Raw genomic sequence first — 68,609 nt, 5'->3', positions numbered from 1 at the left:
TCAGGGCTCGAACCACCCAGTTTATAATGTACTATACACAACCACAGTCATTGGCTGTCACTCTTTTACTATTCCAACAGTTAAAGCAATAATCTGCGGTAGCTGCAAAAATAAATACACAAAAATATACTGAGAATCACAAACACAGCATAAATAACTTTTCCACATTGTAAACACAGCACTTTGATCTGTATTCATACACAGCGCACACCAACATCACCTGATGGATCATTTAAGGTTACATGCTTCAAGGGAATATGCAGTTTCGTTACCAATTAGCCTTGCAACAGCTTGAAACTCTTCCAACTTCATTTCTGTTACTTTCTCAGTGTCATATCTGCTATGCATAATACCATCTGGAATAGGCTCATATTTGGTTCACAAGTTCATACAGAAACAGGAAACTCTGTTAAGAAAAATGTTATAGTTTAAATTCCAAACACGTTGCTCTCATGCAATATCATTCCTTGACCAGTAGAAATCGAAAAACGTGCTATTTACAGGTGAAAATTTAATGGGAGGAATTTTCTGCATTGTCTTTTTTTTTACCAACTCTTTCTGGGCTCTCAGGGTGATTTTATTGGCTAATTAATGTCAGTGATACCCAGTTAGTAGTAAAATATGAATGTCCTCCTGCATAACCTAAAGATTTCCCTAATCATTGTAAACCAATATTTGATCTTTAGTTAAGCAACCTGTAACAAATAATTCTGTAGCTGGGGGACAGAAATGCAGGTGGTTCACTTCATTCTTCCCTCACGTGTATGCTATAATTGGGTCTCTGTAGTTGAATTGAGGGTGCCTATATGGGACACTAAGAGCACTGAATGAAATGTTTGTGGCGTATATGTACTGCACATCTGGTAGCTACAGTCAGGTGTAAAAAGATCTTTCACAGTCAAATGTCATGTCAGTGCCTTTGAGTGATTAGTGCTTTTTGAGGTCGGTTCAGTTTCTGTTTGTTATGAAAAAATAGTCACGGTTTTCGATTTCATTTTTTGGGGGACTTTAAATGCACCATGCATTGTGTTGGTTGAATGCTGTAACACAGAATAAAACAATTAATACAGTCCCATGATGGTAGTGACTGTTCATTACTGCTTATCACTTATTAACCATCATTTATTCACATTACTTCACTTTAATGAAATATTTCAGTTGTTGTGTATATTACATCTCATCTCTAATAAGCTGCTGCTTATGCTGTCTGAGAAAATCACTATTTTAGTAGTTCTTCAAAGTAAATAAGACATACTTTTATGACTGCTGAATGACAACTATCAATCACTTAGATCGTGTATTTTCCGATGGAGATTCCTCGCAGAGCAACTGCTTTTTATTCCTCTATCCCTCTCCATCACGCGTTCTCTCTTCTCTCCGTCTCGTGTCTGCTCCACACAGACTGGACAAGTAGGCGGGCGCGCAATGGGTTGTGATCATTGTAGTTAATTATTATGTTTTCTGTGCTAAACTATGTAGAATAATGGCCTGTTGGAAACTACAACTCCCTACTACATAGCACAATTCGGTAGGGCTCCAGGCATAAGCGACTCCAGGCATAAGCGACATTAGCAATCGCTTTGGCCCCCAACCACTAGGGGGCCCCCCAACCCAAAATTATTTTTTATTTTTTTATGAACTTAGTCGGGGTCTCAACTTACTGTTGCGAATTAGAATAGTAGAATACACAGAGTGCAAGTTAGAAATTGTGTTGTGTACCAGCAGTTTTTCTCTTGTTTGGTCAGTCACTGACAGTCACTCATTTAGTAATGTCAGCTAAGAATTTTTAGATTGATAAATTAGTCTAGCCAGTTATCTAAACTGATCTCCGGGGCCCCCATTGATTTTGTTAGTCACTCTCACTCAGATATCATTATGATGGCATACTGAAAGTCATGGCAAAGTGTGTAGAATCGCATGACATTTGTTAGATATATTTTTGTTGTTGTAATGACTCTGCCCCATGCCCCAAAAATGTTTATTGCAGGAAATGTGCTTTTAAGGGCAACTCCACCACTTTTCAACCTTATTTGCATTATCTCCAGCACGAATACCAGTGTCAACATATGTGAAAACAGCTCATTTCTTAGTTTTGTAGAAATACAGTGCCTTCAGAATGTATTCATACCACTTGACTTATTCCACCTTTTGTTGTGTTACAGCCTGAATTCAAAATTGATTAAATATGTTTTTTCTCACCCATCTACACACAATACGCCATAATGACAAAGTGAGAACATATTTTCAAAAAACGTAGTAAATGAATTGAAAATGAAATACAGAAATATCTAATTTACATAAGTATTCACAACCCTGAGTCAATACATGTTAGAATCATCTTTGACAGGGATTACAGCTGGGAGTCTTTATGGGTGTCTTTAAAAAGAGTTTTGCACACCTTTTTACATTCTTCAAGCTCTGTCAAGTTTGTTGTTGATCATTGCTAGACAGTCATTTTCAAGTCTTGCAAATTCAAGTTGAAACTGTAACTAGGTCACTCAGAACATTCAATCTCATCTTGGTAAGCAACTCCAGTGTATATTTGGCCTCGTGTTTTAGGTTATTGTCCTGCTGAAAGGTGAATTTGTCTCTTTGTGTCTGTTGGAAAGCAGACTGAACCAGGTTTTCCTCTAGGATTGTACCTGTGCTTAGCTCTATTCCATTTATTTTTATCTAAAGAACTCCTTTGTCCTTGACAATGACAAGCATACCCATACATGATGCAGCCACCACCATGCTTTAAAATATGAAGAGTGGTACTCAGTGATGTGTTGTGTTGGATTTGCCCCAAGCATAACGCTTTGTATACAGGACATAAAGGTCATTTCTATATATTTTTACCCATCTACCAATAGGTGCCCTTCTTTGCGAGGCACTGGAAAAAATCCCTGGTCTTTGTGGTTGAATCTGTGCTTGGAATTCACTGCTCAACTGAAGGACCTTACAGATAATTGTATGTCTGGGGTACAGAGATGAGGTAGTCATTCCAAAATTAGGTTAAACATGTGTCCATGCAACTTATTATGTGACTTGTAAAAAAAAAATTACTTTGGAAGTTATTTAGGCTTGCCATAGCAAAGAGCTTCACTACTTATTGACTCAAGACATTTCTGCTTTTCATTTTTAATTAATTTGTAAACATTTGTAAAAACATAATTCCACTTTGACATTATGGGGTATTGTGTGTAGGCCAGTGACAAAAAAATCTCAATTGAATCTATTTCAAATTCCGACTGTTACACAACAAAATGTGGAAAAAGTCTTGGGGTGTGAGTACTTTCTGAAGGCACTGTAAATAGAAAGTTAAAAAGTTCTACCCGATGACATCATCAAAAGATAAAACATTTTTAAAAACGTGATTTTCAAACAATATGAGATTCACAGTGACGTGGGGAGCAAAAAAATACCCTCCCTTAGGTTAGAAACTCGTTTTGACCATACCATGTGATGTCACAGAGAAGCATTTTTTTTGTACCTTATTTTTTTTTAACCACAGATCATAGAAAAGCGCTGTTTTAACATACACTTCATGACCAAAAGTATGTGGACACCTGCTCGTCGAACATCTCATTCCAAAATCATGGGGATTCATATGGAGTTGGTCCCCCTTTTGCTGCTATAACAGCCTCTACTCTGATGGGAAGGTTTTCCACTAGATGTTGGAACATTGCTGCAGGGACTTGCTTCCACTCAGCCACAAGAGCATTAGTGAGGTCGGGCACTGATGTTGGGGGATTAGGCCTGGCTCGCAGTCAGCGTTCCAATTCATCCCAAAGGTGTTCAATGGGGTTGAGGTCACGGCTCTGTGCAGGCCAGTCAAGTTCTTCCACACTCGACAAACCATTTCTGTACGGACCTTGCTTTGTGCACGGAGGTATTGTCATTTTGAAACAGGAAAGGGCCTTCCCCAAACTATTGCCACAAAGTTGGAAGCATAGAATCATCTAGAATGTCATTGTATGTTGTAGCATTAAGATTTCACTTCACTGGAATTAAGGGGCCTAGCCCAAACCATGAAAAACAGCCCCAGACCATTATTCCTCCTCCACCAAACTTTACAGTTGGCACTATGCATTCGGGTAGTTAGTGTTCTCTTGGCATCCGCCAAACCCGGATGGTAAAGCATCACTCCAGAGAATGCATTTCCACTGCTCCAGAATCCAATGGCAGCGAGCTTTACACCACACCAGCCGACACTTGGCATTGCACATGGTGATCTTAGGCTTGTGTGCGGCTGCTCGGCTATGGAAACACATTTCATGAAGCTCCCGACGAACAGTTCTTGAGCTGACGCTGCTTCCAGAGGCATTTTTTCTCCCCAATTTCAATCTTGTCTCATCCCTGCAACTCCCCAACGGGCTCAGGAGAGGCAAAGGTCTAGTCATGCGTCCTCTGAAACATGACCCGCCAAACCACACTTCTTAACACCCGCCCACTTAACCAGCTGCACCAATGTGTCAGATGAAACACTGTTCAACTGATGACCAAGTTCCCGACCCGCCACAAGGAGTCGCTCAAGCGCGATGAGCCAAGTAAAGCCCCCCCGGCCAAACCCTCCCCTGGGCCAATTGTGTGCCGCCCTATGGCACTCCTGGTCACGGCCGGTTGTGACACAGCCTGGGATCGAACCCAGGTCTGTAAAGACGCCTCAAGCACTGCGATGCAGTGAGCTTGTGTGGCCTACCACTTCGTGCCTGAGCCGTTGTTGCTCCTAGACATTTCCACATCACTATAACTAATTTGAAGGGTTTCCACATGTGTTTGTATATATAGTGTATGTAGACACTGGTTTGGTGCTGAAGATTATGAATATGAGGTTGAAAAGTGGCTTAATTGCCCTTTAAAATTGCAACCATTTCTCTCCATCCCATGACAAGAATTGCAGTAAATTATCTTTAAAACTGCAAAATTTCTCTCCGCCAACTTGCAAAATTAGTAGAATTGCATGAAATGTGTAAGAAAATTGCACAATTTTCTCTCCACTGCATGGCAAAATGTTTAGAACTGCAGAAAACTTGCTTTAAAACTGCAAAAGTTTCTCCCTGCCCCATGGCAAAATTTGTAGAATTGCATGAAATGTGTTATAAAATGGGGGGTTTTCTCTGCCCCATGGTACAATTAGTAGAATTGCATAACATTTGTTGTAAAATTGCCACATTTTCTCTCTACCACATGGCAAAATGTGTAAAATTGCAAATCTCCGATGTCTAGAGGACCACAACAACAACAAAAATCCTGCTTGGCGGCCGCTTGTTGGGGGGGGCCCACCAACCAAATCTCGTTTAGGGCCCCCAAAAGGCTACAGCCAGCCCTGCAGTTCTGGCCTGGTCTGATTTATCTCCAGAGAAACTGCAGATCGCGCTCACAGAAAGAAAACTAAAAATAACTTACATTTCGGTTCGCTCAGCACTATTGCGCTCTTATCGCCAACCTGTCCATTTTCCAACCTCACCATGCATACACACCCCACTGTTGTTGTCCACCCAACTGCCTTTCAAAGCTTCCACACCTGACACATAGTGACCCCCGTTGGAAAGAGTCTATCCACATCCTCTGCATGAACACCCCTTTTTATTGACACTCTACCGTTACTGTTACTTCCCTCTGCCCAGGAGCCTCTGCAGAGCCTTCCTCCTTCCTCTGCTCCATCTCCAGACACACGCAGCCCATCAGGTCGCTGTCGGTGTAGATGCGGTTCCTTACCCCCAGGGTGGTGAGAAGGTTGGCACTGAGGGCTGTGTTCCGGGGGGCTCTGGCATTGTGCCCCCGCTGAGCCTTGCTCACCACCTGCTCCTGGGGGACCACGCTGCAACATGATCTAGGGTGACAGGCAGCCTGGAAGCCCTTCTTAAAGTTCTCATTGAAGTAGCCATAGATGATGGGGTTGATGCTGGAGTTGGAGAAGGCCAGCCAGTGGGAGAAAGGGAAGATGTAACCTGTCAGAAGGTCCAGCTGGTCCCCTTCAGGTCTGGCGTAGTCTGTGAGGAGCATCAGGGTCCAGAGAGGCAGCCAGGACAGCATGAAAAGGAGGGCCACCACGATGAGCATCTTAACCACCTTGACTTTCCTCTGGGAGATAGGGGACTTGACGTCTGGGTGCCCCCTACTGGACAGAACAGCTGTAGAGTAGAGCTTGGCCCCAATGCAGCCATACATTATCATGATGAGAGCCAGGGGCATCAGGTAGATGTGTGTGAACAGGACCATGGTGTAAACCTTCCTCATCTCCGGGTCAGGCCAGGTCTCATAGCAGTAGTAGAGAGGGTAGGTCTGGTTGTCACTGGATACCATGAAGTGACCCTCCTCTTGCTCCACCATCAGCATCACAGCCGACGGAAGCATGATAACCAACGCAAGAGCCCATACCAGCCCTATAGTTGCCTTAGCAACAAGAAGGGTTAGCTTGGGCTTAAAGGGGTAAACAATACAGCGGAATCTAACAGGAGAGAGGAGAGATAGATGAGAAGTGATTAAGTGATTCATTTGAGCGATTTATCTGCCACATAGACTAAACTGTTTATTGTACAACATTAAGTATTTAACATGCATAGATGAGAGCCTCACTATCCCCTTCCAATTCCCATGTGTAGATACTATTTGGGGAGGGGACTTACCTGTCCACAGCGATGGCAACCAAGGTGAATACTGATGCACCCACTGATATCCCCTGTACCAGACCACTTAGCTTACACACTGCATTGCTAAAGGGCCAACCTGCAAAACATCAATATCAACAATAGTACTTTATCAGTGAGCTGCCAGACATATCAATAGCCACACTTTGAACAGGTGTTTTGACATGTTTGGTACATGTAGAGTTTGGTATACGGGATTTGGTCAGAATAATGAGTAGGATAACAACTTCAGGAGCATTATATTCATGCTTTTGTACTTTTCAAACCTGCATGAAAGGTACAGAAATAAACTGTTAGACAAGAGTGGGTAAAGTGGAGGAAGTCTTTGTACCTGCCCAGCGAAATAATTTAGCCTTGAAAAGGTCATTACTTTAAGTTAAGCCTTCCTGACTGAGGGATTTTGTGCCAATGCATGTTTCACACTTGTAAATGTGGCGTTTTCTAAAAGATCCTTTTCCTGCCAAGACTCAACTAATGTCTGTATTGATGTTGTAAAACATGAAGAGATCGTGAAGAACTGTCTAAAAATGTCAAAAAATTCATAAGGCTGTCAAATGAAAGACAGCTGTGATCATCATGTTCAGGCCCACTACTATTCTCTCAGTTCTGAGACTCCAGCAAATATCCAAACATTAATCAGCAATTTCCGCAAGTCCATGTGTAAACAGATAGCTATAAATAAAAGTTTTAAAAAAGCAAAAAATAACAGGATGGCCATCCAGCTCGTGGTTGGTGAGATGTGTGAAGATGCAGTACTGTGAGAATGAATTGAACTGATCTAAACCATTGCAAAGCTGGCTGGGCTGGTGTATGTGCAACCACATAGACACATAGACCCGTGCTGAAACTGAATCACACACTACCTGTGAACGAACACTAGCGATAGCTATAATTATGCTTCTTTCAAGGCACGAGTTGTTTTTCCTAATAATTGTCATTATCAATAGCTACAGGCAACTGGCCAATCTGTTATAAAAAAGAACTGTCTCTCGCTAAAAGTTGCATCATTATTTTCATCAAGGCCAACCGTAATCAATTCAAAGCATCATGTATTTATTAATTTATGGAATCATTATAGCAGTAGGGTAAAACTAACTCAGTGGCCTTGTGGTCAGAGTGTCCGCTCTGAGATTTGAAGGTGGGGGGGTTCGAACCCCAGTTGAGTCATACCAAAGACTCTAAAAATGGGAGGACCCAACGCCTCTCTGCTTTACACTCAGCATTAATGAGATGGATTACGGGTAAGGCCCCTGTGATAGACTAGCCTCCTGTCCAATAGGTGTACTTGTACATCAAGCTGCCACAATACTACAGAAACAGGAGATTGGCCATTCTTCTATAGCAGTAGGGTATTACCTGTGATGAGGTTGTCCACCAGCGTGGTGGGGATGCAGAAGATGCCCACCAGCAGGTCACTGATAGCCAGATTGAAGATGAAGAGGTTGGTGACCGTCCGCATGTGACGGTTCCTCACAACAATGAGGCACACCAGGCCATTACCCACCATGCACAGCAGGAAGATGAACAGGTAGGCCAGGGTGTAGCTGGCTGCTATTGCCAGGGAGTGTTGGTAGTAAGGCGAGAGCTTGACGCTAGAGACGGTGCAGCTGGAGTTGGTGTTGGTGCAGCTGGTGACGTTGGTGAGGTTTGTGGATAGTAAGAGGTCAGAGGTCATGGAAAGAGTAGTGGTCAGTTGAAGTTCCCATGTGTCCTCCATCTTGAACTTCTCTTCTTAGACCAGGAGGAAAGTATCAGGCATAGGCTAAAAAAAATATATATATACAGTATATATTTATCACATGGAAGTATTTGGTGTCTTGAAAAAAAGTGTAATCACATTATCAGTCTTTTGTCACTTTGGTAAATTCAATGAATTTATTGACTAGTAGATCGATATGGTTGTCCAGTTGATCCAGTGAGAATGCACTGCAGTGTATAGTTGTTTAGGACAATCCACTGTAGGACCTCAGGGTAATGTACAGTATACACCAGTGGAGGCTGCTGAGGGGAGGACGGCTCATAATAATGGCTAGAACTGAGCGAATGGAATGACGTCAAACACATGGAAACCATGGAAACCATGTGTTTAATACCGTTCTACTGAATCCTCTCCAGCCATTAACACATGCCTGTCCTCCCCAATTAAGGTACCACCAACCTCCTGTGGTGTACAGTATTGTAGCAAATACAGGGGGTAGCCCCGACCGGGACTCAAACCTCAGTCCAGTGACTGTCAAACCAACACCTTAACAGTTACGGCAAGAGGTCAAAACCTCTTTACGAGGACACTAGATGTTGGGTTAAGGTCGCTACATTACCTCCTTCCTTCAGGAGAGTGTGTCCCCACACTTTTCTATACCATGTCCCTCATGTGTACACTGTTCTCCGATGGTCTCACAGGTGCATTCCCACTTCTGACACCAATGTAGCCCCGACTGGGACTCAAACCCGGGTTATGCGACAGTCAAGCCAACACCTTAACTGTTATCCCAAGCGGGCCGGACCTCATGACAATGTCACAAGGTGTTGGGTTAAGGTCGTTACAGTATTTTTTTTAGTAATCGGTCACAAGTTGGTCTGTTTGTCAGCTGTCTCCATCAAGCGACAATGCCATGCATAACAAGCCTCAATTAATTATGCAATTAGGTGACAGCAATGTTGTTGTAATTATAGCGAGACGATGAATGTCGATTAAGGAATATGAGAACTTCTCTATGACAACCATTCATCTTGGATGGCACAACACCCATTCTACTTTGCTGAATGCATTCTGTTTTTTAAAGGGGATGAGAGATATGTTTGTGAAAGTCATTGGCATTATAATATGTCAACAAGGATGTTTTACATAATAATTCAACAAGTCAGTTAGCTCTGATATCTCTGATTGCATCGCATTCATTCATTACACTTTAACAATGGTCTATTTAAATATAATATTATGTTTATGATATGCTTATCAAGTGAATAAAACTGTATAAACATGCACAACCAACCATTAAATGGTTTTTAGATGTCAAAATTAAGCTATCATTCAAAACCAAAAGCATTTCATTAAAACAATAAACAATGAAAGAATGTATAAACAATAAAATAATGTAACTATTTCTCACATTTCAATAAAACATTTCAAATAAATAAAGTGATACAATAGCCTATACATATTTGGTGTTATTTCTCAACACATTAGTGAAGTGTTCACATAGATGTGCTGACATAGGAGTGAATCTCATTTTCACAACAGGTACATTTCAATGGATCCACATTTTTAACTGGAATGGGATTTGTTGGAGTTTTTTACGAGAATTTTACAGTTATCATACTTTTTATTATTTAATTCACCTTACATTTCCCGAAATAAAGTGAAAGCGCCTACCTTATCAAGATAATTCCGTTGACAAAGAAAGCCCTATACTAGACTTAAAATAGTAAGAAAAGCCGTTGATGATTATAGAATAAAGACCATATCTTAAGTACCTTTTCAAAGACCTCCACCCGTGCAGAAACAGAAGAAAAAATAACCAAACCGTAAATACTCTGCACACTAAATTAAGAACTAGATACAGAGAGAACGACTAAACTTTTCCCCACTAAAACACTTTCATATGCATTTTAAGCTCTTTTGCTTGTTTGTCTCATCCTCACAACGGTCTATGCGTCGGGCGAATGAGGAGGCGTACACCGTGCACGTGAACGGCTTTTATAGCTACAGCGCAGTCGTGCGTGCGCCACAGTTGGGGATGTTCTAGACACCTCAGGCTACTCATCACCAGTTTTCGCAGAAAAGCAATGATCTCGAGTATTCCTTTACTTGGCAATTCCAATAAATTCCAATAATGAAATCACCCTACCATGTCGGAATACTATATATTGGTCTGAAGTCAGCGAACGGAATTAATTGCGTTAGGCCTACGGGGTTACTCCATTGTCAGCGTCAAGTGTTGTCACAAGTCAACACTGACGTTTTAGCTTCACCATGACCCTAGTCATTACCCTGCTACTTGTGGTTGCACTTGTCATATCAGCTCATATCATGAGCTCACTGCCGATATCCATATATCTCCAACAAACATCTGCACTGCCGGCATCCTGCATAAAGGGACAGTACATCGTGTGAATGGTATAACTGCATGATGAAAGTTGTTCAGATACATATAGGCTTTAGTTTCAAAATGAGAGAAAAAGTTGACGAGCTGTGGTATACCATAATTACCAATCCCATCAGAAGTCAGTGAATGAGACATCATTTAGCTTGGAAAACACGTTACCAAATGTCCCCAGGGTACAAGCAGCGAGAGAGCAACATCAATTCGGTATCAAACAATCTGTGTCTATATCCTTACAAACCAATTGTGTTGAGCCCCAGTACTTTTCATCTGTGAGCCAATCATTTACAGGACCTGGGGAAACCATAAAAATACATAAACCGTATTTCAAAGCGTGCGCTAGCAGGGGTGCAAAGTGCTGTAGCTCAAATACAACATAATTATGCAAATAAGTGATGTGAAAGTACAAGTGCTACATTTCATGCTCCTAGGGGAGCATTTGACATTCCTCATTTATAGCCCAGTCTACTGCACATCTCAGCCATTCAGCTTCGGATTGTTGCAAGTTGTTGAAAATAGCTTTTTTCATGTCCAGGACCAGTGGAGCAGGTAGCAGTGTTTTGGACCTCATTCCTACTTAGGAAAACCACAATGTCTTCACTCCCTATCACCACTGGAATGCTTTCACATTGATTTCCTGATAGAATTAACTAATCAAATATTTCTCATTGCTATTGACACAGCAACAGCTGAAAGCAACTAATTCCTGTCTTGAAATCTTTTTTTCAAAATAAACCTGTAATTCTAAGAACAGCTGAAAGTCAAGGTTCCCTGTTCACCGTTGTTGCCTTGAAACCTCTTTTACCCAGCAAAACACTGACCAGACAATGAGTTCATCTGAAAGCAATGTGAAAGCATTCCAATGGTGACAGGACGTGAGGACATTGGAAGGACAAGCGCAATGTCCTCACTCCCCGTCACCATTAAGTCTGTGTCTTCTGGCATCCAATACTTTCCAGTAGTTTACTTATACAGTTTAAGAACTGTAGAACACTGTAAAATTCTATATTCTTGCATCATCAATGTATCAATTTGCATCAAGTTAGGTTGGAAGGTAAAGCCAACGAACATACCAGTATAGATGGGACTGTAAAAACGACATCATCATCATCCTCCATCAGCAAGCTTCAATACAGTAGGGCAAAGTGGAGAGTCACTCTGGTGTACTACCATGGTGTAGTGCACTATGCATTGCTGACAAACTTGGGTTGTATAAAGTATAAGAGTATAGTCCCGGATTTCATTGATACACTGTAGGCTGATGATTTTGTCAAGCAGAGAGAGAGGTGACAATGTAGAAGTTACAGTAATATAGAAAAGTTGATCTTGTGCGATGTTGCATGGGTTAGAAATGGAATACACACCAATACCATTTTACTGAAGCCTTCTGCTTTACAATACATGCTACATAATATGTCTATAATATTCCACTACATCTGAAAAATGTGACAAAGTGACTTGAAACAACCGTAAGGGGCGACGGGAGTGGTTTGGACAGTCAGTAAAGACAAAGCAGAGTGTGTGTGTGTGTGTGTGTACAATCAGTGCAAATGGAGTCGTTGCACTATCTGACATGAGGAAATGTAGTTGGCTCATGACTGAATGGTTAATATCATGACCGAATGGTTAATATCATGACTGGATGGTTAATATCATGACTGAATGGTTAATATCATGACTGGATGGTTAATATCATGACTGGATGGTTAATATCGTGACTGGATGGTTAATATCGTGACTGGATGGTTAATATCATGACTGGATGGTTAATATCATGACTGGATGGTTAATATCATGACTGAATGGTTAATAAAGAAACCTCAGACAAGAGTTTGTCTGTGCTGTAGGCTAAGCATATCAGCTTGTTGTGTTAACTTATCATCCAAACAAACCTAAACAAAATGTCTTATAGATTTAGGCTCCTCAATAACTCTAAAGTTTTATTGATGTTCAATATTCACATAGAAATTATTCAAAAGCACAGTGCTCTGTACATTTGTTTTGACAATTTGACAATCTGTACATTAGATTTCATTTCTCCCTTCATTATGACTAGGATTTGCATTAGGTTGGCATGAGACTGCCCTCCTGTGGTCACATGTGCAACCTTCAGCATGCCCACCTTCCTGTATTTTTCAGCTAACTGCTTGTCAAAATGAAAGCAAGATCAAATCCATCTAAAATTAAACCAGTATCACAAGCATTGAAATCATCAATTCAAAGAGCTAAACTGCCGGTACTTACAGCAAATGAATATGTACATAAAGTATTTGACTCTGTATTTATTAGATAATTCTATCCAGAGAAAGAGTTAGGAACACAACCCAGCTGTATGAGCAGATGTTCAGCCTGTTAACGTGAACATCTTCTGTTTCCACCAGTCAGTCAGCCAAGTCCTGTGTGAGCAGCTGCTCTCTGACTCCTTGCAGCTCTGCAGTGTAGCATGCTACAGTATCCTCATCTTCCTTCTAACTCCTCTCACCTGGGAATTCACAAAGAAAATACTCGCAAAATATGAAATGAAGCTGTGAAGAACGCATAGGTGTATTGTCCATAAAGTGTGGTACTCTGAGTCTACAGCCTGCATGCCTTACACCAGGAGATATCTTACAGCCAGGGGGTGGCTTTGTGTGTGTAAACATGTATTGTGCGGCTATTATCCCATGTGTGACTCACATCTTTGTATTCTTTCTCAGTGATGGTGCCATTGATTGTGCAGGCCTCTCTTCCCTCTGTATAGAGGAGGATCGATGTGAAAGCACATTGTCAAAGGGTTAATTTCAAAGTAAGGACATTCAGGCTTAAAAACAAATCAGCAAAGCCGCAAAAAAAACAGCTAGAGAAACAAATTGCCTTCTTTCACCTGTCCGGTGTGTGTGTTCCTTGGTCTGGGGGCTGGTTGGGTGTGGTCGGGAGGCGGGGGGTTGAGCCCTAGGCCAGGCTCACTGAGTCTTTGCCGGATGAGTCGTAGTTCTTCAGTCCAGGGCGGCTGGCTGGGGTCTGAGTTAAAAGCTGATGGGTCAGTGGTGGAGGATGTACCAGGGTCTTCAGGTGAAGGGCAGAGGCCAGGGATGGAGGTGGGTGGCACACCAAGCAGAAAGCCCATGGCACTCACAATGGCATGGATGAGCTCCGGACTGCTGGGGCCAGGTCTGGAGCGGGGGGACAGGGGAGGGGACACTGACTCCTGAGGGACCTTCTGTGTTGTAGGGGGGGATCTGATGTGCTGAGAGTCTGTCTTCTCTCCTGGTACTTTAGCTACAGTATGGAGAGAACAGAGAGCAGAAAGATAAGTAGCTATTCAGAATGAACACATACACACTCACTTCTACCCATGTCTCCACCCATCACACACCAGATTTTGTAGAATGACTACTATTGCATAGCAACAAAACTCTTTCACGTACTGAATCCATATTAACTTACATTTAGTCTGAGCTGAGGGTGAGTGTGTGCCTTTGATATTTTTGGAGTATGACTGCGGGCCATTTCTCACAGGTGGAGGATTCTGGCAGGGTGAGGGTACATTTGGCCAACTCTTGTGAGAGGTAGAGGGTTTTTGAGTTGGGGCCCATGGTATTTTGACTTTAGTTCTAAAGTCCTCCTGTCCTGTAGTAGTCTTGTCTTTCTTTCTAAAGCATTCTTTAGGATGATCCTCCCTGCTTGGCTGTGGAATTGGGCCCCGTGCTGGGTGAGGGTGTCTCGGTGAGGGTGGACACCTTTCCCTCTCCCATCTCTCCCTCTCTCGCTCCCATCTCTTCCTGTCCCTCTCTCTCTCCCTGTCCCTCTCTCTCTCTCTGTCCTTCTTTCCCTCCCATGGTAGTTTGGCAGAAGATGAGGCTTTACTCAGAGAACTCCTGGTCTGAGATGGACAGTCATGGGAGGTTGCCAGGCCCCTAGAAGTGGGGGTAGTTGTTAGATTCCCCTCACTTCCCCGGAAAGGAGTACCAGCACCCCTATAGTTCGGTGAAATCCCTGTTGGTTTGCTCTTGGGGGAGTAGCTCTTTGGCCTGGGTGTGTCTGGTTTCTGGAAACCTTGACTAATTTTTAGCTCTAAGCTCCTGCCCAGGATTGAGGTTGAGGCTGCAGGTCTCCCTTCTGGGTTGTTGATGGAGGTGTTGGAAGTGGACTGTATAGATGGTCTCTGATTCTGGATCGGATCTCGGATCCTCGGATCCTGGGTGAATCTGTGAAGAACACTAGTCTGAGGCTTCTTGGGGGAGCGGGTCTTGGGAGAGGGGGTCTTGGGGGATTGGGTTTTGGGGGAGGAGGTCTTGGATGAAGGGGTCTTGGGGGAGTGGGTCTTGGGGGAGGAGGTCTTGGATGAAAGGGTCTTGGGGGATTGGGTCTTGGGGGAGGAGGTCTTGGATGAAGGGGTCTTAAACAGCCTATGTGTGTCAGTCGGCACCCCATTCAATTCGCTGGAGGGTTTAGCCACCACAGGCCTCTGCTGATAAAGGCCTGTAAATACCTGCTTCAATCTTCTAAGGCTAGGAAGGGGAGGTCTCTCTTTCCTCCCACTCTCCTCCTTTGGTTTTGGCACACAAGCAGTGTTTGCAGAACCTTTAGTTTTAAGACTAGGGTCACAAGGAGGAGAAGTCTTGTTGGTTGGCCGGCTCCCTCCAGCACTTTTTTTTGTAGTTTTTGTGGATAGAACATGTTGTGACACTGCAGAGTCTGCCTTACTACTGACAACACTCTGAGGTTTTGATGGTTTCTTGAAATTACACTCAGTTTTGTCTGTTTGCTTCTCTCGCAAAGAAGGTGCAGGTGTTAATTTAGGTGAATCAGAGGTCTTGGTTTTAGGACTTTTCTTAGGACTTGTCTTATCTTGAGACTTGTGTTTCTGATGTGCTGTGGTTGATTGAGGAGATGACTTCTCAGGGCTTTTAAGTGGACTGCTTTTGAGCTGTGGTACATCATAAGGGTAGGAAAAGATGGAGGTGAGTGTTAACTTACTGCCTGGGATGGGGGTCCCACGGTCTAGCTCAGTTGAAGAAACATCAGGTGAGGCTGATGATTTCATTGGTTTTTGTAGTCGTGGGTCAGCTTGTGGAATCTTAGATTCTTTCAGAGTGGGACTGGCATGTGATGATATGGAAGTCTTCGCTCTGGCAGGAGAACATTTCTCAGTCGTTTCCTTTGGTGTTGAAGTCTTCTTCATTTCACTGCTCCTTCTCATCTCAGAATCATCTTTCTTCGCTGTATCTCTATTAATATTGAACATGTCTGGGTATGGAGTGTTGTCCGCTTGGCATCTAGCTTTAGGGCTGGTTACTGAGTCTTCAGGGTTGGAACTGGTTACTGTCCCTTTAGCTATTGGTGGACAGCTCTCCAGCCCACAACATGTAGTCCTACTTCCTGAGATGTTACTCCTGGTGTGGAACGATGACTCCCTGTGAAAGGTTCCATGTTGTGGGGTGCAAGGGGCACTGGAGGTGAATAACGTGGTGCGTACTGGGGTGCTTGGGGCACTGGAAGATGTCACCTGACTTCGTAATGGGGTGCCAGAAACACTGGAAGATGTCACTTGACTTCGTAATGGGGTGCCTGGGGCACTGGAAGATTTCACCTGACTTCGTAATGGGGTGCCAGGGGCACTGGAAGATTTCACCTGACTTCGTAATGGGGTGCCAGAAACACTGGAAGATGTCACCTGACTTCGTAATGGGGTGCCAGGGGCACTGGAAGATGCCACCTGACTTCGTAATGGGGTGCCAGGGGCACTGGAGGTGAAAGAGTGGGGGTAGAGTGGCGTGCTAGGACAACTGGAAGGCGTACTGAGAGAGAAGGAAGGGGAAAATATTGGGATGTTGGGAGATGTGTTAGAAAGAGGAGCAGGGTGGGGAGGAGTGCTGGTAGCTGTGGGAGAGAGGAAGGGGGAGTGGGTATAGAGTGGGCTGAGCATGACACTGCCATCAGATGCTGGGGAGTCCGAGGCACTGCTGTCTAGCTGTCGGCGCCATGACCGGCGGTCCCATCTCCTCACCTGGCTGGGGGGTAGGCAACCTGACCAAAAGGAAACAATGCACCAAAATCAATGGCAAACTGTCAACATCCTCTGACTGCTCTATCGGGGCCCCTCATGGATACTTTTGGGGCCCACTTTTATACAGTTTATAGCTGCATAAATGACCTGCCCTCTGGATGAGATCAGAATGCAGATGTATGCAGACCAGTGGTGAATGGGTCAGCTGTTTGTTCACCCACACCTGTCCACAATTGCTAATAACCCATCCCCAACTACCCAACTATATGTTATAAAGTGAAAATCTGAGGCCCGCACCCGACCCTAACCCGCAAATATAGAACATGAGCATTGGCTACAGTCAAAGACCGGAGGAGGATTTTTTGACAGGGGGTGCAGGATTTTCTGCTTATAATCTCCAACATTTTGGTAGGCTATTTCTTAGTTAACTTGTCTATAATTAGATACATGCAGCGTCTCTTCTGTCCTTATATGTTGCCCTAGAAGGCTAAGTAAACCCTTGCTCACCAGAATAATGTCATAGATCGATAGAATGAATGCTTCAATCTAGTTGACAGTTCTCTCTGTCAAAGACTTTTCTCAGTGAAAAATATTTTTGGTGTAAAATGTCCAAATAACATCTGTTTGACTGGTTGGAAGGAAAAGGTAAGCTGTGAAAATAACCCAACGTGTTTCTGATTAGATTTCAGTTCGGCTTAGATGCATATTTTATGTGTTTGAAATACTATCAGCTTTTATGATTCCCTTTTGATAAAGAAAGCACCAGATACTACAGATGGTATCTAACTGAGCATTGCATTGCTTCAAGATGCAGAAAGAAATCCAATTTCTTCACTCCTGTTCCCAAGTCCACATTAGCAAGCTAGCCAAAGTTAGACAGTTAGCTTGGATGCTTGAATGCAGTTGTGCTTCATTTGTAAATGATGTCTGAGTATTGGAGTGTATCTGTAAATTTAAAAAACTTGAAAATCGTGCCGTCTGGTTTGCTTAATATAAGGAATTTAAAATGATTCATACTTTAACTTTTATTTTTGATACTTAAGTATATTTAAAATCAAAAACTTTTAGACTTATACTCAAGTAGTATTTTACTGGGTGACTTTCACTTTTACTTAAGACATTTTTTGTTAAGGTATCTGTACTTTTACTGAAGTATGACAACTGGGTACTTTTTCCACCACATCTTGCTAGCTACTTCCAGACAGAAATGAGATCTGACCATTTTACTCGCCCTAGCAGAGCTGGTTAGGCTGTTTTCATGTGATGGTGACTATCACTTTGCTGCTGGAAACAATTTAATGACGTTTTTTGCCGACATTTTCTGACACCAGTCATATTCAACAGGTGTTGCTTTTTTGTAAATTCAGCAGTTATTCTGCACTCTAGCACCCTCAGACGAGAGTGATCTGAAATCAGAGTAGATAGCCAGAGTGAATTTACAAACACACCCTTCATCAGGAACAGTGACACCCATCAACCTGAGGTAAGTGTAAAGGGACAGAGGATTGAGGTGGTTTCACATTTTAAATACTTAGGAATAATTATTGACTCTAACCTGTCCTTCAAAAAATAATACATAAAGTATAATGAACAGTCAAAAGCAGCCTGGTCATTTGAAATTGATCAGAAACCAAATGTCAACAAATGCTGCTGAGCTGTACATGCACTCAATGATTTTGTCCCATTTCTCATAAACTCGTACTTTGTATCACAGCAACGAAACCACTGCAAAAGCTCTATAAAAAACACTGAAAGGGCTGCACAAAAAACCAAACACTTATCACCAATGCAATATCATTAAGAAATACAACCTACTGAGCTTTGACAGCTTCTTATCCCGACACCTCTCTGGTGTTTAAGATCACTCATGACCTTTATCTTCATGCCATTTTCCTCATGATTCCTGCATACTTCGTTGACTACAAACTTTCTTTACCCAACCGTGGGACAGACTATGTTTGTTCCCATACTCGGGACTCTGACTCTCTATTGGTTACACAGACTTTTGGCCTCCCATCCTATTCTAACCACCTCTCACCGGTTTTGTATTCATGTTACCTGATGAAATTACTGTACAATATGATCTTGTTGCCATCTGATGCACATTCAGATGTCTTAAATCAGCAGTGCAGAACTCTCCCTGTACTCTGCCGTGCCCTGATTGTATTACTGTTGATGATATCTGGAAATGTGCATGTACACCCTGGCCCATCTACAGTTGCTAGCCCCAATTCTGACTTGTGCTCTGATACCTGCTTCACTGATTTCTGCTCTTGTAAAAGCCTGGGTTTTCTGCACATTAACACTAGAAGCTTATTACTTAAAATGTATCAATTGAAAGTGTGGGTTCACAGCTCCAATCCAGATGTGTTGGTCATTACTGAGACATGGTTAAGGAAGAGTGTTTTGAACACTGATGTTAACATTTCTGTTTAATCTTTTTCGGCAAGACAGATCTTCAAAAAGTGGTGGAGTGGCAATCTTTACCAAGGAACACCTTCAGTGCTCGGTTGTCTCCACCAAGTCTGTCCCCAAACAATTTGATTTGCTGGTTTTACGCATTAAACTTTCAAATAACTCTTTGTTGACTGTTGCAGGGTGTTATCAGCCACCATCAGCACCGGTCTGTACCCTAAATACCCTAAGCTCTCTCCTGGCGCTTTACACGAAGTCTGAATCTGTCCTGCTAGGTGACCTAAACATGTTTAAACCACCTGACCAAGCCCTAAAGCAATGGGACTCCCTAAATCTTTCTCAGATTATTACCAATCCCACAAGGTATGACTCCAAACACCCAGAAAAAGGCTACTCTCCTTGATGTTATTCTTACAAATAATCCTGATAGGTATCAGTCTGGTGTTTTCTGTAATGACCTTGGTGATCACTGTTTTACAGCCTGTGTTCGTAACGGCTGCTCAGTGAAACGACCTGTCCTGACTTGTGACAGACGCTTGCTAAAAAACTTTAATGAGCAAGCCTTCCTTCATGATCTGACCTCTGTAAATTGGTATAGAATCAGCTTGATCACCTCTGTCGAAGACGCTTGGACCTTCTTTTTTATATTTTCAGGGGTATCGTTAAAAAATATGCGCCCATAAAGAAAATGAGAATTAAAAACAGGTTCAGCCCCTGGTTCGACCGTGATCTGGCAGAGTTACTCCACCTCAAGAACTCCATTTGGCAAATCACTCGGCACACGCATACTCAGGGTGACTGGCTCTCGTCCAGACAAATTAGAAATAAGTGCACTCAGGCAATCCGGAAGGCCAAAGTTAGTTACTTAAGGAGCAGTTCTCTCTCTGTGGGTCTAACCATAAGAAATTCTGGAAATGGTTAAAGACCATGTTTTGCCCGTCCAACATTTCCTCATCTCCCACCTCTTCTAATGTCTATCCCCGATGCTCCTCCCTCTTTTTCCCCTGCTACAAAGTTTCTCCCTGCAGGCAGTCACTGAGTCCGAGGTGCTAAAGGACCTCCTTAAACATGACCCCAAAAAAACATTTGGTTCAGATGGTTTAGACCCTTTCTTCTTTAAGGTTGCTGCACCTATCATCGCCAAGCCCATCGCTGACCTTTTTAACCTGTTTCTCCTCTCTGGGTAGATTCCCATTGCTTGGAAGGCAGACACGGTGCGTCCTTTATTTTAAAGGGGTGATCAAGCTGATCCTGTTATAGGCCAATTTCTATTTTGCCCTGTTTATCAAAAGTGTTGGAAAAACATGTCGATAATCAACTGCTTGACTGCGGTTTCCACTCAGGTTATGGATGTGTCACTGCAACCTTAAAGGTCCTAAATGATGTCACTATTGCCCTTGATTCTAAGCAATGTTGTGCTGCTATTTTTATTGACTTGGCCAAAGCTTTTGATACAGTATTCCAGGGCTGCCCAACACTCTTCCTGGAGATCTACTGTCCTGTAGGTTTTCAGTCCAACCCTAATTTAGCATATCTGATTCAGCTAGATAAGGTCTTGTTGAGCAGCTAATTAGTCGACTCAGGTGTGTTAAATTAGGGTAGGACTGAAAACCTACAGGACGGTAGATCTCCAGGAAGAGGGTTAGGCAGCCCTGCAGTACACCATTCCATTCTTGTGGGCCGGCAAAGGAGTATTGGTGTCTCTGAGGGGTCTTTGGCCTGGTTTGCTAACTTCCTAACTCAAAGAGTACAGTGTATAAAGTCAGAACATCTGCTGACTCAGCCATTGCCTGTCCCCAAGGGAGTACCCCAAGGCTCAATCCTAGGCCCCATGAATTTCTCGATTTACATCAACAACATAGCTCAAGCAGTAGGAAGCTCTCTCATCCATTTATATGCAGATGAGACAGTCTTATACTCAGCTGGCCCCTCCCCGGATTTTGTATTAAATGCTCTACAACATAGCTTTCTTAGTGTCCAACAAACTTTCTCTGCCCTTAACCTTGTTCTGAACACCTCCAAAACAAAAGTAATGTGGTTTGGTCAGAAGAATGCCCCTCTGCCCACCGGTGTGATTACTACCTCTGAGGTTTTCACGCTTGAGGTAGTCACCTCATACAAGTACTTGGGAGTATGGCTAGACGGTACACTGTCCTTCTCTCAGCACATATCAAAGCTGCAGGCTAGGGTTAAATCTAGACTTGGTTTCCTATATCGTAATCACTCCTCTTTCACCACAGCTGCCAAACTAACCCGGATTCAGATGACCATCCTACCCATGCTAGATTATGGAGATGTAATTTATAGATCAGCTGGTATGGGTGCTCTCGAGCGGCTTGATGTTCTTTACCATTCGGCCATCAGATATGCCACCAATGCTCCTTATAGGACACATCCCTGCACTCTATACTCCTCTGTAAACTGGACATCTCTGTATACACGTCGCAAGACCCACTGATTGATGCTTATTTATAAAACCCTCTTAGGACTCACTCCCCCCTATCTGAGATACCTACTGCAGCCCTCATCCTTCACATACAACACCCGTTCTGCCAGTCACATTCTGTTAAAGGTCCCCAAAGCACACACATCCCTGGGTCGCTCATCTTTTCAGTTCACTGCAGCTAACGACTGGAATGAGCTGCAAAAAACACTCAAACTGGACCCTTTTATCTCCATCTCTTCATTCAAAGACTAAATCATCGACACTCTTACTGACAATTGTGGCTGCTTCACGTGATGTATCTATCTTCTTGCCCTTTGTGCTGTTGTCTGTGCCCAATAATGTTTGTACCATTTTTTGTGCTGCTACCACATTGTGCTGCTGCCATGTTGTGTTGCTACCATGTTCTTGTCATGTTGTGTTGCTACCATGCGGTGTTTTCATGTGTTTCTGCCATGCTATGTTGTTGTCTTAGGTCTCTCTTTATGTAGTGTTATGGTGTCTCTCTTGTCGTGATGTGTGTTTTGTCCTATATTTATTTTTGTTATAATTTTTTTTTTATCCCAGCCCCCGTCCCCGCAGGAGGCCTTTTGCCTTCTGGTAGGCCGTTATTTTAAATAAGAATTTGTTCTTAACTGACTTGCCAAGTTAAATAAAGGTTAAATAAAATAAAACATTTGAAAACTTTCCCCACCACCTCTTAAGCAGTTTGTTACATATTGCAAAGACAATACCAAGACAACAAGAGGTTCAACCAGAGGGGACTGCTCAACTCAGTTTAGGTCCACCAAATTTGGTCAGACAACTTTTCCAGTCAGAGCGTCTGGATTAAGGAACACCCTGCCAACCAGTGTGAGAGTGCTGCACCTTTGCTAGGCAAACCAGTCATGTGAACAATAACACATTCAGATACTGATGTCAAACACAGTGGGGCCGAGGGTCAACTCTGATGTAATATTATCATTATATTGTCTATTGTTGTATATTTTGACATTTTTCTATAAAAATATTTTAATATGATGTTATATTTTAGCATTGTATTGATGTTCATTGTTTTCTGCCAGGGGACTACAGATGCAAATTAGCTATCTAGCTAAATCTGTTGCACTGGCATGTTGCACATGGTCCCTGACAAATAAATAAATAAAAACCTTTCTCTGACGGTGAGCTCCTTCTCCTCTTTCCTCCCTGGCAGGGTTTACAGACAGACCTCCCCTCCCCAGCACCCAGAGGGGCGGTGTGTCTCGCCTGGACATCAGAGGGGCCTAGTAACAAATGATAGGGCAGGGAACAGGTAATTACAATCATTAGTAGAGTAAGCTTGCAAAAAAGGCAATCACAGACAGAAGAGAAAAGACTGAGTTCCCATTGACATAGCATAAAAAGGACTGTATGATTATTTTTGATGTCTCAAACTTGGTGGAATAAAAACCCTAGCTACCTCTTTCAGCATTAGACTCATCTGATGCCTCCTAAGGAAAGAAAAGTGAGAGATGACAATACAGTAAGATCTAATGTGAAAGTCACTAAATCGATTTGTTTAGATCTTTTTTAGCCAGGCATGAGTTTAGTAAAATAGAATACAGTGTTTACCTTATAGCAAAGCTGGTCAAGCCTCTCCTTGTGATGTTTGGTCTTCTTCTCGCTGCGCACCGCCTGGTACCATTTCAAACTGTTCTGGTAGCGACGGGTGAGGTAGGCTGGAGTGGTGCATCGGAACAGTGACTCAGAAGGAGACTCAGAATCCTCGTCGTCGGAGCTGGAGCTGGAGCTAAGCAACTGCAAATCCCTGACAGAGCGGGATAGGGAGGCACCATCTCCTCCGCCTCCCCTGTCCTCACCTCCAGCAGCCTGCACCTTAGCAAGGGATCTGTGTGAGTGGATACCGTCTAGGGGGCTATGGTCTGCAGAGGGGGGCTGCTTGCGTGATGGTGGTCTGGGTGTCACAGGTCTAACCAACTGACCACCAGGGAGGGTTCTCTGCCTGGTGAGCTGCTCTAAGTCTGGCCTCACTGGGATAAAACGGAGGGTGGCCTCAGGATGTTTAAACTTCACTCTTTTATCAGTCAGGTTGGGGGAAGGGTTGGGGACGGGTCGTTTTATTGGACGAGGTCTACAGTGGCGCCTGCCAATAGGGAGGGCTATTGTGTATTTGAGCAAAGGCTTGTCATAAGGTTCTCCTTTCCAGGTCTCTTGCACTGGCATCCAAATCTTGGTCTTGGCTGAGAGAGTGGGTTGAGATAGGGGGTACTTTCTACTGAGACCTGGTGGGGGGAGGGCAGTGGTCTGAGCATTCGCCCCTTCTCCTGCAAGACTGGGAGCTGGGAATGCTGGATAAAGAGATTTAAATGCCAGAAGAGATAGATGTCAAAATAGACATCTAGCTACTGTATTAAGTTAGATTGTCTAGCTAGCTAATAGTCTTCGACATTATTTAAAATCCTCACCAGCTAAATGTGAACTTTCCCTCACATTGTCTCCTCCCTCCTCCTGGAACCTACAGTAAGAAAAAGCAGTGCTTTTCTTAAACTTCTTCCAGCATTAGTAGTTAGCTAACTTTTATTTTTGAATTTATGAAACACTGCATTCAAGAGTCAAGCTTTAGCTAACGTTAGCTAGCTAGAGCAGTTCAGATAACTTAAGTTAGCTAACGTTAGCGAACTCAACTACACGAGATTTGATTAATACCTATCAAGACCATTTTGGGTGGCCGATGTGTTGCTTGCAAGCTGTCAGTGTTAGCAAAACTGATGCTCTAAACTGGAGTACGTGTATTCAAACGTACCTTTTTTTCTCCTTTAGCTGGACCTGGGTATATTTTGGTTTCATCTTGTAACAAATATGACATTCATTGGCAAAAGTAAACAAAGAAGTGACATCATCAACGGCAGAATTCTTTAAAAAATGCATTATTGCTCGAGCAGCTTTTCCACCTTGTTTCTATTCTCGTTCCAGCACAGCGACCATATATAGTATAAATATATGGAGCTGTCCGGTGCTGAACGTAAAATGACTATAGCGCAACACCTAAGCAACATGCTGCGTGAATGATAAATTCCCTAGCATACATGTTGAATAAACCCCTCGCCCTTGTCCTAACAGAAAGACGAGAAGAACAGAAAATACAGTATAAATGAAGTCCATATAACGTTGAGAAATTGAATGAGAAATTATGGATTTTATTTGCTAACATTATCAATTTCACATCGCGATGCAAGAACAAACACTGCATAAAGCAAAGTCATCGAGTCAGCTCCTGATAAAATGTCACTATTACTTAGTATATTATTATATGGAGGTATCCATTGTATTTGTGGTTCCAAGATAACGTTCACAACTGTTAATAAATAACATGAATATTACAATGAATATTACAATATAAATGCCTTCATTTAGAATATTAACAATCTTTTATTACACATGTACAATCCCATTTCCAACTAGTCTCTCACATAAAACGGATACACACCTTGCAGGAGTAAAACAATACAGCATGTTCATTCTAGAGTAGGGCAGGTCAGGTAAATAAAACAATAATGTTTTGACAAATCCTAACTTCCTGGCCTACATTCAGCTGTGTCACTCCACTCATCCCGCTGTCCCGTATGTGCACATTTATTTATTTTCTAAGTAGGAGAGGCTCTGATCAACTACAGTCAGAATTTCACATTGAAAATGTAAATGCAAGTCCATATTCACTCCATTCTGATTTGCTGGGGGGAGAATAACCATGTTGTCCTAAATGGTGAGTTGACCTACAGAATGTCCATCTAAAGAATAAACACCACAATGACCTCCACAAATGTTGACGTTTCACTTCCTCTTTTACCAGCACATCTCCTGCAAAAAAGAAAAAAGACAAAGGACATGCATCACACCAATGTGTAAAACATCAATCCTAAAATAGTTCAATGAAATTGGATTTACCTGCACTACAATCCCTTCTACCAGTCTCAGACCCAGGAGTCGAGGGGTGGAGGTTTGCGCTCCACCAGGCCCACTGCAGGCCTTCCAGCCCGGATGAAGTGCTTCCTCTCTGGGATACTCTACAACAAAATGTGAGTGTGTGTTTAGTTAAATGTGAGTCACCATTGAAGAACTCCTGACCTTATGTATAGTAAGGCGTTCTGTGCAGTGTTACTGACCTGGAGAGGCTCTCTCTCCATCATGTGGCCTGGCCCATCACCCACTCTGTCCCCCTGCTCCACAGTGGAGTATCCATCTGCTCAGACAGAGAGAATACACTAAACAAAGGCCATTTTACATTCAAATGACAAACAAGGAATAGGCACACCCACACTTATGCTGAAGCTACAGTCTCATGGTGACCTTGATTTTTCTCCATCAGAGGCAGTGTGATGTCATCATAGCCTGACTTGCCGCTCTTGGGTTTTTTGGACATTCCACTAGTTGTTGGCTGAGAGTAAAAAAAGAGAGAACACACAGTATGCCATTAGGAACTAATTTTGTCCCATACAGTGCTCAAGTTACAAATCAATAACAGAGTTGTGTTTGTGCCACCCATTTGGACTGTGTAGTGAATGGGGAATAGAGCCTTCTACAGCATGCCATGCCATACCTTAAAGTGGCTCTTGTTCCAGCCTCCCTTGTAGAGACTGTTTCTTAGGTCCTTGTAAGCCCACACTGTCTGCAGGACATGAGATGCTGCTTTGGTCTCTCGCCCAGATTGGCTAGCAAAGAAACAACAGAATAAACCAGAGCCAGCATAAAGGAGAAAGCACAGCACTGTGGACTGAGCATCTAGCCCATTGAAACCAACACCAAAGATACTATGCTATGAAAATCTACCTTGTCTTGTTGATGGCTACCAGTTTCTGGATGGCGTGGCCCTGTATGAGACCGCGGGCGTTCTCTGGGCTGTCTGAGATGATCTCATGGATAGTGTTCAGAATGGCCACCACTGTGTCCCCTTCCAGGTTCTTGGCTGGCCTCTGCTGACCACAGGGCAGGTTACTGACCAGGTCCCTCATGGCATAACTCCCTGTGGGGAAAAGAAAATGGTCAAATCATGTATCACTTGTGTGTGTGTGTGTGTGTGTGTGTGTGTGTGTGTGTGTGTGTGTGTGTGTGTGTGTGTGTGTGTGTGTGTGTGTGTGTGTGCGTGTGTGCGTGCGTGTGTGTGCGTGTGTGTGTGTGCGTGTGTGCGTGTGCGTCTATGTACCTATGAGGTCTTTGTTGCGGCGATCTATGGCCAGGTTGCGGAGAGCAATAGCTACAGCCCGGACCACTTTATCACCATCTGAACGCAGTAGCTCCACCAGGACAGGCAGACCTTTCTCCTTCCTCACTGTGGCCCGGATGTAACTGGACCACTTTGAGCAAAGGCACAGAGAGAGAGAATAATAGAAGGGTGTAATGTATGACATTTTGTAAAGTCCTATTGTGCTACTTATGATTATTAATACATACTCATACTTGTATACACATTATAGTTTTTCAACCACAATTCAATCACACTTAATCAACCCTTCACACAGAGAGCAAGAGAGAGAGAGAGAGAAAGAGAAACAAACAGTCTGTTCTCCCACAGCCTCAGATCAACTGCTTCTACGATTGCCCTTCACTCACAGCCCAGTGTCTTGCAGCGAGGTTCTGCAGCGCTCCGGCTGCTGCCTCCAGGGTGTTGTGGTTCTGACTGCAAGTGAGGAGAGACAGGTACAGCCTCACCACCTCTGGCTGGTAAAGCAGCTCCAGACCTACAGAGAGAGAGAGAGGGAGGGAGGGAGGGAGTGAGGGAGTGAGTGAGTGAGTGAGTGAGTGAGGGAGGGAGGGAGGGAGGGAGGGAGGGAGGGAGGGAGGGAGGGAGGGAGGGAGGGAATGAGAGAGAGAAGCACAGAGAACTCTCAGATACATTGGAACTGGTATGATGAGACACAGTGGTTTTCAAGCCACCAGTCAACAGAAGGTTGGATCAGTAACCACAAGTCAACAGAAGGTTGGATCAGTAACCAGCAAATAGAGTTAAGCACTTAAAAGGCTAATTTCAGACTTCATAGTGAAACACAGATGAGATAAAACTGAGGACTTGTCCCATACGGTTTGTTTTATGTAGTAGAGTATACATTTTCAGACAGCTTGGAGTTTTGCGGCCAAAGTGAGAAGAGTCAAAGCAGGATAATATGAAAAATGCAGTGCAGTTTCCTATGAAGTCAAAGACAAATTATTTATTTATTTTTTTCATCACATTTTCAAACAGTCCATCTATATTTTCCAACGGGGTGAGTTTTTTTTCTCGCCAGAGTAGCCTCGTTTCACTGCCAAAAATGTCAATGTCAAATACAGGTAGCCTAGTCATATAATTAACATCCAATCACATTAACCGTTACTCTCTCACGGGAATTCCACGAACAGTCCGTATGTAGCCAAACAAAACTGCTGCTCATTCCGTTTGCATGAAAATTGATAAATGGTTAAAAGAAGTGGGCCAGCGTCCATAGAGACACATACCAGCTCTACTGGTAGTACTGCTGCTACCAGCAGACCTGCACCTGTCGACGACACAAGTTGTAATTTTACATTTGTTGTTAGCCCAGCTAGCATGGACACTGACAGTTGTGAATCTGATGCAGCCCTTACCGGGAAAGCACTGAACAACAGACAGGGACGTTGGACCATCGTAGAGGCGCAAAGATGATGAGAACTATATTGATTTGGGGTTCCTTATATTGGGAGTAGTGCCTTTCCTCAGCCACAGTGTATTATACGTGCAAAAGTATCTCACAACTCAATGAAATCTTCACTCTTGCGCAGACATTTAGAAACAAAACATGCCAATTAGAAAAATAAGCCACAAGAGTTTTTTGAGCCAGAATTAAGACAACTTTTGAGTAGTAAGTCATGTATAAAAGCACAGATACCATTAATAAGAAGGGGCTAGAAGTGTCTTATATGGTGAGCTACCGAGTGGCTAGGACAGGTAAGCCCCATACTACTGTGGAGGACTTAATTCTTCCTGCTGCCGCGGATATGGCTGGGACAATGCTGGGGGAAAAGGCCCAGAAAACTATACAGACAATGACTTCATCAAACAACACTGTTTCACGACGCATCAGTGACATGGCAGGAGATGTTTTGAAACAACTACTGCTTTGCATACAAGCCAGTGAATTCTATCCATTACAGCTGGATGAGTCAACAGACGTGGCGGGCCTGGCACAGCTCCTGGTATATGTCCGTTACGTTTATGGGGGGTCAATTAAGGAAGACATCCTCTTCTGCAAACCACTGGAAACCAGGACAACAGGAGAGGATATTTTTAAAGTACTGGACAGCTTTGTGACATCAAATTGACTTTGGTGGTCAAGATGTGTTGGTATCTGTTCTGATGGCGCAAAAGCCATGACAGGGAGACATAGTGGAGTGGTAATGCGCGTCCAAGCAGTTGCTCCTGACGCCACTTGGGTACACTACAGCATTCACGAGAGGCTCTTGCTGCCAAGGGAATGCCTGACAGCTTGAAAGACGTTTTGGACACTACAGTGAAAATGGTTAACTTTGTTAAAGCAAGGCCCCTGAACTATTTTCTGCACTATGCAATGATATGGGCAGCGACCATGTAACGCTTTTACAACATACAGAAGTGCGCTGGTTATCAAGGGGCAAAGTATTGACACATTTTTTTTAATTGAGAGACGAGCTTAAAGTTTTCATTACTGACCATCATTTTCACTTGTCTGACCGCTTGCATGATGACGAGTTTCTCACATGACTGGCCTATCTGGGTGATGTTTTTTCTCGCCTGAATGATCTGAATCTAGGATTACAGGGACTCTCCACAACTGTATTCAATGTGCAGGACAAAATTGAGGCTATGATTAAGAAGTTGGAGCTCTTTTCTGTCTGCATTAACAAGGACAACACACGTCTTTCCATCATTGTATGATTTTTTTCTGTGGAAATGAACAAGGTTAAGAACGATGTCAAATGTGATATTGCGAAGCACCTGAGTGAGTTGGGTGCGCAACTACGCAGGTACTTTCCCGAAACAGATGACACAAACAACTGGATTCGTTATCCCTTTCATGCCCTGCCTCCAGTCCACTTACCGATATCTGAACAAGAGAGCCTCATCGAAATTGCAACAAGCGGTTCTTGAGTTCAGTCAGAAGCCACTGCCAGATTTCTGGATTGGGCTGCGCTCAGAGTATTCTGCCTTTGCAAATTGTGCTGTTAAGACACTGATGCCCTTTGCAACCACGTACCTATGTGAGAGTGGATTCTCGGCTCTGACTAGCATGAAAACTAAATACAGGCACAGACTGTGTGTGGGAAATGATTTAAGACTGAGACTCTCTCCAATACAACCCAACATTGCAGAGTTATGTGCATCCTTTCAAGCAGACCCTTCTCATTAAGCTGTGGTGAGTTATTCACTATTTTTGATGAACAAATAAGGTTTTATATGTAAGACGGTTAAATAAAGAGCAAAATTATTGATTGTTATTATATTATTATTTGTGCCCTGGTCCTATAAGAGCTCTTTGTCACTTCCCACGAACCGGGTTGTGACAAACTCACACTCATTGTTATGTTTAATAAAACAACATTTGAGAGTGTGCTGACCCTGGTGCTAGATGGGATACGCAGCTGGAGGTTGAATGTTTGAAGGGGTACGGGACTATAAAAAGTTCGGGAACCACTGCTCTAGAGAATATATGTAGTCTTACACAGTTAGGCTATGAAGCTCAAAATTATTATTGGCTTAGTATTTCAGAAAGACTATACAGTATAATGTACACAACATAGATAATACCCCCAATTAAAGCTCAGCCATGTTTGTGTGCGTACATTTTAGATATTCACACTGCTTTTATGTTGAAGGAATATTCTGCCTGGCAAAGGGATTTGGACTGTGCGTGATATTACATATGCATAAAGAAAACTAAATGTTTTTCCAAACTTTCACGCAAAAACCCAAACTACATGTAAACATGGATCACTATTGCATTATTAACCAATGGGTGCGCTTCGGGTTCCAACTCTTATGAGCTCTCAGAGCTCTTGTCTGCTACAAACGGTACCACCACTCACCTCAACCATATTCACAGACTGTAGTATTCTACTGGAGTGAGAGGCTTCCAGCTACACACACATCCCCAGCAGTCATGCTGGACTATAGAAGGAATCGAAATACTCAGGAATTCTCTCACAGGCTGTCCTCCAGAGGCTTTCCAATGATATTCAGCCAGCTGAAGCCGAAGATGCTGATAGGCTGCCTCTGGCTGGGAGACTTACGTGCTGTCTAATCCTGACCTAGGCATGTAACCTTCTTATCACATTGATTGCAGCCGCAGGCAGGAGTGTGGGATGTCTGCACAGCCATACACACAGGTTCTGTGGAGGGTATAAGATTTTCTACATACCTGTATAATACCTGACTGGCTACACAGTTCCATCGAGCAGTGCCCGTTCCCTTTGTCATCAGAAACCTTCTCACACAAGTTCTGGTGGGCCACGACCAAACCTTCCCTTTAAACCTAACTGGACTTCTACATCAAAAGGCATCAACCATGCTCAGGGAATGATTTTGTCTGTATATGTATATTCATGTATCTGATTATGTTCCAATGCCATATTGAAGAGAGTTATATAATCTAATCAGTTATACAACTCTCTTTTTTTACTAAGGTATAATCGAATCAGTTATACAACTCTCGATTTTACTAAGGTATAATCTAATCAGTTATACAACTCTCTGTTTTACTAAGGTATAATCTAATCAGTTATACAACTCTCTGTTTTACTAAGGTATAATCTTCTGTTGGAACTTTTGAATGTCATTGACTAGTTTAGAATCCTGTCAATAGTCTGCGATATTACACATGATTTTTGACATAAAAAAGGCAGCTATAGTGCCTTATCCTCACATTGTGACACAAAATACATTCAATCGTCCCTTCATTTGATGCTGAACATAGGCTCTACTAGCTGTCTACACGGCTCCATCTCAAACACAGAAGTACAGTATTCACAGTATACGTCTCTTGAGTTGCCACAGCAATCCCACCAAGCTATTCCATATTATATTGTACTCATACAGTAACTGACGCATGGTACGTATGTACGGACCATGTAGTTCTGCGAAAACATTCAGACAACCTATTGTTACAACCTATTGTTATGTCTGAATGTTTCCAATACAATCCAACCACTTCTTGTTGACAGTACAACACATTGGAAACTATTCTACATCATGCACAAATACCCTTTCCAAATGCCTCATGACTAGATTAAGGCTTTGTACAATGTAGGTCTTTGAAATGCGTCGTGAAGTTACATAAATGCATGTCTTGAATCTTGACCAATCCACAGATCACTAAAGATGTTCCATACCTTTCATTGGTTCTGTGCATTTGGGTAAATCCAGAGTACCATATTTTTTATCACTTGGTCCATTTCTCCAGCCTAGACGAAACACACACACACGCAACCACACACGCGCAACCACACACACGCAACCACACACACGCAACCACACACACACACACACAATAAATAGGAAAGATCAAAACATGGAAAGTGTATAGAGACATGGAATGTGTAGAAATCTTTTCTGACGATGAGTCAGAAAACCCTAGGTCTTCCATTGGAGCTCAAGTCTTGAGGCAGACAACAGGGCAAGCAACCACAGAGGTCCTGGTTTCTCATAGTTGACAGAACATTATTATGGATTTTCAGATTGTCAAATATCATTCATTCAGACAGACTTACTTTGACTGAACCACTCCTCTATTGAATGGGGATGGAAGGAAACAAAACAAAAGATAAATAAGGAAGACATTAGTATAGCAACACAGAGTACACACCAGAAATCCCACAATTCTACTACGTATTATGTGTTGTGCAAACTGCTTGACAACCATTCATATAGCGCCATCATGAGGTCAGATTCAACTCACCCTTCGGCTTCTTCCCTCCAAAACAGTCTGCCTCCTTCTTTTTCTTCTGGTTCCCTCCTAACCCTGGCACCTGATTGGCCACGGCTTCCTGAAATCTCTCCGCCCCCGGCACATCTTTGTGGACGTGGTAGGAGAGGTTTCTCAGGATGCAGACACAGTTCTCTACCGACTGAGAGAGAGGAGGATAAACAACACAAAGATGCTCATCACAGACAGCAGATGCATAGAATATAGGGAGGGTCTGATTCTCATACGTGGTCCAGAATACTTTTGGTTAATGTACCGATTCGCATTCCCGCTATAGTGTTTTCGTTGGGATTTACACGTGCTCAACTGTGTCTGCGTTCACCTTATTGTCGGTCTCCTTGTGTGCGACAGCTGACTGAAGGGCATGGAGGAGTGCGTCCACCAGCCCCTCACACTCCCTCAGTCTCTGGCGAGCCTCTGCCCCATCTGAGCTCACGTTCCTGAGGGAGCACAGCTCTATTAGTGGAGCGGATTAAGTTAGCATAGCACCGCTATCAGTATCTCATTTACCATTACGTCCAATTTAGAAACGTCCAATTTAGGGAGCAATGAACCCTGAAATAGTTCTTGTGTAAGGTTCCATTATCTTTTCATCTATGTAGTTGCTATACTTTGCCTGAGACATCCTGAGGTGTTCTTGAACACGGTGGTCCACTCTGTCTCCTGGGGTCTGGAGTGCTCAGTAGGGTCTCTCCTCCAGCCAGAGTGGGGGATGATGACCTCATCAGTCAGCGTCTGGAGCCCGTGGTTGATGATCATCATCTTCAGAGGCTCATGGGAGGAGAGGTTCCACAGGGTCCCTATAGGTAAAAAGTATATGCGATTTGTCCGAATGCTAAACAGAAGGTGTTTGGGTAATCAGGGTGAATCTTTTGTCATAGGCTCATTGTACCTGTGACCAGCTCTCTGACCTCCATGTTACTGGACTTCCTCAGCAGTCTGACCAGGGCCGGGATGCCGTCACAGTTCTTGATGGCCACCTTGTTGTGGTGGTCTTTCCCGTAGGAGATGTTCCTCAGGGCTCCACAGGCCTTGCGGTGGACCTCGGCTTTAGGGTGGTCCAGGAGGCCCACCAGTACTGGAACCCCCTTCAGCTGTCTGACGTCCTGCTTTATGTGGTCGTTCTCGTAGCACAGGTGCTGCAAGTAGGCGGCGGCGTTGGACTTGACCGGGTCCATGGGGTGGCTGAGCATGGTGATGACCTCCTTCAGGTTGGGGTCCCTCCAGCGGGGGTCCTTACGGATGCTGTCCAGGCTGACCATGCTGCAGCGCTTGTGGGGGAACTGAAGCATCTGGGCCCTGGACATGGCCTGGAAGAAGGAGGTGGGGTCCCCGTCCACCTGGGACATGAGGGCCTCCTCGTATCCCCCTCTGGAGAAATATAGATGGAAGGAGGGGTTAAGTGGGGAGGGGGGGCTGAGACAAGGACAAGAGATGGGCCTATATGTAGAGACAGACAGAATGCACAGAAAGCACAGAAAGCACAGAAAGCACAGAAAGCAATTAGATGTTGTTTGCTGAACAGTCGCCGTTATTGTCTCTTGTATGTTCTCTGAAAAGTTGTGCAAACATATATTTTATCTCGACAGCTTGAGTTCCAGATAGATGGCGAGAAAGAGAGCGAGCAGAAGATAGGCGGGGAAGCGATAGAGCGCCAGATAGTTAAGTATCGTCTGTAAACAGCTCACTGACAGCTTACAAGCTGAGGAAAGTGCTGCTGTCAGTCAGTGACACAGGTGTAACCTTCTTATTTATTGACTGGTGGCCTCCCCTGATTGTTACCACCTGCTCCTAAACTGCTGGCCATCTGTCTCGCCCCATCACATGGACTACAGCAGCCAGAAGCTCCCACTGGGGCTCACTATTATGGAACGCAATATACGGAAATCCACTCATGCAGTTTCAAGCCATACTGAGCTGTGTTGAGTCGAATAGTATAATTTTCTAGTCTCCTCTTTTTTTATTTTTTTTAAATGTGTTCATAAGCTACATAATCAGAGTTTGAGGGTCGGTGTATGATGAAGTGTACTCTCCAGTGTTATCTCTTCACTGAAAACAGCATTTATGTGGTGAATGAAGATAATGATAGTGTATAGGACTGTTCTATTGGTCAGTAGCAAACAATACACAGAATGTGTCTTCCTTTTCAAATGACTACTTACACACAGCAAAAATCGATGCCCTGTCTTGAGAAAGCATTAGCCTTTGTCAAGGGTAAACTCATTTACAGAGAGGTTATTGATATTTGCGCGCCACACATTAAATGTCCTTTTCCTACTGTCCATTCTCTGAATGTAAATAACTCATTTTAATGGGAATAAAGGACTTGAATTTGAATCAATGGATTCCATCACCTACCATAGAGCTGAGATAACATGGTCACCAGTCTTTTTAGCTTGGATATGCTGCTAGGTAGTTCTACTGTCATGCATGTGCCGAACTAGCTAGCCCATATCCTAACCTGGTTCTGGAAGGCTCCATCAGGAGCTCCATGGTAGTGATGGGTCTGAGATAGTGGATTCCCCCCAGGGTGGCGTAGCTGGAGGTGGGGTAGTCAGCCTTTACATCCTGGGCGTCCCCTGGTAGTTCCCCCTCGGTCTGGTTAGTCAGGCCCACCTGGCTGTAGTTGTCCCTGGGTAGGGGCAGGGTGTAGTGGCCTCCGGGCTGGGTCTGGTAGTTCCTGGAGGGCCAGTAGGTGTGGAGGGAGCTGTGGTGGACACCTCCTCGAGACAGGCTGCCATACCCAGAACACATATCACTTCCAAGGCCAGGAAAGGGAGGGTCAGGGAGGGTGTAGATGTTTTTCTGCCTCTCATGGATCTCTGTGTTGGGATCACGGTCGGTGTTGTTGTAGGGAGGGGGGAGAGTGGTGATGGTAGCAGTGGTTGTGATAAGGGGGGTGAGGGACTCAGAGGAGTGTTGGACGTTGGTCAGGGGGATGGGCTGCAGAGATGGGTTGTCTGGACACATGGGAACCTGGGTAACCGGGGGAAGCTGGGGGGTGGGTGTGTCTGGGGTGTTCGGAGTGTCTGCCTGGTCATTCGCCAGTTCCACAGCCTTGGGGTCCTGTAGAGAGGAAGGCATATGGTTCATTTCAATACACCAGTCAGACTGCCCCAATGGTGGGATCTAATATTCCATCTCCACCACAGCCTCAGCCACGTCTATGAGACGCCATCCTAAAGATGCACTCACTGCCTCAAATAAACACAACCACGTTTATCAATACTACCACCAAATCTACTACAAACGTTTTTCCCCCCAACAGCAGAGAGCACAAAATGGCACAGTTTGATAAACATTTAACCCTGCATTAAACAAACCAAAAAATCCCCCACAAGCTCTCGTCTTACAGGAATTATCCATCATTTTTATTACAACAGATTCCTGGCTTTGAAGTAGGCGAGTAGATAATTCATTCTGCTTGGCTGCCAGTGAATAATGTATTTCCCCAGTTGGAAATTAGTTTAGATTGGACTGTGATGAAACAAGCTGAGGTCCAGCTACTGTTGAGTACTAGAGTAAATTGCAGGAAATTAAAATGGTCTGTTTGATGGAAGTGGATTTTGATGTTAACAGTTTCACAACCAGCAAGACCAACATGCAATCTGTGTTTTTATCTTGCACAACTATGAATATGATGTAAATACGTATGACGTCAGATGACTCAAATAGTCTGATGAATAGTATTGTGGAAATTCTACACTAGGATAAGCTTTGTGGCATTCTCTGGCCCTGAGATACAATAGTGTTAGCTGCTATTTCCCCAAGGGAAGTTCTGGCAGCTTGGCACAATACAGCCTTCAGTTCAGAAAGCTGTCTGAGAGGCCTTTAGATTTACATTCTGTTGAATAGCAATTTGTTTCTGGCGGATGGTTCAGATTAAAAACACATCATGGTTCACCACAGCTGCAGATGTATTACACTGTATAGTTCATGTTTCCCATTGTTCTGACATCAATCGTAATGCACAGGGATGGTGTTTTATTGGAGATATAATGGAGGACTAATCCGTGCTTCGGATTCCAGTAGATAATGATTACGGTATGATCCTGGGAGAGATGTACTGTAGAGATCAACTGGCTGAGCTTAGACGATGACTGATTGCTAAATGAAGTAAATAGTCCATAGGGGATCAGTATATTGAAGAGTGGGAACCTCTGTGTGTTGTGGTGCCTCTGTCTCTGCAGTGGAGCTGCCATTGGTGGAGGTGACAACAGAGGAGTTGGAGGTGGGTGTGTTCAGGTCATCGTCTGCAGGCTCCACATGTGATTCCTTGGTCTCCAGGGTTATAGCCGACAGAGACGAGGGCCCCTCAGGGATCTGCTCCTACACAACAGAGGAACGAGTTGGATACACACTCCTACGCAGCAGGCAAGCACATAGCACAGGGTAGAGGGTTGGAGACATATCCGACTGCAGACCAAGTGCAGGGTCGAGAGTTTGATACACAGCAAAGGGAAGAGATTTAGTTAGACATCCTAAGCTTAGGAGAGAACGTTTCGCAGAGAAAGAGAGTGAGCGAGTGAGAAAGCGAGAGAGAGAGAGAGAGAGAGAGAGAAAGAGTGAGAGGACAGGTAGATAGAGAGAGAGCAAGAGAGAGAAACAGAGATAGAGAGAGAGAGAGCAAGAGCAGGAGAAGGAGATTGAGCGAAAGAGAAGAGGGAGAGAGGGAGAGAGAGAGAGAGAGCAAGAGAGAGAGGAGAGGGAGATAGAGAGTGAAAGAGAAGGAGAGGGAGATAGAGAGAGAGAGAGCAAGAGAGAGAGGAGAGGGAGATAGAGAGCGAAAGAGAAGGAGAGGGAGATAGAGAGAGAGAGAGAGAGCAAGAGAGAGAGGAGAAGGGAGATAGAGAGCGAAAGAGAAGGAGAGGGAGATAGAGAGAGAGAGAGAGAGAGAGCAAGAGAGAGAGGAGAGGGAGATAGAGAGCGAAAGAGAAGGAGAGGGAGATAGAGAGAGAGAGAGAGCAAGAGAGAGAGGAGAGGGAGATAGAGAGCGAAAGAGAAGGAGAGGGAGGGTGCCCAGTATCCTTTGTAAAGAGAGGGAGAAATAAATACAAACTAAAGGTGACAGGCCGGTGAGAGCAAGAGAGGGTATTATCTAAATGTGAGAATGAGCTCCACCTGTTTAATAAAACCAGCGTCTGTTTGACCTCTCTTGAGGCCCTCTCACCCCGTTGACCAATCTGCTGCTGCCATTCTGCTGACCTTTCACTTCCCCTGCTGACTGCTCGCATGTTGTTCATTTTTAAGCCCTCTCTTTCAAACACCCCCTCACTGTATAGTGTAAGACACAAAGCTATTCAGCCTTTCCATACTGATGTGCGGACGTGTGTGGGGAATGGCAAAGAGGAGAGCAGGCTGTTGTAATTGTGGAGGTTCAGGTGCTGAGAGACTTGATTTGTTAAAAGAGTAATGATGCCATTATGTGGATGAATGAGGAGGAATGGTTTGGTATAAGTACTGAGATATAACACTGTCCTGTCTTTAATCAGCCCTCTCCAGCAGCTTGCCTGAGACACACAGTCATTTACTGATTTATGCTTATTTATTTAAGTTAACTTGTTGTTTTCCTCAAACTAGGAATCTATTGAATATAAAACATAAACAACTTCAAATGGATCTATAAAGAGACTAAAGAGGCATCAAATATGAACAAAATTACCCATTATTAATGTTGACGTGCTTTTGCATACTAAATAGTGTTCAGACACGGAAGATTCTGTTTTGATCACATACTAATACCCAAGGTTGTCTGAATCTGAGATCTTATTCAATATGCTAATGAGCAGAACTCCATTCACCATAAGGGAGAATATTGATTTATGTGCCAATATCTCTTGCAAGCCAGCAGATAATCTGACATAAAATGCATTGCATCATATCTCACCGTTCTAAATGAAAGTGCTCTCAATCTTACTGTGCAGGAACAAATGAAAATATCAGGTTTGCCTGTTAGGGCTCGATTCAGTGATGATAAAGGTGATATTTCCAATTGAGATGACATATGCAGGGTTTTACCATGAATGCATTCTCTACGAACATGGGAACATTGCCTTTCAATTCCAATCTCGCTATAGTGCTGAACTTCTGCGATATGGGTTGAATCGAGCCCTTACAGAAACATACTGTAAATAAATGTGAATTCAACAGTATTCCAACATACTGTAGATAAAAGTGAATTCAACAGTATTCCAACATACTGTAGATAAAAGTGAATTCAACAGTATTCCAACATACTGTAGATAAAAGTGAATTCAACAGTATTCCAACATACTGTAGATAAAAGTGAATTCAACAGTATTCCAACATACTGTACATACAAGTGAATTCAGCAGTATCCCAACTTCAACGAATCCAAGGTAAATAGTAGGGGGCTGCATGTAAAATAGTCCTCAGAATCTGCAGTTATAAAACTCATTCATGTGATGGGAGAGCTGATTCACTCGCAGCCTCCATTTCCCAAACATAATCCTCATCTTCATGCCAATAAATCTGTCGTAGAGAGAAAGAAGGAGAGATGAAAGCCCCATGGTGGACACACAGCAGAGAGAGAGAGAGAGACAGAGAGAGAGAGAGAGAGAGAGAGAGAGAGAGAGAGAGAGAGAGAGAGAGAGAGAGAGAGAGAGAGAATGCAGTCTTAAACAGCCCTGGAGGGATAAATGATTGGAGGTATTGTAAAGCAGAGATAAATAAATAACTAACTAGCCAGCTAAAGGCAGGGTATCTCTGTTCTCTAAGGAAGGCTTGATGGAGGGATTGAGAGATGGTAACAGGGTTTGATAGAGGCAAAGAGGGATGTATAGTGAGGTTAGGGACTGTGAGAAATTCCCACCTGGCCCTGTTTTCAGATTAGCCTTTCAACAGATCCAGAGCCTTCCAACACTGTTCCCCCATCACATCAACCAACTATCCTCATATGTCTACAGACTGTATTTGCTGCTGTTTACAAATGAGATGCAGGAGATAGATGTTAGAGGCACTGAAGCAGGGGACAAAGTGACACGATTAGAGTCTTGTTCCAGCCAACTGTCAAATCAAGGCTGACTGCACCACATTATAGTGGAAAGGCCAACAGTCTGATCTTCTGCTGAGTGAGTTCAGATTTAGTGGCCGGCTCAAGGGCACTCCAGACGCAAGCCACATCTAATACTTGTCACAAGCTCATTACGATAGACGAATCACGCAGGGGAGGGAGAAAATGCATGCCCTCTATCTCAATATTAATGTAGCTCAGAGGAGAAGCTGCGACCCTTTTGGAATTACCACTGACAATGCAGTCAATTTGTCTTCGTCAGATAGAGGAGAGAGAAATGTGTATCGCTCCAGTACTTGATGTGAAGTGACTGTGTGCACAACATTGCGGTAAACACCGAGCTATAATGTGTCACAATAGACCCCCCCCCCCCCCCCCGAATTAGAGGGGCACGAAGTTGACTTGTTTTTGTTTGGTTGTCAAGACTTGGGAGGAAAACATTCTCCGTCCACATGACCCAAACACAGCATTATCCAGCCACAGCAGCCTGAGAGAGCCACTGCAGAGCAGCTAGGCATTACAGCATGATGACGACAGGATATCCCATCTCATTCACCGCTGTGCCAAGACTCATTTCCATTGAGAATGAGGAAACCGCTCGTCCCTCGTCTTTGTCCGTGCAGGATGCAGGAGCCAGGAAGCCCCCTGGACAACAAACAGTTCAATACTGCGTGGGTATATTTGATGTAATTCTAACTTCCAGTGGCTAGCTGGCGGTGTGCTGGGTGATAAAAACGTATGCAGCAGCAGCAGCACATTCCCCTGTGGGTGGTTATCACTCAGCCTCCTCTCATAATGTTACCATGATTGACAGCCTCTCCATATGTCCTGCAGCATACACACTGAACAGAGGCGTTAAGAGCATGTCCCTGAGCACACACAAGTAGACTGCAACACACTGATCTGAGGGGAGAAAAGAACGCTTTCCCCTTCGTACTACGAGAGAAGCCTATAGCTTACCGAATAGAACAGAATACAGAACAGCTGTGGACTGGGCTCCTGTAGGAAAAGCGTCGGCGGGAAAAGAGGGAGGGTAGTGAAGAGAAAACAAATACTAAATCAAAACACTTACCTCTTTCACCTCTGCAGGCATTGCCAAATCCCTTTGATTAGCTTTCCTACCGAATGATGGACAGAATCCTTCCCCAGTGAGAAGAGAGCACCGCGCCTGTTTCCCTCCTCCTGCTGTTTTCTCCCCTGACTTTTCCCTTTCCCTGCGAGCATGGAGGCAGTTCAGACATGAGCAGCCATCCTTCCTCCCGGGCTCTCACTAACGCACGTACGGGCACGCAGGCACATACACACACTCCCTCTCTCTCTCTCTCTCTCTCACGCACACACACGCACACACACTCTCTCACATATTCACACAGTGATCTCAGATTGATTCTGCACTCTCCCCCATGAAAGAGATGCTGAATCAACAACAAAAAACAGGCAATCTCATCATTACACACCCCTCTCTGCTGTCATACAAACAGCTGCATCCAAGGTTAGCAGCAAGATGTTGGTTAAATCAAACGAAAACAAATACTGCTGAACCCTATAAGAAAAGGGGTGAGTATATCCAGTTAGTGGAAAGCAATCTGTGCGCTTTCTCCCCAGGAGCCTGCTTCTCTCACTCACTCACACACACACACACAGTTCCCTCTGGGCTGGCAAACAGATGCAGCTGGAGCAGGAAGAAGGCTGCTCTAGCCCAGCCCTGTCACCCATGTGCAGGACAGAGGGAGGGACGGATGGAAAAAGGGGATGGAGGGAGAGAAGGATGGAGGGATGGAGGAGAGGAAGGCAAAGGGTGCAGCAGACAAAGAGAGGCTACCCTGCATACTGCGATAACAGCCTCGAGTGAAACTAGATATTTGCATGCAATTAAATTAGACAACATTACATTTCAATATTAAACCCAGTCATCTAAAGAGGCACTAACGTCTCATTATTACCCTATAGTGATCTGTGAAAACACCCTTGAGTGATGTAAGCCCCTACTCATGCTCTGTGAATTGCAAATCCAAAACAGAAAGCTAGACATAGTGAAAAAAGAGACAAATAGTCGACTAAATGGTGATAGTCTAATGAGCACTTGCTCAAAATGTTTACCATTGATTTGAATCTTACAGGAATAGGATGGCTTATGAATGACAGTTTCAAAACATACAGATGAAAATACAAGGGGGACAGCGAGCAATGCACAGCATGTCCATGCATCCCACACAGAAGCACTGCATGTATGGTACGTACAGTATATTGTACAGTACAGTAGGGGGATCACGCGCTCAAATGGACAGGCATTCTGTCATGCTCAGCGTTACATTCCTTCACATCCATTCATTCCCACTTTCTCTCTATCACACATTCCCTTTCATCCGTTCTAAACCCTCCTCCCTCCCCCCACTGCCCCCAGCCACCTCTATGAAAGTCTGACGTGACCGAGGCTAATTCATTAGCAGAATTAACAAGGAGGACCCGCGGGCTTCACAGCCCAGCTAGTTTAATGAGCAGAGCAGTTAACATCTAAGGACAGCTAAAATACACAATTATAAGATGCGCTTGTAACCAATGAGATTCAAGCGAATTGGTATATTGCTGTTGACACAGCAGCAGCGTAGTCCAACTAAATTGAGCCACATCTGGAAATACCAATAAAGGTCAACAGTGAGCCGTAACATGGGACAACGATCTATATGCAGTCGTTGGTGTTAGCCAGTGGTTACCAATCTTTTTGGGTTACTGTACCACCAACTGAAGATTGCTCTGCCCGGAGTACCTCTGAAGTACCCCTTCATGTGCGTTTTACCAGTAAGCCTATGGTCTCATGAGTCTTCTCATGTACCCCCTAGTACCCCCTGGTTGGGAAACACTGTTGTAGGCTATGGCAGGACCAGGCAACGAAAAATAACAAAGGGTAATATATCTAGGACTTGAGAGAACCCACTGGGCACAGACGTCAATTCAATGTCTATTCCACGCTGGTTCAACGTCATTTCATTTAAAACGGCGTGGATACAATGTTGATTCAATCAGTGTGTGCCCAGTGGGAAGGAGGGTTTCCCAGAGTGGAGCCAGTAAGCTTGAGAGCCTCTCCGCTCCGACTACTAATAATACTGTGCCTGACGTGCTGTCTTCCAGTTAGCAGTACCTGCAAATCAGAATAATTCACAGAAAAACAGGAAAAAGGAACTTCAGGAAAGGAAATTCCCCTGAAGCAGACAGTCCAACAAAGGGCCGAGAGAATGTTGAAGTTCTATAGATAATATATGAGATACAAGTCTCTTTGAATTGTGATCAATAATGGATGTAAACCAGGGCGCCCCAGAGAGCTGAACTACACAAGGTGTTATGATTTATACTGAGCCTTCCTGTCAGGTGTCATCACAGGAAATGCTTCATCATAAACAGCCCAGGGAGGAAACGAAATGCTTCAGTGGCATGGGAATCTGGACCTGGCAATCAAAAAGGCACTGATGACCCTGATGGATGGGGCATATCAATTAGGAGTGTGTGTGTGTGTGTGTGTGTGTGTGTGTGTGTGTGTGTGTGTGTGTGTGTGTGTGAGTGTGTGAGTGTGTGTGTGTGTGTGTGTGTGTGTGTGTGTGTGTGTGTGTGTGTGTGTGTGTGTGTGTGAGTGTGTGTGTGTGTGTGTGTGTGATCATGAGTGGTGCATGCATGCGTGCGTCTGATATAACTGTATCATCATTGGTCAAACATAACCACAACATGGTGTAAGATAGCACTATTCTGACACCAGAATCTGCTCCACTTCACATACTCAACGAACCACAAACCCTCCTCTTCACAGCAGCCTTCCTCATTAACATTTTACCCCAGGCTACAGAAACCGCGAGGAGAGAGAGGGAGGGAGAAATGGGGGGTAAGAGAAAGAGAGGGGGGAGATAGAGGGAGTGGGTGAGAGAAGGAGAAGGAGAGGGAGGGAGTGGGAGGGAGAGATGGGGGGGTAAGAGAGAGAGGGGGGGGAGATAGAGGGAGTGGGTGAGAGATAGAGAAGGAGAGGGATGGAGTGGGAGGGAGAGATGGGGGGTAAGAGAGAGAGAGGGAGGGGAGATAGAGGGAGTGGGTGAGAGATAGAGAAGGAGAGGGATGGAGTGGGAGGGAGAGATGGGGGGGTAAGAGAGAGAGAGGGGGGGGAGATAGAGGGAGTGGGTGAGAGATGGAGAAGGAGAGGGAGGGAGGGAAACAGAGTATTAAAACTACATCAGAACCAGCAGCTCAGAGGTCTGCAACTGGGCCAAAGTTAAAAACACACATGAACAGAACGCCAAGATGAATATTTGATCAATGGCCTTTAAAGCGGTCCCATCGCTAGACTTCAGACAGTGGAAGTGTCATGATTCCTACAAGCTTGGTGAAGATCAAAAGAGCTCGTTCAGACTGAATAGACACAGTAGGGTCACGGTTGTAGAGGGCACCATTTCATAATGAAGGGGGGGGGGGTCAATCCAGGAGGAGAGAGAGAAGAAAAGGAAGATGAAAGGATGCACAGAGTCTGAAGAACGGTAGAATTTTACATTAAAAAAACCCAGATATGTCAAATGAAGTGTGGAAAAACATCAGTCATTAGTGAGACAATAAGCTATTTATTATGTGATCTAACCTGAAGAGATGAATGGTCATGAATAGTGCATTGTTTGGGACTCAATACATGTTCTGTGATGTCACACGGTACTGTGATAAACGGAATGAGAGAAAAGACCAGTGCCAACTGCAGAACCATAGAAACTGAAATATTACAGCAGGGAGGAGCTACTGTTAACCAAGGCTGTTCCGTCTTTTCGTGTACTCTGAGTACCTAACCCTTGTGTAAGCGGTTGTTGATGTTTTCGTGTACTCTGAGTACCTACCCCTGTGTAAGCGGTTGTTGATGTTCTCAGTACTCTGAGTACCTAACCCCTGTGTAAGCGGTTGTTGATGTTTTCGTGTACTCTGAGTACCTAACCCCTGTGTAAGCGGTTGTTGATGTTCTCAGTACTCTGAGTACCTACCCCTGTGTAAGCGGTTGTTGATGTTTTCGTGTACTCTGAGTACCTACCCCTGTGTAAGCGGTTGTTGATGTTCTCAGTACTCTGAGTACCTACCCCTGTGTAAGCGGTTGTTGATGTTTTCGTGTACTCTGAGTACCTACCCCTGTGTAAGCGGTTGTTGATGTTTTCGTGTACTCTGAGTACCTACCCCTGTGTAAGCGGTTGTTGATGTTTTCGTGTACTCTGAGTACCTAACCCCTGTGTAAGCGGTTGTTGATGTTCTCAGTACTCTGAGTACCTACCCCTGTGTAAGCGGTTGTTGATGTTTTCGTGTACTCTGAGTACCTACCCCTGTGTAAGCGGTTGTTGATGTTCTCAGTACTCTGAGTACCTACCCCTGTGTAAGCGGTTCTTGATGTTTTCGTGTACTCTGAGTACCTACCCCTGTGTAAGCGGTTGTTGATGTTTTCGTGTACTCTGAGTACCTACCCCTGTGTAAGCGGTTGTTGATGTTTTCGTGTACTCTGAGCACCTAACCCCTGTGTAAGCGGTTGTTGATGTTTTCGTGTACTCTGAGTACCTACCCCTGTGTAAGCGGTTGTTGATGTTTTCGTGTACTCTGAGTACCTAACCCCTGTGTAAGCGGTTGTTGATGTTCTCAGTACTTCTCACCACAGCCCTGCAGTTCTGGAATAATGTCTCAATCTCTCCGTGTCTATGGCAACGATCACTGGCAGTCTGAGAACTATCACCGCATCAGAATGCTAGTGCAGCACACAATCTCAGTGGAATTACCACCGCTTCATTTATTTAAGCTATCCAGCACATACTTCTCTTAAACCCATAGCTGAGCACAGCAAGCCTCCCATCAAAAAGTAGGCCTATAGGATTACCTACCCACTCATTTGTGGGGCGGCAGGTAGCCTAGTGGTTAGAGCGTTGGACTAGTAACCGAAAGGTTGCAAGATTGAATCCCCGAGCTGACAAGGTAAAAATCTGTCGTTCTGTCCCTGAACAAGGCAGTTAACTCACTGTTCCTAGGCTGTCATTGAAAATAAGAATTTGTTCTTAACTGACTTGCCTAGTCAAATAAAGGTAAAATAAAATATACTCTTTGAATGGAATTGTCTTTATTCTACTCACAGCACCTCACACATAAGTCCACTAGGGGGTAGAATTTGCTCATACTATTCTTAACGAAAGCTGAAGTGAGCTCCATTCCTACACCTTGTGTCAAAGCTGGACCCAGGTGGAGCCAAGCTTCTAGTACCTTGTAGGTCAGAAGAGAAATATTGGATAAAAGTAAGCTAAGCCAAGGTTAGGGTTGTGTTTAAGGCTAGAGTTAGAGTTGAACTGGGATGTGGACATGAAGCTAGTGTTATCGTGGTTAAGGCCCCCCGTACTAGGCTCGGTTTGCTCCTTGCAGAACTCGGCTAGGCGAAGTGAACCTCTTTGCCTCACATACTTCTTAGATTGAAAAACGATAAACGTAGCAAAATTACTGTTTGTCCTCTTGAGACCCCGTAGCAACAACATAGCCAGTATACACTTCCTTAAAATATTTACAATGAATCTAAGATAAATCAAGAAATATGTAATTCATTTTGATGTTTTCGCCGAGGATGTCTTAGTCGCGCAATTTTACATCTAAGATGTTTTTGTATTTCTCAAGTCGTCCCACAGTTGAATGACAACAAACACTTAATTGAAGAATCCCGTCCATAGTTCCCACTCTTACTAGGAGTAGTACTGTTGACCAATCACCGATGAAGAGGCGTAGACTTCGGCTACCGAACTTCGACCTGCCTTAAGAAAAACATTTGTGCGCGAACAGCCGGGGAAAAAACAGCCGAACACCCAAACGAACAAAAACGTTACAAAATGTAATCATAATAAATGCGCAAAAGTGCTTCGCTTGGGAAGAATGCGACAGGCTTTATGGTTGTGGGATGAGCCTAGGGTTAGATTTGAAACAGGATGTGGACATGAAGCCGGTGGCAAGAACGGATAACAACAACAGATAATAAATAATTGAATGACAACACCTTAAACAGAAAAAGGAACAAAACAGTGACTTTTTTTATTTGTCAAAACAACCACAAAATATGACTAAAGCATGATTTCTATAGACGCAAAATAACAGAATGTCCCATCATCATCACATAACATTATTTCTCAAAAGCATTATCAAAACACATGAACCAACAATAAAAGATCTGTCTTCTGTACATGTCTGCTGTTCTAGTCGAGCTTCTTGATTCCTCCGACTGCATAAAGAGGCACAACTGTCTGCTAATTGGCCGCTGTCCTGAGATATCTGCATATGCTGTTGGTTATCACTCACTCTATATTCAGCACACAGCCTTGTCTAGCGAGAGGTCCAAGTGCAAATATCTGTACAAAATGATTCCCATAACTGCGTGTTGATGTCCTCTCAACTCCCACACCCACCCACACACTGACAACCCACACAGACACACTTACACAGTGCTGGGAAGTTGTGGATATACAGGCTAACACTGCAGAGTAGTGTGGTTGGCTGCATACACCCTCCAGGAAGACTCAATAGTTCCTATTTGGGGGCACCCAGGGGTGCTGAGTGCTTTCCCTCCATGGCATTGGTGAGTAAGGGGCGTTATGGGGGGGCATCTGGGGGAGAGGCAGAGGAAAGGGTGCTGGGCAGTGTGGAGGAGGAGGAGGATGAGGGCTGGGCCTGCCTGTTTGGGGGGAGGTAGGCTGGGGAGGGGGAACGACCCTTACTCTGCAGGCTGCTGCTGCTGCTGCTCTGCAGGGGGGAGCTGGAAGTCCTGGGGGCTCGGGTCAGAGAGGACGACGAGGCGCTGGAGAGGGGCGACCTCGTACCCCCGTACCCCAAAATACCAGTGCTCATCAGGAACTCCCTGGAGCCGTATGCGGGCGGGGTGGGGCCGCGTGACCCTGGGAGGCGCATGCTGTCCACAGGGAGGCTGCGTCTGCTGGGGATGTCGTACAACCCCATGTCTGGGCAGCCGTACAGGGCCTGGGACCTGGCCTGCATCCGCAGCACCCTGTCCCTCTCCTCCATCTCCCGCCGTTCCTGAATGGAGACCATGATGGTCTTGGAGAGGTTGTCATAGCGGACCGGAGAGGCCTCCCGGTGGATCAAGGCTTGCTGGGAGAGGTCCCTGTGCATCAGGGCCTGAGGAGAGAGGTCCCGGGAGGTGAGGGCCTGAGGGGTGAGGTCCCGTAGAGAGGGATCCCTGGGTGAGGTGTCCCTGGGCTGGGGAGATTGCCTGGTGACCCCCATGAACACGGGGCTGTAGGTGTGTGGAGGGGGCCGCTGCAGCACACTGCCTTCATGTCCCAGGGTCATGAAGTGCGGGTGGTAATGAAGTGGGGGTCCCCCTTGCTGGGCCAGGTAGTGGGCGTCACTTGAGTTCACCAGGCTGTCATAGGAGAGGCTGTTGCGGTTGGACAGGGGGTTGTGAGGGGGGAACAAGCCCGGAGACACCTGATGGGAGATCAGACCCTCTGGGTACAAGACCGGCAGCTTGTTGTGGTGGCGATAGGCGTGTTTGAGGGTGAGGGAGCGGGAATTGAGGGTGAGAGAGTTGAGCTGGAGTGGAGCGGACATTGGACCGGATGGGAAGGCTAGCTGCTGGTCCAATCTGCCCAGGATGAGTTCTGATGACAGGTCATGACGTCTACTGCTGCTCCCTTGCTGCTCTGGTGCCACAGCCACCTAGACACAACCAAAACACATAACAGACTGTCAGAGAGCTCTCAGAACAGCCACAACAGTCTGTTAGAGGGTCAACAGAACACAGAATCACATGGCCAGTCTGTTAGAAAGCTCTCAAAACACAGCACACAACCGTGATCTGTGGAAACGGCTCAAAACACAGCACAATAAATCCACAGTGTATCTGAATGGTGTGAACGCTGTGAATGATATGACTGACCTGATGGACAGGTGAGGGGGGTGGTGCCTTAGATGTGGACTGCGGTAACGGCCTGAGCTGCTGCAGGGTCTGCCCAGGGGAAGGGGCCACTGGTTTGGGATGCAGACCACTCTCTGGAATCCAAACACAGACGGATAAGGAAATCAATATTTAACAAAATGTGAAATATATTACCATAATGTCTATTGGGATTTGTGACTGAACTAATCCAGAGAGAGGCAGTAACATGTGTGTAATTAACATATAATACAAGTCTGTCATCAGAATCACCTTTATTAGCCGAAACATTTGCATAAACAGGAATTTGACTTGGCGAAATGGTGCTGCCACAATGAACAGAATATACAGACAGACGATAAACAGGATGTACAGACAACAGATGTAGAAGCATAGTTTACACAAATCCATACGCGGCACGTATACTATGTACACTGTAAACTAAGAGCTGCAATCTTCACTATAAACACTAAACTCCATTCTAAATTAGGATGGCTCTAATATCCCAGTAGCTCATCCCAAGTGAAATGTCATTGGAAATCCACAAGTAAACAAACAAAGGAAAAACCAACGAAGACACAAGCAGCAACAAAAACCATGGCTGCCTCTCTGGCCACCAGGGTGCAGTGCTGCCTCTCTGGCCACCAGGGTGCAGTAGGAGAGCAGTGCTGCCTCTCTGGCCACCAGGGTGCAGTAGGAGAGCAGTGCTGCCTCTCTGGCCACCAGGGTGCAGTAGGAGAGCAGTGAGTGATGGCTTGTGGGGTTTCTGGACCATTTCAACTTTCCTCATGATCATTTGCTCATGTTATCTATAATATGAGGTGCATAAATACAGGTACTGTATCCCTGGTTGTCAGATTACTAATGTGACCCTACCTCCAAGTGTTGCTAGGTGCCTCCTCAGCACGTTGTGGTCTGGTTTAGGGGGCAGAGGTGGCGGGGTGTCCAGACGCCGGATGTCTGGCTCTTCCATACCGTCAGTGGACGGGCGCTGAGAGCGGAAGAGAAGCCACTACTGTTAAACACATCTGATCTGTTGATGAAGTTAGTTCAATACTGAGGCTTTATCTGAATCTGGGATTTACCCTTCTGAGGGTATTTTGGGGTGGACAGACGTACTTTATTTTGGTTATCGTGACACTGGACGCCGTTATCCTCAACCTTAATAATTGGTATCTGTCTGTCAGTCTCTGGTCTCAGGAATGGAGGAATGATGCGAACTGTTGATTTCTTAATGGGCCTCGCTGTATACCTGGTATGGTCCAAGCAAATAGATAAGTTAATGAGCTCCAATACGTTATATTAAACATGATGTTTACATGAAAACGTCAAATGTTTCTTACTTTGGAGAAATGGGACTGCATATGAGATACTCCAAGTTGCCACAGCAACCTTGTGTGAAAGGGTTGAGCCCTCCTTGAAACTTCCCAGTAACCTGTGGAAAAGAGGGCAACAATTTCCTCATTAAAGTGAGGACTCGACCTAGGGTGGCCTCATGTATTCCAGAAGCCTTTTATCTAGTCATTTAAAAACATGAGCTACATAGAGGCGTCTTGACCTGTTCATTGGTGGTTCGGCCCCTAGACACCAGGTAGAGGTGGAACCCTGTGAGGCCCAGGACAGGAACGAAGAACAGACCTGATACACTCACCACCACCAGGCTAGACACAGCAGTCAAGGAGACTCACGGACTCTCTTTAGGGACCTTTAGAAACGAATTAGCATGATCATACACACACGCACACAGTACACAGAGTTTGTGCAATGAAGGATACGTGACAGTACAGTGCAGCTTCCATAGGTCTTCCAGATGGTGTAGGATGTAGAGCAGGCCACCGGAGAGCACGCCCACCATGTGCAGCGTGAGTGACAGGAGAAACAGGAAGAAGTAGCGGTAGTTCCGCCTCCCGATACAGTTGTTCACCCAGGGACAGTGGTGGTCAAAGTCCTGCATGCGGTTATGACACAAGGAGACACAGCATTAGATACAACATTCAATCCCTCTGAGAATTACGACAACATACTGTAGCGGCCTACTTTACATGACTCTGTCCCAACATTGTGCATCCATGCTACAGTATTCTGGAGTGGTCTAGCTAGCCACTTCCACATGGTGTTGATCGTTCTTGGACAGTGGAAAGACATCATCAACAGCAGTCAAATATCATACAAGTGTTGATAGGCAGTGAGCTGTCTAAATATACCTCAGTGTACACACAGAGATTGTCCCAACCCTTTTCATCAAATCTCATCTCTCTCCCAGCTGCGGGGACATTAAGGATCGGGGGAAAGGGATTAACCTGATTAATGGGATCTCTCTCTTCCTCCCCCTCTATCCCTCCATCATTTTCTCCCACCCACCATTACCCTACAGCCACACACACTATTGATCTCTCCTCAGGCACTTCCTCCTCCCTCCACCATCAACCACTCAGCCGGTCTCAAATCCACAACTTCCCCCTATCCACCCCTCCCTCCCGCTCTCTGCCAGCCCTGGCTTGTTCTCTCCGTTTCCCTCTGTCTCCCTCCATCCCTCCCACCTCTACACAGTGGTCACAGACACTGCAGTGGGAGCATCGTGGAGGTCTGTAGAAGTGGCAGGAGGCACACCACTTCATCCGGACCTGGACACCCTTCACGTCCACGTTCTTGTAGAGCGGGGCGCGGAAGTCATCGTCCTTGTCCTCGTCCTCATTGGCTGAAACCCAAACGCACAGCTCGACGTCAACTATAGGTCACCGGCACAACACTGGGCGTTGGGTAACACATTCTTGTTTTTGTGTCAATGTTTTCTCTTCAAATTCCTTCTCAGGCAGAACGTTAACATCACCAACATAAATCTGGCCTAGGTTATCAATATATTGTCAAGGTAGTGAAATGTACTAGTATGTTATAACTAGTAGATAATAATTCAATAGAGTTCAACAACTGCCTGACAACCTACTGTAATGTTTGTCTTGTTTAGTTACACTATAGTGTAGAGTAGTGAATAGACCAGAGCAGGTTTTCTGTTCTACCTGACAATTAACTGCACCCACCTGGTGTCCCAGGTCTAAATCAGTCCCTGATTAGAGGGGAACAATGTAAAAACGCAGTGGAACTGGCTCTGAGGTCCAGAGTTGAGTTTGATGGTAATAGTGTATAATATAGTAGTTATATTGTAACTAACCCATAGGGAGAACACCCGCATCCATAAAGGTTGCCATGGTGAAATTGGCCAAGACAAAGAAGAAGAGGATGCCACTGCATGGCGGCACGTAGATTGACACAGTCGCTGCCAGCCACGGGCACCTGGGACAGAGACAAGAGACCTAAAGCACAGTGGACTCACAATACACACACAGTCATTTTGCAATACACACACATTACACTCATAGTAGAGACGTAGAACATGCACAGTAAAATGTCTAGGTTGAATTGGTTGAAAGGGGTATAAATCTCCCTCAGGCTCAGTGTAGGAACCAATCAAAAGGGATCGTCGTAACTCTTTGGTTCCTCAGCAGGAAAATGTAACTTCAGTTGCGGCGATGCTAAATTCAGACTGACGCCCAATTTCATGGCGTTTTCTGAATATGTCCACAGGGCTTATAGAAACCATCATAACCATCACTGTCATTCTGCAAATGTGGTTAAAAGTGGAGAATTCGATTTGGTGAGAGGATACTATGATTATATTTCCACGGTGTTAGATGAAATAAAGGCTCTGTAATCAGGTTTACTGAAGGGGACATGGGAAGGCGCGGTGGATTATAATGATTAAAGGTCAGCATGAGGAGCCTATACAATATCAGATTTGTTTTTTTTATCTGTATAGAATTGAGTCCAAAGCCATGCTGCTGTGGCGATTTTCTCTTCGCTTGAAAAGTTTACAGCAGAATGTGTTTCAGCATTGGACCTCTCACATTATCACAACTGGCAACATGTCATAATGGGATAATGCTCCTACTTCCTGTAGGTATTTTATGTTAAGGGGAAACAACTGCAGAAGTGTGGATTAACATTGAAGTGCAGACTGTGTATTAGTGACCATGGCCGTAACAGTGACTGTAACAAGACCGTAATCACACACACACACACACACACACACACACACACACACACACACACACACACACACACACACACACACACACACACACACACACACACACACACACACACACACAACCCAAACCTGTCTCCCCACAGTTGCAAAGGTGAAGGGTCAGGAGGTGACGAAGGCAGAAAGTATATGTGTGAACCCCAATAGACTGACCGTGACTGAACACTGTGACATTGACAACATTTTGACAACATTTTGAGTGAAGAGTCTCCCTTCCCCAGCCCCAACTCCAGCCCAACCTGGCGCAAGCCCCCCAACCCCCACAGAACAGCCCCAGTAAGGATGAGTGCGTGAGGGAGAGTGGGGTAGTGTGGGGGAAGGGTGGTTACCCCCAAAGGAATGCCTGGTAATGCCATGCCAGCTGCAATCTCAATAATCCCTGGATTAGGGACTCTGGATTACAGCCCACTCTGCCAGCCCGCGATGGTGGAATCCTCCCATCAGACAACAAGCACACAGACCCTACAGCCTGCAGCACACAGCACAACACACAGCCCAAAAGAACCTATTCCATACCTTTAGGATAAAGCAAACCATACATATTCCATTACCTATACAGCTGCAACAGACACGCCTGCCTTTACAGACAAACAGCCTTCATAGGAAAATACAATACAGTTCTGTACAGTTCTGATCTGTCAGAATTACGCTCCTCTTTGAGGATTTACTTAATTGAAACATTAACACTAAATTGTACTACTGAGTAAATCAGATTAATGAGGGGAACAGAACAGTGGTTCCCCACAGCTGGAGGAGGGGATTTATATCTTAAATCCTCTCTGAAGCAAAGTTTCACGAAATGCGTTCATGTTTGAGATGTACTTAAATTGTCATAAGAGAGCTATAGATTACATGGATATGTGTATTATACTGTACCCCTGCACTACACAGAGTCCACACTGTACTTGTCCCAGTACACTGAATACTGTACATGCAAGTCTAGCCACCCTACAGTATAAATGGGGAATGTGGATGAAGTTGGTAGATTCAGGGGTAACTGCCAGCGGGGCAGCACTGAATATGAGGGATCAAGTCCAGTCAGTCTGCATGGTCTGGAGTAGTGTTCATGTATCTGCATACCACTTTCACCGTCCTCCTCTACTAGCAACACCAATGGGTGGTGGGGAAAACAAGTAGACAAAAAGGCAATTAGGAATAGGTATACTGTCACTGATTATCTTTTCAAAACTCATTATTTAGATGGTCAAATCCTCTTCCCCCCTCACCCATCTGTCAAATAATGGATCAATCACAAAAAAATTATACAAAATGAACACAATATGGAAGATAATGATATTGCGTTCAAAATAAGCAGAAATCAGTCAAACTCATTTGGGCTGAGTGCGGAGCGTAGAGGACACACCAGATAAGGTGGAGCGCTCTATAAGAGGGTCGATCCGCGACTGCCTGATTTCTTATCAAAGGGATTATTTCTGTGGATGCCATTGCATGAGAGGCCTTGCCGTCCGGCCCATCGTTGGTTTGTGACCATCTGGAGCATAGCACAGGGAGAGTTCATTATGCTGCAGTGTGGCGGTGCAGGCAGACAAGCCCCTGCCTTGCGCCTAATGAAACAGACAGCAGAGCTGTATTAAATCATCCAGAAGGGTAAGCTGCTGTTGAGGCTGTCCAATCTGCACACTGCCCTGCCTGAGTAAAGCACAGTAGTGGGTAGGCTAGTCATCACTACCAGTGTCTATCGCATCAGCAGCAAGCAGCAAGCAGAGAAGAGAATTAGAGAGGCTCACAACTACACTCTCTGAAAAAAAAGGGTTCCAAAAGGGATATTCGGCTGTATCTATAGGAGAACCCTTTGAAGAACCCTCTGTGGAAAGGGTTCTTCATGGAACCCTAAAGGGTTCTACCTGGAACCAAAAAAAGGGTTCTGCAAAGGATTCTCCTATGGGGACAGCCGAAGGACCATTTCAGGTCCCAGTGTATGGCTCCTAGAAACATCTCATGGATTGAAAATCCGAGTGTTAGAAATGCTGAATGAAATGCGATCATAAGCCCTTAGGAATGTGTTGAATGTATGACTTGTCCTTACCTTCAGAAAACACTGAATGAACACATAACACTGTTATAACAGGGTTCGGAGAGAGTACTTCTTTGAACTATTAAAACTACGGGCTTGAATATCAACTATGTATGTCTACTTAAAGGAAACATACGTGTACATATTACATCGTCGTATCCAGGGATCGATGCGTATGCGGGCATGAAAGAAACTGTTTGTTTGGGGAGGAGGGTTATTCTATAAATATCTGACCCACTATGCGTGTGTATCACATCTAACAACCTCCCCTCTGCACATGGTTGCATAATTAAAGTTAAAAGGTCAAGAAGGCTTCTCCTTACAGAATTGTATAGCATCTCAGCTACATCAAATGTTGACATTAGCCGGGGCAAATTGTCACGAGGAAACACCCTTGAAAGAATCTTTGCTTATAATGGTTCACATTCGTAGTGTTTCCACTGCTGGTCTTGGCATGTCTTTTGTGAATTGTCCACAGTAACAATACTTAGAGAGAACAATGTAACACAAACACACTCCGAAGGCTGAGATAACAGTTTCCGTTTTAGCTCAGTAATGAGGCTGTTTATCAGGCGAAGGATGACCAAAGGTTCCTACTTTCAGTGGTTCCCCCCTTGCCAACTTCACAGGAGGATTTTTGTCTTGATATTGAAAAGTGTCCTAAATCTTGTATGGACCAGTTTGTCAGTTTGTCTGTGAGTCATGTACTTTGATACATCAGTAACTGCTGCAGCTTACTCTCCATACTAACAGACTGGGGTTGCATTTGGGCACTTTCTTTTGACACGCACATACTCTTAAGTAACAACCTGAGGGACCATGAGGTCTGACTGGCATTCACTTTGGACTCCCTGCAGCAGCATATAGCACCAAGGACGAATCAAGGTCCCATTCCCTCAGAAGGACCAAGGTGGGGTTGCATTTGGTCGAGATAACGACAGAATCTGGCATCTGTCCATCACTGCTTTTAAAAGGAACACAGACACCGTCCCTGCTGACAGAGCAGACAGGCAGACAGACACAGACAGACAGTCCTTCTCTGAGTAAAGGGCTGTCTAACAGTGATGTAGGCCTACATATGATGTAACGGCAAAATATTGTCCCTACAGATTCCATTCCTTCTGCCACTGCCAAAGTGAAAGGGCAAACAAACGAGCATGTGTGATTGGGCTGGAACGCTGTTTCAACACGACCTTATCTTTGAAGAATGGCTGTCCATGGAATAGAAACTTCAGACATAGTCTATTTTATCATCGTGAAACATCTCTCAGCGGGAACGTTTTCGGGAATGTTCTTCATGTCTCTTGTTGGCGATCTTCAGACAAACCTGTAATAACAGCCACTTGTCCTGGAGCAGTAGAGCTCTAGGGGTTTGTTCTATCGAAGTGTGGAAGTTCTCTTTAGAAATGCAGATACGAGTCTATTGATCATTGACGGAAAATGACCACTCACTCTCATTATATAATACTAGGGATAGACTGCTTGCTCTGCCTGGCCGCCAAAGTAATGCTACCCACATACAGAAGCATCCATCATCTGATTGCAAAAACCATCACAGAATTTCAGGGATTATTGGAAGTCGTGAAAACTTTATTTTTATACTTGGAAAAAAATGATTTTGTTACATTATTTAAGCAAAAAAAATACTGTTTGTTTTTGGAATTTTCTAACTATTTATAATATTATTAATTTGCATGTCAGCTCTGTGCCAGGAAATGCCCTTGTCCAGAACAAAGGATCCCAATTTCAAACTCCTCCCAAAAGTGTTTAAAACTCTTAAAACGGGCTAAAATGAATATTCACTGAAAAAGGATCTCATGTAGTTTCTTGCAAAAGCCCTCTCTTACTTTAAGAAATATGTTTCTCAAAACTGTGATTCCTAAAAAATGTGTCAGATTTGTCTAAAATCGTAAATGAATAATAAATGTGTAGGGTCAACTATACCATGGGAAGCCCTTCCTCGTCTCCTGATTACATGTTGTGCAACAAGACAAGTCATGGTCCTGAAAGTCCTCTACTTTTGAAAGATAAAAAAAATAAAACATTATAGATATCACATGGTCACAACCGTAACCTGTCAACTTCATCTACTTTATAGATGAACATAGAATATGACTTTTGGTTCAAATATGTTCATTTGAATTAGGTTTTAGCAACTGAAGAAAAACAAAATTGCTATGTAGTATAGCACTTGAATAAAGAAGAAAAATGTGCAATTTGTCAACTCCGTAAAACATCAACTCAGTCAGATTTTTGTCTAACGTCTGGTAGAAGGGTTGGGCCAATTGCAAACACTGATGGCCACTAGATTATCACCAATTGACGCATCGATTTACCGCTCCATAACACGGATGTCTGTTAGTTCTGATCGCAACCAACACTTTTCAAGATGATTTCAGCCTCTTATCATCAGAACATTGTAATCTAGCTATTTGAGCAGAGTAAGGGCGATTTATCTATTTGACAATCATTCAGTACAACTGAAATAAAGTATTTCCTTGTTTAGCACGGCACATTGACTGTGGAAACTCACCGAACATGTTGTATGAATGGAAAACTAATGTTGACGGTGAATTCGACTCCTATTATTTTAGAGTTATAGAATTGAGTTATATAATCTATATTTTTTTAATCAAATGAAAATGTAGTTTACAGCCTAAGTTTATTATGAATGGCATATACTATTTTGGCATTCAATGTGAAACGTTTTGATGAAATATAGGCCTTCTAATACTACTACTTCTATACTGATCAAAACATTTAAACGCAGCATATAACAATTTCAAAGATTTTACAGATATGCGTCTGTTCATCACGGATACCTTAAAAAAAACTAGGGGCGTGGATCAGAAAACCAGTCAGTATCTGGTGTGACCACCATTTGCCTCATGCAGCGTGAAACATCTCCTTCGCATGGAGTTGATCAGGCTGTTGATTGTGGCCCGCGGAATGTTGTCCCACTTCTCTTCAATGGCAGTGTGAAGTTGCTGGATATTGGCGGGAACTGGAACACGCTCTCGTACAAGTCGATCCAAACATGATCAATGGGTGACATGTCTGATGAGTATGCAGGCCATGGAAGAACTGGGACATTTTCAGCTTCCAGGAATTGTGTACAGATCCTTGCGACATGGGGCCGTGGAAGAACTAGGACATTTTCAGATTCCAGGAATTGTGTACAGATCCTTGCGACATGGGGCCATGCATTATCATGCTGAAACATGAGGTGATGCCGGTGGATGAATGGCACGAAAATTGGCCTTAGGATCTCGTCACCATATCTCTGTGCATTCAAATTGCCACCAATAAAATGCAATTGTGTTTGTTGTCCATAGTTTATGCCTGCCCATACCATAACCCATACCATACCACCACCATGGAGCACTCTGTTCGAGGCGGCTTATGATAGATCAATTAAGATTCTCTGGCCACAGCTCTGGTGGACATTCCTGCAGTCAGCATGCCAACTGCATGCTGCCTCAAGACTTGAGACATCTCTGGCATTGTGTTGTGTGACAAATCGGCACATTTTAGAGTGGCCTTTTATTGTCCCCTACACAAGGTGCACCTGTGTCATGATCATGCTGTTTAATCTGCTTCTTGCTATGCCACACCTGTCAAGTGGATGGATTATCTTGGCAAATGAGAAATGCTCACAAACAGGGATGTAAACAAATGTGTGCACAAGTTTTGAGAGAAATAAACTTTTTGTGCGTATGAACAATTTCTGGGATCTTTTATTTCAGCTCATGAAACATGGGACCAACACTTTACATGTTGCGTTTCTATATAAGTTCTTCCTGTTGGTTGCAATCAAGCCTTTGTTTTTGTTGGGGATTGTCAAATGTATCATCCATATTTTAAGTAATGTTTGTATTTCAATTTTTAGAGACAAGAATATCTCTGTTTTGAGTATCTGTTGTCCCCTCGGGCAGTTGCTTGTCAACTCCTCACTGATTGCTAATCATTGTCCCGAAATATATGCTTAAACTATTGAACAATTTGCTGTGCTAGAAAAAAAAGCATAATGTTCGCTTTATAAATCTTGTTTTATGTTCTTAATCTACAAAAACATGCCAAAATGCTAATGAAATTAGCCCTGGAGCATTATACAGTGTTATAAATCAAAACAAAATATTTTAATAAGCTAATGTTAGAATGAAACAATCAAGGCCTTTAAACACTTGTTGTACAATAAATATAAAAATGAAATGCCTTTTATGTTGTCTGGCGGAGTTGACGTAAATCTAGCTAGGTGCAAAAACATGTTTTCTTTAGGAGGTTGTTCCTTACAATGGTATGATAGCTGATACTTTGCTTAAAGTATATATACATTTCAAATGTTCTTATTATGAAGAAAAATATTTGTGACAAATATTTATTGTCTCGTCTTTTAAGAATTCCTGATTTACAATCCCATTTAAAAACATCCCCAGAATCAGTCAACAACAGCAGGCCGCCAAGATAATAACGCAATAAACAAGCCTACGTGAAGAGATACGGTTGGCATTCAACTGAGTCACTGACACTTAGCAATTAAACTTCAACAGCAGCAGCTACATCAGCAGCCAAGAGTTGCAATAAAAAATGGAATGAGTTTACTTTTTTTTTGACGCACTCACTTGTCAGATGATTCATTGTATTTTATTTCCCATAAAGAATTCTAGAACTCCTCATTCCAAACAGCATGTGAATTGGGGGTATGCAGTGGGCATGGCCATGTCAGTTCTTAGATTTAGTTGTTATATTCACTGTTGACACTTTCAGATACAAGGTAACTTTCTTCATCATTCTCCATGTGACAGTTCAATGACATGTGAAAAGGACTGAAAATTATGACTCCTCCATGCTAAAGATTCAGATCCTACCCTACAGAGCCATCGAGGATTACACATCTCTCTTAAGCCCGATGTCCATAAGCTCCTTGTCTTTGAACAGCAGGGAGTAAAACAATAGGGAGGATGTCAGTATGAAATCACTCTTTCCAGACTCTCTCACAAATCATTGGATAACCCCCAGCCAATCAGTGGCTTTAGTCCAAATCAACCCAGTCAGTACAGTATAGTACATTTACAACTCAATCCACTGTGGCCCACTTTCTCTTTCCTCACATCGATGCACAATCACATGTCACTGAGGATAAACCGTTACAAAATATTTCAGTTAATCAGAAGTGGATGTAGTCTAGTACACGTATGCCAAGTTTCCACCTGAGAATAACCCCAGTGTTTTACCCAGAAGGCTCAGACTTTTCTGTTTCCATCTCCACAGACCGGCACCTGTATCACACTGGACCATGGCCTCAGTGGACATGCTTTGATTTAGGGCCAAGGCCTGGCCCTTTTCAGCTGTCATTTACATAACAACAGCTAAGTGTGAGCATGGGTTAACATCTTTCTATAGTTAACACCTTCTCACAAAGCGACTGTCTTGATGATGCAGAGGTTGTTGATTCTGCCCTTTACAGGTCATGGATAGTTTACTCCTCCCTGCTAGCCCCAGGTCTTTAGTCACCCCTAGTTCCACAGATGTGGGAATCAAAAGGCATCGATCAGAAGATCGGGATACTAATCTGAGACTTCCCATCTGCTAGAGGATCCATTTGAAAAATTGCTGGTATACCAACAGATGTGGAAACTGGGACATTTGTCTACAGGGGTCAGTATAGTAGTACTGTTCAAATCAAACTTTATTAGTCACATGCGCCGAACACAACACCTTACAGTGAACCAATAACGCAGTTTAAAGAAAAATACCTACAAAAAAGAAATAAAAGTAACAAATAATTAAAGAGCAGCAGTAAAATAACAATAGTGAGGTTATATACAGGTGGGTACCGGTACAGAGTTAATGTGCGGGGCACAGGTTAGTCGAGGTAATTGAGGTAATACGCACATGTAGGTAGAGTTATTAAAGTGATAATAACAGAGAGTAGCAGCAGCGTAAAAAGGGGGGGGGGCAATACAAATAGTCTGGGTAGACTTTTGATTAGATGTTCAGGAGTCTTATGGCTTTGGGTAGAAGCTATTTAGAAGCCTCTTGAACCTACACTTAGCGCTCCGGTAGCGCTTGCCGTGTGGTAGCAGAGAGAACAGTCTATGACTAGGGTGGCTGGAGTCTTTGACAATTTTTAAGGCCTTCCTCTGACACCCCCTGGTATAGAGGTCCTGGATGGAAGGAAGCTTGGCCCCAGTGATCTACTGGGCCGTACGCACTACCCTATGTAGGGCCTTGCTGTCAGAGGCCAAGCAGTTGCCATACCAGGCAGTGATGCAACCCATCAGGATGCTCTCGATGGTGCAGCTGTAGAACCTTTTGAGGATCTGAGGACCCATGCCAAATCTTTTCAGTCTCCTGAGGGGGAATAGGTTTTGTCGTGCCCTCTTCACGACTGTCTTGGTGTGCTTGGACCATGTTAGTTTGTTGGTGATGTGGACGCCAAGGAACTTGAATCTCTCAACCTGCTCCACTGCAGCCCCGTCAATGAGAATGGGGGCGTGCTCTGTCCTCCTTTTCCTGTAGTCCACAATCATCTCGTTTGTCTTGATCACGTTGAGGGAGAGGTTGTTGTCCTTGCACCATACGGTCAGGTCTCTGACCTGCTCCCTATAGGCTGTCTCGTCGTTGTCGGTGATCAGGCCTACCACTGTCGTGTCATCAGCAAACTTAATGATGGTTTTGGAGTCATGCCTGGCCGTGCAGTCATGAGTGAACAGGGAGTACAGGAGACAGAGCATGCACCCCTGAGGGGCCCCCGTGTTGACGATCAGCATGGCGCATGTGTTGTTACCTACCCTTACCACCTGGGGGCAGCCCGTCAGGATGTCCAGAACCCAGTTGCACACCATAGTGCCCTCAAAGCTTAGTGATGAGCTTTGAGGGCACTATGGTGTTGAATGCTGAGCTGTAGTCAATGAATAGCATTCTCACATAGGTGTTCCTTTTGTCCAGGTGGGAAAGGGCAGTGTGGAGTGCAATAGAGATTGCATCATCTGTGGATCTGTTGGGGCGGTATGCAAATTGGAGTGGGTCTAGAGTTTCTGGGATAATTGTGTTGATGTGAGCCATGACAGCCTTTCAAAGCATTGCATGGCTACAGACGTGAGTGCTATGGGTCAGTAGTCATTTAGGCAGATTACCTTAGTGTTCTTGGGCACAGGGACTATGGTAGTCTGCTTGAAATATGTTGGTTTTATAGACTCAAATGGGGACTGACACTTGCCAGTTGGTCAGCGCATGCTCGGAGTACACGTCCGGGTAATGTGTCTGGGCCTGTGGCCTTGTGAATGTTGACCTGTTTAAAGGTCTTAGTCACATCAGCTGCGGAGAGCATGATCACACAGTCATCTGGAACAGCTGATGCTCTCATGCATGTTTCAGTGTTACTTGCCTCGAAGTGAGCATAGAAGTTATTTAGCTCGTCTGGTAGGCTCGTGTCACTGGGCAGCTCACGGCTGTGCTTCCCTTTGTAGTGGTATGGTACTACAGTGAGAGTATTCACCCAGGCGCTATTAGCCATCTAGGGGATAATGTTGAAAATGTTGTTGGTGGTATCCCAACAACACGGCAGTGATCCTCACATGACTAAAATGTCGTTTTGAGAATACAAGTACGGTGATATTCGGGAACCTGTTTTGCTCTAGCTGACCCAGTCTGATTTCTAAGAAATACTCCTGACTCTAAGCTCTAAGCATCATTGCCCTCTGGAAGAAGATAAAGGGATTTAGGAATACATGTTCATGTACACTCTGAGAGGTGTGGTTGTGTTCATTATATTTTGAGTCAGAATAAAATCTAATATAATGATGTTTCCGGATTAGGACGCAGTTATATCAACCACTGAACCACATTAATCATCCGAACATTTGAGTTTAGCCTAACAAGAAAAGCAGCCTTAGACATAGGCCTAATAGTTAAATAGCCTCTGAACTCACATAGTCCCCATACCAAATTCATATAGCCTACAGTAGCTTATATTAAGAGGATCAACATGATATTAGGCAATGGCATGTAAATACTAATAGACAGCTTCGGGTACAGTATTGTTTAACTGTTTAATGAATAGTACTGCATATTAATATGTAATTAAAACTACACCAGAATTTCACATAAGGGACTTTTTTTCAACAACAAATATGTGTCATATTTCACTTCTGTCAAATTAAACGGCAAAAAAACACTGTTCTAAATTCCGAATGTGAAGTTAGCCTTAAAATGTTTATGGGTCGTTCTTGAATTACAGTGGAACTTGGACATGGCATTTTGGACAAAATGTACTTCATTTTTCTTTATTCTTTTTTAATTTGATTTGGGTACATCTTCCCATTCTAAATCAACTAATACGGTAGCTTAATGACCTTTAAAAGTTTGTACCATTATGATAATGTTGTGACATCTGTAGGAGTAGTAACACCAATGATGGTAACACCAATGAGACATTTTAGGTAAATTAAGATTTTCTGAAATGGAGGCCACAATGCTCAAATCTAAGTTCATCAATCCTGTACTAAAGTGATATGATTAATCATTTTGCTCACAATGATATTTCCCTTCATTTAAATGGACTAACACCAAGGTGGGGCGGCAGGTAGCCTAGGGGTTAGAGCGTTGGGCCAGTAACCGAAAGGTTGCTAGATTGAATCCCGCGCTGACAAGGTAAAAATCTGTCGTTCTGCCCCTGAACAAGGCAGTTAACCCACTGTTCCTAGACCGTCATTTGTTCTTAAAACTGCCTAGTTAAATTAAAAAGTGACACTTTGGATTTTGACACACCGAATTAATTAATGAAATCCTCAAATGTATGACATATTTAACGGGTGTGATTAGCTAATAATTTCCTTTAATACAGACCACTCCCTGAAAACCGTTTGCCGCTGGAGAGAATTTTTGTAATGAGTTATTTTCAAGGTGGTAACCCCAATAACATAAAACAGAGGGTCACACATTATACTGGTAAAATAATAGGTATTTTAATAGCCTTCTTTGTTTTTATTAATCTATACAATATATGACATACTTTTGTTCACTTACTAGCATTCAAATTCCCAAAACATGTCACTACAACTCCACTACTGTGACAAGCCTGCTCCTAAGTAGTTTAAACAATGCATCAACATAGAGAGGGTGCGGTATGAAGGATTTTAATTATGTTTTATCATTTATAAACAGTTCAATATAAACAAAAACGTGTATTATTTGTGTTTATTTGTCATTTTAAAGTGTGTTTCATGGTTGCAAAGACTCAAACGCCAAATCAATTAAAAAACGACCCTTATTCTACACAGTGTGTGAGTGACAGGACCTATTTTATCACAAGCTTTCCCTAGAGACAACTTTACCGTTTGGTTCTGCTACTTCATAGGCCTATATACAGTATATGCAATTCAAATATGTGGACTTGGCCTAGGCCTACTTCACATATGGAATATAATAGTTTCGAAAAGGTAGGCTACTTTAGTGAATGGTATCAAACTACATTTTCAAAAGGAGGCATATCGTCAACTTACGTAAAGACAAAGAATAAAGTGGTGGACCCGACGAGGAGGACTGCAGCGGTGGACACTGGAATAAACGCGCTGGCTTTAATTCTCTCACTGCCGCTGGTGGGCATTCTGTACTTTCCACAAACATCAGCAGTTTATTCCAACGAAACGATTACACCGAGATACAATAAATGATCCATGATACGACGTATTCCCACTATGTTCTGTCCTGAGTCTCCATGGATCAAATGCAACAAACCCATGGTCAAAAAGTCCAACGAGCTGTGCCCGTCTTGGAAATCCCACCGTACCGACTGGGCCCGACCAACCACCAACTCAACGAAGCGGCTCTTGATTTGATAGGTGGGGCTATCGCCGGGGAAAGGTAGGTTTGGGACACAACATCGGGAGTCTGTCTATTGGTTGTACTCCGTTTAAAGGAGGACTTACGTGAACTACACTATAGCAGGCTAGACTCCATTCTGGTGTATGTTTTCAGTGCTAAATATTATCTTTGCTATTTAAAAAATATATATTTCATGTCATAGCCATACTCTTGATTACAAATGTGATTTGCTTCAACATGGAAATGGATCTGTCATTAGAAATGGACAATAATGTTGCTCTATAGTGACAGATAAAAGTATATAATGTACAAATGTGGAATATTCTAACAACATAAACATAGGCTATTCAAACTCTGCTCCTTTACAGTGTTCCAAGTTCAGTTTGGTTTTTCGCTTCTGTATTGGGATACTACAAGTCTCTGGCAGGGGCGAACTGGCCATCTGGCATTTTGGGCAAATGCCAGAGGGGCTGGTCCATTTTTAGCCCAGTGGGCCTGTCTAACTTGTTTATTTTTAATTATCTGGCTATTGATGGGGGCCTCAACAATTAAAAATGAGCCGGTGTGGGGACCTCAAGGAAAAAAATGGTCAGGTGTGTTTGAAATGCCAGGGCCGGTTTCTGGTCCCAGTCTCTGGTGCTGTCCAAGAACTGAAGACTAGAAATGTATGGCAAATGTGAGGTTAAGTCTCTAAGGATTTGTTGAGGGGTTGGGCCTGGCTGTAGCATGATATTAACATCCCTTATAAATATTGAGCCAAATAAGACTCAGACATAGATAGATGCCCCAGGTGTGATGGATGCAACGGAGTGGATCGAAGCCTTCATCCGAGGGCTGATGTGTCTGCTAGGGATCCTGGGGAACAACTGGCTTTGTCTCCGCTCTCTCCCTGGACCCAAGTCCAGTCTCCGCACCAATGAGGTCCTCTTCATCAACCTGGCCGTCTCCAACCTCATCACCAACTACCTGGTGGACCTGCCCGATACCATGGCTGACTTTGTTGGCCACTGGTTCCTGGGGGAAGCCTACTGCTGTGTGGTCCAGTTCTGCTCTGACCTGTCAGAGACCAGCAGTGTCTTCTCCACCTTGTTTATTAGTGTGTTCTGGTACCAGAAGCTGGTGGGGTCTTTGAAACGCGGAGGAGCTCCGGTCCAGCTGGATAGCCTCCGTCTCGTAGCCTGTCTCCTGGTTGGCAGCTGGACAGTGGCTGTGGTATTCAGTGTTCCACAATTATTCTTTGTCCGGATGGAGAGTGGAAATGAGAGCTACGATGACTGTATAGAAATCTTTCCCTCCCAAACTGCAAGGCAGACCTATGAGCCGTTGTATCTGACCTTCGCTAACGCCCTCCCCATCGCTGGAATAGCGTTTGCTAGCATCCAGATTGTGATCACTCTGCTAAGGAACCAGACACGTATCCAGGGCCTGACTTCGGACCATCACAAGGGGACAGCTAATTCTTTACCTAACAATGGACCCTCAGTTGTACACAGCTCGATCAGTTCCCCCCTCTACCAGGTCGATATCGGGGACAACATAGTCAGAGCTCCAGCCGATCTGAAGAGGTCCTCTCAGCCTCCAGCTAAGCCCAGCCCAGGCTCAGGTACTCAGGTGAGGGCAGCCAAGAGCGTGGTGGCTGTGGCCACTGTGTTTGTGGTGTGCTGGGTGACCCACCTGCTGCTGATGATGGCCAGCAACATCCACACGTCCTCCTTGGTGTTGGAGCTGGCCAGCTACATCGGATCCTCTTACACCTGCATCATCCCCTACATCTTCCTCTATGGAGTAAAAAAACTGTCTTGCTCCTGCAGAGGGTAGCTAGATATAGTCATACACTCATTTTCTATTTAGTGGTATCAAACCAAGTGCTTTGGATAATTATTGCTCTTTTTTTTATTTTATCTTTATTTAACTAGGCAAGTCAGTTTAGAACAAATTCTTATTTTCAATGACAGCCTAGGAACAGTGGGTTAACTGCCTTGTTCAGGGGCAGAATGACAGATTTTTAACCTTGTCAGCTCAGAGAGTTGCTCTTGCAACCTTTCGGTTACTAGTCCAACACTCTAACCACTAGGCTACCTGCCGCCCCAGACGTCTTTAGGACATCTGTGTTGCCAATCTAATTTGATTTATTTTCAGGCATATCGCCTTTATTTCATTAGTGTAGGTATTCTAGTGTAAACACAAATTCAGTATATACACCATCACGTCTGGATGAATATCAGTGAACTCCAACTACTCTCTGACAGATCGAGCTAGTGATGGTGACTGACAATTACAAGTATGTTTATGATGGAAACGTTGTCAACCCTGTAGAATGTTAAGATACATAAAATACACTATAGATATATACTCACATTACTTTGATGTTAATGATTTGCTATAATATCTTATATAAGGTTTGTGTTAACAAGCATTTCAACTACGAGTTTGATTTAAGTGCTTCATGAACTTGGGAAATCAATTCTGCATCTCTGGATTCAAGTCTACTTTAATTGTTTTGTTTCCAGCACATTAAAATCAAAAGGCCTGTGCCTGAGTAATTGGAGAAAGGCATCTCAGCAATTATTGCTAAGTTCCAGAGACAACAACCAGCCCTGGGGGCACAATTATCCTCTATTAAGGGTAATTATGCGAACAAAAACAACAGGCACACAACAAAGTATGAACAACCCTCTACAATGGGGTGTTTGTTAATTGTCAACAGTGCTATGAGGCTGGGCCTTCGGAAAGTATTCAGACCCCTTGACTTATTCCACATTTGTTACATTACAGCCTTATTCTAAAATTGATAAAATTGTCCCCCCCCCTCACCAATCTACACACAATACCCCATAATGACAAAGCAGAATACTTACATACATTTACATAAGTATTCAGACCCTTTACTCAGTACTTTGTTGAAGCACCTTTGGCAGCGATTACAGCCTCGAGTCTTCTTGGGTATGACGCTACAAGCGTCGCACACCTGTATTTGGGGAGTTTCTCCCATTCTTCTCTGCAGATCCTCTCAAGCTCTGTCAGGTTGGATGGGGAGCGTTGCTGCACAGCTATTTTCACATCTCTCCAGAGATGTTTGATTTGGTTCAAGTCCGGGCTCTGACATTCAGAGACTTGTCCCGAAGCCACTCCTGTGTTGTCTTGGCTGTGTGCTTAGGGTCATTGTCCTGTTGGAAGGTAAACCTTCGTCTGAGGTCCTGAGCGCTCTGGAGCAGGTTTTCATCAAGGATCTCTCTGTACTTTGCTCCGTTCATCTTTGCCTCGATCCTGACTAGTCTCCCTGTCCCTGCAGCTGAAAAACATCACAGCATGATGCTGCCACCACCATGCTTCACCGTAGGGATGGTGCTAGGTTTCCTCCAGACATGACGCTTGGCATTCAGGCCAAAGAGTTCCATCTTGGTTTCATCAGACCAGAGAATCTTGTTTTTCATGGTCTGAGTCTTTATGTGCCTTTTGGAAAACTCCAAGTGGACTGTCATATGCCTTTTACTGAGGAGTGGCTTCCGTCTGGCAACTCTACCATAAAGGCCTGATTGGTGGAGTGCTGCAGAGATGGGTGTCCTTCTGGAAGGTTCTCCCATCTCCACAGAGGTACTGTGGTACAGAGGTATTGTCAGAGTAACCATCGGGATCATGGTCACCTCCTTGACCAAGGCCCTTCTCCCCTGATTGCTCAGTTTAGCCAGCTCTAGGAAGAGTTTTGGTGATTCCAAACTTCTTCCGTTTAAGAATGATGGAGGGGGGGGGGACCTTCAATGCTGCAGACATTTTTTGGTACCCTTCCCCAGATCTGTGCCTCGACCCAATCCTGTCTCGGAGCTCTACAGACAACGCCTTCAAATTGGTTTCTGCTCTAACATGCAACTGTGGGACCTTATATAGACAGGTGTGTGCCTTTCCATATGTCCAATCAATTGAATTTACCACAGGGGGACTCCAATAAAGTTGTAGAAACAGCTCAAGGAAACAGGATGCACCGAGCTAAATTTCAAGTCTCATAGCAAAGGGTCTGAACGCTTACATAAATATGGTATGTTTATTTTTTTATAAATTAGCAAGTCTTAACCTGTTTTCACTTTGTCATTATGGAGTATTGTGTGTAGATTTCTGAGGATTCTTATTTATTTAATCCATTTTAGAATAAGGCTGTAACATAAAAT

General features: G+C 44.1%; 5 protein-coding genes across 9 annotated transcripts; 1 reads left to right on the top strand and 4 right to left on the bottom strand.

The window, feature by feature from the left end:
* Nucleotides 1-5,096: 5,096 nt before the first annotated feature.
* npffr1l3 (neuropeptide FF receptor 1 like 3) lies at nt 5,097-8,441 on the bottom strand. Its single transcript, XM_029708977.1, has 3 exons — nt 7,992-8,441; nt 6,615-6,714; nt 5,097-6,436 (listed from the first exon to the last, which is right to left on the bottom strand). Exons 1-3 carry the CDS (start codon nt 8,350-8,352, stop codon nt 5,572-5,574), a joined length of 1,326 nt encoding a protein of 441 aa, XP_029564837.1. The 5' UTR covers nt 8,353-8,441; the 3' UTR covers nt 5,097-5,571.
* Nucleotides 8,442-12,781: 4,340 nt separating this feature from the next.
* On the bottom strand, nt 12,782-24,408 carry LOC115159355 (serine/arginine repetitive matrix protein 2-like). Its single transcript, XM_029708968.1, has 9 exons — nt 24,371-24,408; nt 24,033-24,082; nt 23,179-23,915; nt 23,027-23,057; nt 22,737-22,850; nt 14,165-16,747; nt 13,602-13,996; nt 13,415-13,470; nt 12,782-13,220 (listed from the first exon to the last, which is right to left on the bottom strand). The coding sequence occupies exons 3-9, from the start codon at nt 23,788-23,790 to the stop codon at nt 13,217-13,219; spliced, it is 3,795 nt and encodes a 1,264-aa protein (XP_029564828.1). The 5' UTR covers nt 23,791-23,915; nt 24,033-24,082; nt 24,371-24,408; the 3' UTR covers nt 12,782-13,216.
* Nucleotides 24,409-24,743: 335 nt separating this feature from the next.
* Nucleotides 24,744-41,178, bottom strand: arvcfa (ARVCF delta catenin family member a). 5 transcript variants are annotated; one of them, XM_029708969.1, is made up of 18 exons: nt 41,022-41,178; nt 40,637-40,778; nt 36,690-36,860; nt 34,993-35,597; nt 33,424-33,902; nt 33,148-33,331; nt 32,854-32,971; nt 32,505-32,673; nt 32,317-32,334; nt 31,939-32,010; nt 27,175-27,302; nt 26,768-26,933; nt 26,395-26,587; nt 26,165-26,276; nt 25,915-26,002; nt 25,731-25,807; nt 25,513-25,631; nt 24,744-25,425 (listed from the first exon to the last, which is right to left on the bottom strand). In XM_029708969.1, exons 2-17 carry the CDS (start codon nt 40,655-40,657, stop codon nt 25,539-25,541), a joined length of 2,694 nt encoding a protein of 897 aa, XP_029564829.1. In that variant the 5' UTR covers nt 40,658-40,778; nt 41,022-41,178; the 3' UTR covers nt 24,744-25,425; nt 25,513-25,538. The 5 variants fall into 5 exon arrangements, with proteins under 5 accessions (XP_029564829.1, XP_029564831.1, XP_029564830.1 ...); XM_029708971.1 differs by lacking the exon at nt 41,022-41,178 and having other exon boundaries at nt 26,768-26,918; nt 40,637-40,879; XM_029708970.1 differs by lacking the exon at nt 41,022-41,178 and having other exon boundaries at nt 36,690-36,854; nt 40,637-40,879.
* Nucleotides 41,179-46,592: 5,414 nt separating this feature from the next.
* On the bottom strand, nt 46,593-64,439 carry LOC115159357 (probable palmitoyltransferase ZDHHC8). The gene is made up of 10 exons (XM_029708974.1): nt 64,125-64,439; nt 51,651-51,772; nt 51,022-51,179; nt 50,257-50,429; nt 50,040-50,142; nt 49,825-49,916; nt 49,601-49,733; nt 49,358-49,472; nt 48,485-48,597; nt 46,593-48,264 (listed from the first exon to the last, which is right to left on the bottom strand). Exons 1-10 carry the CDS (start codon nt 64,226-64,228, stop codon nt 47,179-47,181), a joined length of 2,199 nt encoding a protein of 732 aa, XP_029564834.1. The 5' UTR covers nt 64,229-64,439; the 3' UTR covers nt 46,593-47,178.
* An 802-nt stretch (nt 64,440-65,241) lies between these two features.
* On the top strand, nt 65,242-66,264 carry ora5 (olfactory receptor class A related 5). Its single transcript, XM_029710634.1, has one exon. It carries the CDS (start codon nt 65,242-65,244, stop codon nt 66,262-66,264), a length of 1,023 nt encoding a protein of 340 aa, XP_029566494.1.
* The last annotated feature ends 2,345 nt before the right edge of the window (nt 66,265-68,609 follow it).

Source organism: Salmo trutta, chromosome 23 (genome assembly GCF_901001165.1).
Source record: "Salmo trutta chromosome 23, fSalTru1.1, whole genome shotgun sequence".
Lineage (NCBI taxonomy): Eukaryota > Metazoa > Chordata > Actinopteri > Salmoniformes > Salmonidae > Salmo > Salmo trutta.
This window is presented reverse-complemented; position numbering and strand designations above follow the sequence as displayed.

What these genes read in the sequence shown, in the direction of transcription:
- LOC115159355 (XM_029708968.1), bottom strand. Translation starts at nt 23,790, where the DNA reads ATGCCAGTGCAAGAGACCTGGAAAGGAGAACCTTATGACAAGCCTTTG. An exon ending in TTGACCAGCTTTGCTATAAG is followed by an intron (nt 23,058 to 23,178) that starts GTAAACACTGTA and finishes TTCTTTCCTTAG; the next exon opens with GAGGCATCAGATGAGTCTAA. An exon ending in GAGCTCACCGTCAGAGAAAG is followed by an intron (nt 16,748 to 22,736) that starts GTTTTTATTTAT and finishes CCTTTTGGTCAG; the next exon opens with GTTGCCTACCCCCCAGCCAG.
- arvcfa (XM_029708969.1), bottom strand. Translation starts at nt 40,657, where the DNA reads ATGCCTGCAGAGGTGAAAGAG. An exon ending in ATGCACAGAACCAATGAAAG is followed by an intron (nt 27,303 to 31,938) that starts GTATGGAACATC and finishes CTCTCTCTGTAG; the next exon opens with GTCTGGAGCTGCTTTACCAG. An exon ending in TGGAGAGAGAGCCTCTCCAG is followed by an intron (nt 25,632 to 25,730) that starts GTCAGTAACACT and finishes ATTTTGTTGTAG; the next exon opens with AGTATCCCAGAGAGGAAGCA.
- npffr1l3 (XM_029708977.1), bottom strand. Translation starts at nt 8,352, where the DNA reads ATGGAGGACACATGGGAACTTCAACTGACCACTACTCTTTCCATGACC. An exon ending in GGTGGACAACCTCATCACAG is followed by an intron (nt 6,715 to 7,991) that starts GTAATACCCTAC and finishes GATGTTTTGCAG; the next exon opens with GTTGGCCCTTTAGCAATGCA. An exon ending in GTTGCCATCGCTGTGGACAG is followed by an intron (nt 6,437 to 6,614) that starts GTAAGTCCCCTC and finishes CTCTCCTGTTAG; the next exon opens with ATTCCGCTGTATTGTTTACC.
- LOC115159357 (XM_029708974.1), bottom strand. Translation starts at nt 64,228, where the DNA reads ATGCCCACCAGCGGCAGTGAGAGAATTAAAGCCAGCGCGTTTATTCCA. An exon ending in ACTTTATTCTTTGTCTTTAC is followed by an intron (nt 51,773 to 64,124) that starts GTAAGTTGACGA and finishes TCTCTGTCCCAG; the next exon opens with GTGCCCGTGGCTGGCAGCGA. An exon ending in AAGCTGCACTGTACTGTCAC is followed by an intron (nt 50,143 to 50,256) that starts GTATCCTTCATT and finishes TGCTGTGTCTAG; the next exon opens with CCTGGTGGTGGTGAGTGTAT.
- ora5 (XM_029710634.1), top strand. Translation starts at nt 65,242, where the DNA reads ATGGATGCAACGGAGTGGATCGAAGCCTTCATCCGAGGGCTGATGTGT.